Below are 60,948 nucleotides of genomic sequence, written 5' to 3'. Positions count from 1 at the left end.
AATTTGACACCATATGGGGTTGAAGTCGCAGGATGAATGGGGTATAGTGGGTGAGGTGGTGTGATAACTTCCATCTCAGCACTGGAGAGTTGAAGCAGGAGTTCAAGGTCATCCTCAACTACACAGCAAGTGTGAGGCCAGCCCAGACTACAGAGACTCTGTCAAAGAAGGAAGGAGGAACGGAGAGAGGGAAGGAGGGAGGGAGGAGAGGAGGGAGGGAGGAAAGGAAGGAGGGAGGGAGATACACACAAAGGTGACAATTTTGATTGTTTTAATCATTTTTTGTTTGTTATTTTATTTTATTTTTGAGATAGGATCTCATGTAGCCCAGGTTAGCTAACATTTCTCTATATATTGAAGACGTTGAACTCCTGTCTCCACCTCCCCAGAGCCTGATGACAGGCGCTGGGGTTGAAACCCAGGGCCTGCGCATGCCCTGCCCTCTCTGTGTCCACGGACTCATTCCTTTCCTGTTCGACAAGTCTCAGCGATCGCGGCCCTTGATCTTGCCCAGTTCAAGGTGGTGGAGAGTCAGCACCCTCAGAGACAGAAGCCTGAATAGCACCCCCAGACATGCACACCCCACTTTCTGTTCACACCTGTCATTTCACTGTCAGCCGTCTCCTCCCACACGCAGCCTGCGGACTGGCGACTGTGACTCCTGAAGGCTGGTGATGCGGCCAGCCGGGCAGACAGCCTCACCCCAGACCCTAGGGAGCGAACCCGCTGACCAGGCCCACAGTAGGAGACCCCAGTAAGGTTCCCCTCCTGCTCCCCACCCCTCCTTTGTAGATCATCCCTAGTGCCTGGAGACAGATGGATCCTGGTGTGTGGGTGTCACTCGCAGAGCCAGACAGGCTGAGGAGTGAGGGAGCTCTGAGAACCAGTGACTACACCCCAGTGTAGCATCCCAACGTGGGGGCACCTTAGGGGCAGTGCCGACCGAGTCCCTGCCTCACATGCTGTCCCAACCTCGTCCCCGCTCTGACTCATCTCTCAAGCCCAAGGAGAGGCTCAAGGAGAGGGGTCGCTGGATCGGGGTCACACAGCCAGAAGGGGTGCAAGGCGGTCTATCGGGATGCTGGGCAGCTGGTGGTGTGGAGTCTGGAGAGACTTGGCTCGCGACCCTGTCTCCCCGTGCAGGCCCCGCCCACCCTGGTGCCGGGAGCTCCGGGACGTGTGCAGAGCGCGCCTCCTGCCGGGCGGCTGGAATCTCTGCAGTCCTGACCCGGGACCAGGACCCAGGAGAGACCTCCCAAACCACAGAGATGTCCTGGCGTGCACCTCCGAGCTATGGCGGACCCCCCTTCTGAGCTAATCTTTTCATCTCTATGCTCCCCATTCCAAACTGAGCCCGGATCCCTTCTGAATTCCAAACTTTTCATCTCTGTACTCTGAAGCTCCGTCCCCATTCAACACTAATTCCATCCTCTCCTCAGTCACCTGAACCCACCACCCTATTTCCTGGCTCTGTGGCTCTGATCAAGGCAAGGAACTCCGAACTCCTAGGAGTGGGACCCTGCAGGGAGTGTTCTTCTGTTTCTGGCGCAAGTCGGTGAGTATCATCCATGGTGGAGCAGGTGCCTGAATGTCCTTTATACACGTGGAGCACAGCTCGTCTATCTCCCCACTTACAGACACTAAGGTTGCCTCCATCCTTTGGCTCCTGTGAATAATTGAATTAAAACTGCCATACACATACATCAGAATCTGTGTTTCCTACCTGGGTGTACCTAGGTGGGGAATGCCTAGGGGCCATGGAGATCTTCCATAAACTTAAGAAATTTCAAACTATTTTCTGAAGGCTGTCGCCATTTTACATCCCCCCCCACCCCAGAGGCGTCCTCATCCTCACGGACGATTTGTAAGATGATGGTGGTGGTGGTGGTGGTGGTGGTGGTGGTGGTTGCTAAACTGGATATGGACCTGGGGTTTCCTTCACACTTGGCAGACACTCCACCCCTGAGCCGCCAATACCCTCCGCCCTTCACTTGGGGATTCCAGGTTTAGGCTCCACCTCTGACCATGCCCCAGCGCCTTATTTGCTTCGCTTGAGCCACACCCCCAGCCAACACAGCCGGGTTTGAGCCCGACTTTGTCACACCCAGACTGTCTGTGGGTTTTCCAGACTAAGACTTGCTAAATCACGGCTCTCTGGCAACCAGGTGCCAAAAAAACTGCTTCAATGACCACTAGCTGCCCTGTTCCGTACTTGGAGGTCTGGGCTATGAAAATCTAGAGCAAGCTAAGCTGTAGTGGAGCATGCTTTTAATCCCAGCACCCGGAGGGCAGAGACAGGCGGATCTCTGTGAGTTCGAGGCCAGCCTGGTCTACAGAGCTAGTACCAGGACAGGCTCCAAAACGACAGAGAAACCATGGCTTGGAGAAAAAAGAAAGAAAGAAGGAAAGAAAGAAAGAGAAAGAAAGAAAGAAAGGAAATAGTAAAAAGAAAGAAAGGAAAGAAAATCTAGAGCAGTGGTTTCTACTGGGTACACTGAGCGTATTTGGGGTTGTCCATGGCTGTCACACAGCGGGAGCTCCTGATAGGGAGTGAGTGAAGGAGGTGAATGATGCTCGACATTCCTATAGAGCTCCCTGCATATCCCAGATGTCTACTGAAAAGTTTTTGGCCCCACACATCGGAGAGCACAGACAATTTGAAATCAGGGGGGCCACTTGGGTCAGTGCTGCTCCAGGCAAGTCGCTTGCCCTCTCTGGGCCTCAGTTTCTATCTCTCATAAAGACTGGATTTATTTTTGGGTCTTAAGGTCCGTGCCAGGGGAGGTCAGGATGCAGACAGCAAGCATCTACAAGGCTTCCTGGAGAGGGCGATGGCGCTGAGACCTTTCCAGTGCTGACTGGGCCATCAGGCACAGGAAGTGCAGACCGGGGATGCGGATTTGGGGGGAGGGTGGGAGGTGATGGGGGTGTGGGAGCCACTCCCTGGTTGAGTTCCCAGGATTTACAGCTGCGACCTCCAGGGAGGCTACCAAGAGCGAGACTATTGGAGTGTCCCCCTTACCCAGCGACACCCACCGAAGGGGGTCCTTCACAAGACTCGTGAACCCCAAGAATGTCCCAAGACAAATGTCGGGGTTCATTTATCACGGGGGTCCCAGATGACATCCTTACTCAGTGGGTAAACTGAGACCAGCCCGTGTCCATGTGTTTTTTGGTGCCTCGCGGGAGCGCGTCTCTTTGCTGTGTCCGGTCGGATCTCTGGCGGGGTGCACACGTACCCCATTTTTCTCTGCCTGAGTCTCCTTCCTCTCACCGCCCCCTCGCCCGGTTCCCGGCACGGAACCCCCTGCGCCGCCTTCGTCTCGGCGTCCGGGGCAGCTATTCCGGAGGAATCCCCCAGCCACAGGCCACGCCCCCGACACGCCCCCTCCCCTGCGACAGAGGCCTGCTCTGCTGCCACTGGCCCCTTCGTACACCGCCCGTGCGCTCCTATTCGCTGAGCCAGTGAGCGTCTGCAGGGGCGGGGCCTGTCCTGCTCAGGGGCGTGTCTATACCAGGGGGCGTGGCCCTGCGCAGCAGCCCGCTAGGATCCATCGGACCAGCGGCTCCCGCCCCACAGAGGCGCCTGCACACAAGTGACAGCCAGACGGACGGATCCTGAGGAGCAGGTGAGCGATCCGGGTCCCCGCACCTGTCCATCCTGGGTCCTTGCTGTCCTCTCTAATCCCCACACTGCCCTATGTGCATCCCGGCCTCAGTTTCCCTCTATACCTGTGCCTGGCTGTGTGAGTAGGCTGCTGTGGGCTACTGTAATGGTCCTAGTATCCCTTCTCAAGGGGACATGATGGACCTGGCCCTATACAGGTGTGCAGCCCGACTCCAAAACGGCCTGGATATTCCCGGCGGTGGCCGACCAGATTCCACTGTAGCTCTGTCTGGTACAGGGACCCCACCTGAGTCCCCCCATCATCCAGACTAGGAGCCTCCCATCGCCCTGAGCACTTGGACTCTGTTTTACCATCTGGGAACTGGAGCAATCCCCGTCATATAATTGGCAGGTGACTTGACCCAGGTCTGTGGCCTCCTGGCTCTTTCAGTGGTGGCCTGGAGGGTAAACTGAGGCCCAGAAAGTAGCCTGTGGTTTACCGGGGATGTGTAAACAGAGGGAACTCGAATGTGGCTTCTTACCTTTGTGAGTGGCCAGTCTGGAGCAGGACAGGGTGAGGGCCAAACTGACAGGCTCCTGAGACACTTCTCCAGCTCCAGGTTGCGGAGCCTCTGGAAGCCTGCCTTGGGGTCAGAACATGGCTCACCCAAACCTGACTTCCTTGAACAAGTAACTTAATTATAAGCCTCAGTTTCCCTGTCTGTGACTTGAGATGGTTGTTTCATGACTCCCTGGGGCTAAAGGCTTCTGGGAGGATTAAAGCAAAGACAAAACCCCTGGAGGCAGAACCAAGGTGGACTACATAGGGAGGCCACGTCTAAAACCAAGTGGAGACTGGGGTGTGGCCTGGTGGGTTCCAGCCCCACACCCACGTGAACCAGAGTTTGGGGTGTGTGGCTTTCGTACTAGCTCTTGGAATGGAGGCAGATGAATGTCTGTGAGTTTGAGGCCAGGCCTGAACAGGGAGTTTCAGGCTAGTCATGACTGTGAAGGGAGACCCCGTGATAACAACCAACAAAAAAAAAAAAACAAAAACAAAAACAGAAAAACAGGAATGTGGGCTTTGTGTGCCAAACTTCCTGTCTTCCCATCCTGGGACTTGAGAGTGGCTGCCCCTTCTCCACATGGACCATCCAGTCTCGGGACCTTTGCTCATACCTGCTACAGCCACAGCTGAGCAACACAGGCGCCAATTTTGAAACATAACAAGTTCATGATCTGGGCCGCACCTAGGCCGTGGGTGACTGGGAGAGGTGGGGCGGGGCCATGGGGACTATCACATGACAGAACAAAGAACATTGGCACTGAACACCTGTGCTGGGTCAGGGCTGGATCCTGAGGGGACAGGGACACGAGACACTTGTCCTCAGTTTACCCTCTGAGCACTGAGCAAGCGAGGACCCAGCCCATGAAATGATTACTGATTTAATGATTTAGTATACTGATTCAGTATGAGGGAACTCAGCCTACTTCAAGGCCAAATCGTCATGGCCACAGGGGTGCATGCCACCTGATGAGTCCGGTGCCACCCAGCACTCACTGGAGACTTGAGGGTGAACTTGGATCTAGGGATCTGGTGAATCCACTCTCCCCAGAAATCCTGCATTGTCCCATCATGTGGTTGCTTTGAGTTCCCAAGCCTCTGTTTACCCATCTGGGACCTTCCAGAGGGTGCTCTACAGGCTGGGGGCTTCCACAATCCTCACCAAAGGCACTATGGAAGGGTTGATGGGGCACATAGCTTCTGGAAGATTCTCAGACTGGGTCAGTAGGCCCCTCCAATCTTAGAGTGACCCTGTGTGAGATGAGCTCCTGGTTAGGGGCTGGATTCGTATCCCATTCCTGACTCGGTGTTGCTCTGAGACTATCTGTCAGCTCCCAGGCCCCTGCCTCAGTTTCTCCTTTTCTCATGACCATAAGAGGTTACTTAGTCACTTGACAAACAGTTCCTGAAGACTGAGGGGAAGTTAAGTATGGTGCCTCGTGGCCCCAGAACACAACGGTATCAAAGCTGGTTACCAAAGTATCAGAGCAGTATCCTCTGCCTCAGAGTTGGAGCTGGACCCTGTCTGGAGTTATAATTGTAACCATAAGATGAGGAACGTGGGGGGCTGGAGAGATGGCTCAGAGGTTAAGAGCAATGCCTGCTCTTCCAAAAGTCCTGAGTTCAATTTCCAGCAACCACATGGTGGCTCACAACCATCTGTAATGGGGTCTGGTGCCCTCTTCTGGTCTGAAGGCATACACACACAGACAGAATATTGTATACATAATAAATAAATAAATATTTTTTAAAAAAGATGAGGAACGTAGGGTCAGGGGAACTGGGTGCTCATGGAGAGGAGAGGAGGGAGCAGTCACATAGCAATCTTGGGGAGAAGTATTGTAAGTGGGGGCTCAGTGTGTGCAAGGCCCTGGAGCTGGACAGAATCTTGTGTGCTGTGTGCGCACGGGAGGAGCATGGAGGAGGCCTGTGGCTGGAGCAGAGGGAGAAGGGAGGCAGGACTCTCAGGACTTGGGCTCCAACAGTGAGGGAGGTGGGAGCCTCTGGCATTTCAGGAATCCTGGCGAGGGTAAGAGGAAGCTGCATGGAAGCTGGGGAGCCTTGGGAAATGGAGGGAGCTGGTACAGTCTGGGACCGAATGCACACACCTTCATATTTCCCTCGTTAAAACCCCGAGTGGATGCTGGGTGAGGTGGAAAGTGCATGCGGGCTGAGGCGTGAGGATCACGGTAAATCTGAAGCTAGCTTGGCCTACAGAGTGAGTCTTTATCTCAAACTCTGACCCTAAAGAAGCCCTGTCCCTGTGTGGTAGCTGAAGCAGGGGTCCATGCCCCTGTGGCTCTGTGACAGTCCCTTTAAAATATATTAACTTATTCTTTTTTGTGCCTGTGATGTAGACAACTGGCTCTCCTTCACTGAGTGGGTCCTGGGCTCGAACTCAGGTTGTCTGACTTGGCAGAAAGCGCCTACCTGCTGAGCCACGTTGCTGGCCCTCGACCCCCATTTCTTCAGGACATGTCTTGCCTCCAGGCCTCCCCTACCCATTCTTGGGGTGGCATCATTGTGGGGACCCTGTTTGAGAACCCCCAGTGTCTTCCCCACCAAGGAACCTTCCTCCTCCCAGTCCTGATGCTAAGGGTGCTGTTTGTAGGCAGAGTCCCCAATGGGTGACAATGCATCCAGTGCATCGGGAAAGAGACTTTTGGGGCCCTGGGTGACATGGGGCCTCGTCCCAGCCACCCTTGGACAGTCAGCGAGGGCGGAGAAAGAGAATGGCGGGCTTGGTGACATTAATTATTGATGAGCTGCGTGTGGGACATAAAGAATTCATGAGACCGGGGGCTGCCCAGGGACGGGCGGCAGAGTCAGTCTTATGAGAGCTGCTACTGGGTTTTGGGAATTCTGCCATCTGGTTGTTAAACCCAGATTAAAAGTCAAGGAGTGAGTGCTTCCAGCTAAGTAAATCGTGTTGTATTTATTATTTACTACATTTATTTACTGCATGTGTGTAAGCCAGGGCGCACGGGTTGGAGGTCAGATGATAATTCACGGGAGTCGATTCTCTTACCACCATGTAGGTCTTAGAGATCGAACTCAGGTTGTCGGATTTGGTAGCAAGCACCCTTGTCCACCGTCGTGTTGACAGAATGCAAGCTGGATCATCTGCCAGCCGAGCTAGAGAGGCAGAGGCAGGAGGGCCAAGTTCAAGGTCAGCTTTACATAGTGAGGGGACAGCCTAGGCTAAATATAAAATAAAAATATACGTGCACTTTATGGAATGCGGATGCTATTTCTGTCCTGGAGAAGCTTCACCCCAGCCCCTGGCATCCATATACCCAAAGAATCTGGAACATTCTGGTGGAAGCTCCACCCCAAGCCCCCTTCCCCCCATCTCTCTCCAAACCCTACTACATCTCAGAAAGCCTGCCAAATGATGACCCCCTCCCTCAGAGATGCTCAAGGTCACTCACACAGGGTATTTAAACTGCCTTCCCAAAAAATAGACACGTGGTTTTCCGGTCTCTCTTTTCTGTCTCCTCCCTGGGGGGCTGGAAAATCATCCGGGAGCGTTGTATCTATATTTCGGGTTAATTTGGTCTGATTGGATTGCTGCTTCGGTGGAGAGGCTCATGGGGTGCAGAAACTTTTCAGTTTCAATGAAGCTATTAAGATTCAAAGGTTATGGTGGCGACAGTTCCTACCCATGATAAGCCCCAATAAAAACACACAGAAAAAGCAAAAACAAAAACAAAACAAAACAAAAGATTCAAAGGTTAGGTTGGATGTGATGGTGCACGCTTTTGATCCCAGCACTCAAGAGATAGGCAGGGGAATCTCTGTAAGTTTGAGGTCAGCCTGCCTGGTGTACATAGAGAGACTCTGTCGAAAAACAAAACAAGGGGTGGGGAGAGAGAGAAGCAAAAGCAGAAGCATGTGCAAGGGTGGAGAGTGGCCTGGCAAGCGGCTTGCTGTCCAAGCACGAAGACCTGAGTTCGAAACTTGGAAATCCTATAGAGAAGCTAGGACTGAGGGCGAGCAAATGTAATCTCATGATAGGGGTGGAGACAGGAGTGTCCTTGGGGCTTGGTGGCCAGGCCTGGCTGCTGGGCTGGGTGCACAGTGGAGGTCGGAGGTCGTCAGTCCCCAGCACCACACACAGTGACTAGCGTAGACACCCCATGCCCTGGCTGTGGCCTGTGCCCATGTTTGTCCTGAGTCTGTTGGAAATGGCACAGGGGCTCCCCAGCTTCACCTGTCTCCTGTGGCACGTGGACCCCACAAGGCTCCTCAGACCTTTGCAGAAGCCTGAGCTTAGTTACTGTGTTGCCGGCTGTGGCCACCATGGCGTCTGGGGACTGGGGAAGGAAATGGTGTCAGCTGTGCCCAGAAACAAGGGCCCATCCACCTGCACCCACCTCTGGGTATGTGTGTTAGGTGTGACAAGAAGTCAGAGCTGTGAGCAGATGGGGGTTGGGGAGGGGCGGGGGGCACGGTGAACAAGGCAAGTCAGGAGCCACAAGCAAGTGGGGGCGTGAAAAAGGGGTGAGGCCTGAGGATGGGGAAGTCTCAGCATTTGCAGTGACCTCAGAAAGCAATGAAGACCTTTTATTTGGGGCTTGGGGATGTCACTGTGTAGCCCAGGGTGTCCTGGAACTCACTCTGTAGCCCAGCCTGGCCTCCATAGGCATCCTCCTGTTGGAGTGGGAGGGACCACGCTCACTTGCTCTCCAAATGCCTGGCCTCAGGGCTGCCATCCTGGGGGCCAGCGGGCATTCAAGGAGGTTCTGAGGTTGGGGTGTGTGTGGCACCTGCAGGCGAATGTCACAAAGGGCGGCACAGATCATGTTTGTTTGTTCATTAAAACTCGATGTGACAGGAACTATTTTGTGAGGCCTGGTGGGCTCCATGGTGCACACTCTGGTTCCAGGGGTCATCCTGGCGAGGCTGCCAGTGTGCTTCTGTGGAGAGTGGAGTTCAGGTGCCCTCAGCTGTGGCCAGCTTGTCCTCTGAGGTTCCCTGAGGGCCAGTGAACCAGGGATCCCCATTGCGGGCTGAAAGCAGGGTCATCCCACCTGGGTTTTGTTTTATTTTGTCTTGTCTTGTATTTGTTTGGTTTTTTTGAGACGGTTTCTCTGGCTGTCTTGGAACTCACTCTATAGCCCAGGCTGGCCTCAAATTCATAGAGATCTGCCTTCCTCTGCCTCCAGAGTGCCAGGATTAAAGGTGTGCGTCACCACTGCCCATCTTTCCCCACTGGTTTTTCTGTCAGGACTTGAACTCAGGTCCACATGTTTACAGCAAGACTTGACCCGCTCAGCAGTCTCTGAGGACATTTGATCGGGTGTAGCAATGTCCCAAGGCTACCAAGATACCTGGGAAGTGATGTGGGTTGGTGCTCTATGCCAACCTTGGGCTCCCCGGACTGTGCTTGTGTGGGCCAAGGGGTTAAATGAGGAGGGGGGACACATGTGGGTCACCCCAGTTTGAACATAGTCACTGGGGTCTGCCTGTCTTTCCACACCTCTCTCTCCAGAGTTCTCCACAGCCCACTTAGCATTCAGGAATAGATTAATCATTGCAAAAACATTTACTGAGCATGAGCTATATGTCCCGTGCTCCCTGCCAAGACCTGCCTCCCATCCCTCCAGCCTCTCCCCTCCCTCCTCCTGCACCCACAGATCAGAGCTGTGCCACCCCCAGCACCATGGACACCAGGCATGGCAGCACACGCCTGTCATCCCAGCGCTCAGGAGGTGGTTGGAGGCAGGATTAGGTCAGCCTGATTCAAAAAACAAAACCCAAAGACAAGCAACCAAAAAACTGGGGGAAAAGAAATAGCAGGAAGTGGGTCAAGGAAGTGCTCCTGAGTCTGGACCTTTATGCTCAGGAAGGCCCCCGGCTTCCAGAAGTCACCGCAGCCGCGCAGAGGCCCTGTGGCTTGGCCTCATTACAGGGACCAGGTTGATCTCTGAGTTCAGAGCCAGCCACTAGGCTGCATCTGTCCCCACCCAAAGGGAAGGTCTCAGCAGGGAGCCTGGCACTTGGAGGAATATTGGGAGCTGTTGTGGGGTGCCAGGAGCTGCAGGAACTGATGGGGTTCAGAGTATAAAACTCAAGTAGGTCTTGGCAGCAGATGAGAAGTCTAAGGTAGGCCAGACAGTGGTGGTGTCCAGCTCTAACCCCAGCACTCAGGAGGCAGAGGCAGGAGGACCCAGGTGAGCTCCAGGATAGCCTGGGCTATGCGTAGAGACCTTGTCTCAAACATCACAAAAACTTTAAAAACCCATCAAGTCTAATATGCGGTCCAGGGCCCAGGAGAGGACGTGGGGCTCTGATTTTGGACTTAGTCTGTTGTCCCGCAGGGCGAGGAGCTGTGGTGACCTGTGGTGACCTGTGGTGAACCGTGTGGCCCGGCCCTGGGTCCTTTGCACACACCTCCCTCTACTGTCCCCTCCCTCCAACTTGTCCCTCCTGTCCTGAGGCTCCAAAGGCTGCCAGACAACTGGTCTTTCTGTGGCCCTTGCTCCAAGCTTTTCCCATCCCCAGGCCCAATTTTTGCCTTTTTTCTCCCTGTTTATTGGTTTCTTGCATTTCTGTCCTCGCCCTGGTTCACAAGGCCTCTTCAGGATGATTTTGGGGTTCCAGCCAGTCACAGGTGAGACGCCTGTCATCTCACAGTGAGGAGGCTAAGGCAGGAGAATTATGACGGAGTCAAAGGTCAGGCTGTGTTACATGCCTGGAAAAAGGAAAAAAAAAGTGAAAATACATAAGAAATGAATTAAGGGATGGAGGAGTCATGACCTGTGCATTCAACTCCAGGCACAAGAGGGTCCCCAAGCCATGTATAACTAGAAGAGGGCACAGAACTGGGGTGCTGGGGAGGCAGAGGCAAGGTCTCTTTGCATCACTTCTGTGCCCTGGTGTTGGGTATACAACTGTTGCTCCATAAATACCCACCAGGCAGTTGAGTGACTGCATGAGTGTGGGGCTGAGTTCTGGAGGGTAGCCTGGGCTGTTTAACTCTAGACTTTTGACCGGGTTCTGTGGCACTGGGGGGGGGGGGGCAGGGACCAAGGCCACAGCACCTCATCCCTGGGAAAGTCCCTGCCATGAAGGCCTCACATGGCCACAGTCAGGCCCCTTATGCAGGAAGACAGGGACATCCTGGTCAGTCAGGACAATGGGTTTCAGAACAGGAAGTGGAGGCCAGCAGCTGGCTGCCCCAGGTGGCGGCTCAATAGGAATTGGGATGGCCAGGATAGGCCACAGCTGTGCCCCCGCCAGTCTTGCGGAAGTCTGTCCACGCTGTCAGCTTCATTCCTGAGCCAAGGAGTTCAATTTGGCTTTGTCCATGGGGAAAGCAAGGCCCAGAGAGGGTCAGCACTCCTCTGGAATCACACAGCCCCCAAATCAAACAGAGACTCCAGACTTTGTTACTGAGAGTTCCCCTTTGTCTAGTGTCAATTAGGAAACAGCCTCTGGGCCTCCACCAGACGTGGCACGGGAAAGAGTCAGTAGCTGAGGCTGACCTTGAACTTCTGATCCTCCTGCCTCCGTCTCCAAGTGCGGGGGTGGCAGGTGTGTGTGGTGCCCTCAGACCGAGAAGGAGCAATCAGGTGTGGGGCCATAGTGGGGACTGACCGTCCTCTCCTGCTGTGTGAGTGGATTTTGATGGGACAGATTCCACCATTGTGCATTCTTCTCCGCCCGGGACACTCAGGAGGGCTGTGCTCTTTGCAGAATGACGTTGGCCCAAGTGATGAAATGGGTTCACATGGCGGGCGCCCTGTGTCAACAGCCCTGTCTGGGCCCTGGCCAGTACACTGCGGGGGTATTGAACTCTGGGGGCAGGGAAGCTGCTGAGCCATTCTTGTGCCCCTGACCGCTAAGGCCAAGGAGAGGATGGTGAGAGTGGGGGGCTGCCTGGAGTCTGGGTTCACACAAAAGCCGGCTTTGTAGGGAAATCAGGGGTGAGTGGGCTGGAGGGTGGGCACTGCTGGCCTGGCCATGAAGCATGGCTCACCAGGGCCTGGGGCAAAAACCAAGGTCCAAGGGCCTGGTCTCAATACAGCCTGTGTCCCTTGGCTCTTCCGGAGGGCCAGGGGTCCCCGGGAACACAGCAGAAGAGGGGTCAGGCCCTGACTTCCCTCTGTGTTTCGGGGGTGGGGGTGGGGGGTGGTCGCAGCCATCCAGCCCCGTGTGGCTCTGAGGGAGTACCCAACAGGAGCCAGGGGCTCTGGGCTCTGGGAGGTGTGTAGGAGTTTATTAGGTAAGAGGCATGAGAAGTCTCAGTTGTGTTGAGTACTTCTGTAGGGGAAAATTCTAGAACTGCTTGCCCCTGCTTGTCCCCTTGGCCTCTTGTCGGCTCAAATGTTTTCAATGTCTGGCGAGGGAACAGTCATCTGGCGAGTGGCAAGCAGGGATGGTGCCAAGCCACAAGCATTGCCTGGACCTGAACGTTGTGTCTGTCATCCCACAGGGCCCATGGACACCTTCAGCACGAAGAGCCTGGCCCTGCAGGCCCAGAAGAAAGTGCTCAGCAAGATGGCCTCTAAGGCTATGGTGGCCGTGTTCGCGGACGACACCAGCAGCGAGATCCTGGATGAACTGTACCAAGCCACCAAGGAGTTCACCCGCAGCCGGAAGGAGGCACAGAGGGTGGTAAAGAACCTAGTGAAGGTGGCCGTGAAGCTGGCCGTACTGCTGCGGGCGGGTCAACTGGACGGCGACGAGCTGGCCCAGCTACGAAGGTTCCAGGGCCGCGTGCGCAGCCTGGCCATGACGGCCCTCAGTTTCCACCAGGTGGACTTCACCTTCGACCGGCGTGTGCTGGCCGCGGGGCTGCTGGAGTGCCGGGACCTGCTGCACCAGGCCACCGGCCCTCACCTCACAGCCAAGTCCCACGGCCGCATCAACCACGTCTTCAGCCACTTTGCCAATGGCGACTTCCTGGCCGCGCTGTACGGCCCTGCGGAGCCCTATCGGAGCCACCTGCGCCGCATCTGCGACGGCCTTGGACGGATGCTCGACGAGGGCGGTATCTGACCTGGCCTGGAGACCTTTCCAGAACATCACTGCTCATCCCAGCTTTGCTCCTTTCTACTTCTGAGAAGCTGTCTTGTAGCCCAGCCCGACCCCAGACTCTACGGAGCCAAGGCTGACCTTGAACTGATGCTGCTCCTGCTGCCTCCTGAGTGCTGGGGTCACAGGTGTGCTCCACCATCTCATTGAATGTTTATGTTAGTTTCCTCTCAGGGCCTCCCAATGTGACTCGCTTTAGGAAATGGAGTTCAAGCCCTGCCCGGCACCAGTCTAGTGTTGAAGGGATCCCAGCCTGCCATGTGGGCTGGGGATGAGCACACTTTCGTGTTGGGATCTGGAGGAGACCCCCATCTGGAGACTGCACCCAGCATCTAAGAGCAGGAAGAAACCGTCCCTGAGGTGGCTCAGCATGTGTTGTGACGGGAGCTCAATCCCCAAAACCACACCATGGAAGCAGAGAACCAGTTTTGGCAAGTTGACCTGACTTACACATGACCTGCTCATGCAGCAAGGGGTGACTGAGCTGGTGGGAAAGAAGTCCTCACTGGGAGGGAGGAGCCTGGGGACCTCAGAAGCTGTCCCCAGCTTCCGCAGGCCAGGGCTACTGGAGATATGTGTCTGTGTTAAATTATAATGCCGTATTTGGGAAACAAACCCATCCTTTCTCTTTGTATGACAGCCAGGACTTGTAATCAACACTGACCACACATGTGGAAGCATGACTAATACCTGGCTTAACCTTATGGTCACTATGAGACAGAACTTTTATCCTTGGAAAGGTGGGCAGGTTTCAGCTACATTTGTGCACTGCTGAGGTGTGGGTTAGTTCTCTAGACTCCCCCAGTAAGGGGCTGTGGGCATGGCCATGGTGGAGCCCCGCCTAGAATCCTCAGTGAGGGGCTGTGGGTGAGGTCAGGGTGGAGCCCCGCCTAGAATCCTCAGTGAGGGGCTGGGGGCGCGGTCAGGGTGGAGCCCACCATAGAATCCCCCAGTGAGGGGTGGGATGTGGCCAGGGGTAGCATGCCCAAGGTGGGAGACCCGAGACCAGTGAGGACAGTGCATCTGCACTTGCTGGCAGGCATGGAGGTTGTGCAATGCTGCAGGTGTTAAGGTGATCTGGGATACACAACATCCACAGCTGTGTGTATTTAGGACAAAGTTTACAACCTATAGCCTGTGGGGCCTGGCTGAGGGGTCACAGAGGCTTTATTAATGTTTCAAACATGGCCAACACAGAGATTCTATCAACTATAGCTTGTTAATATTTGTTGTTTTTAAAACAGTATCTTATCCTATAACCCGGACTAGCCTCAGCGCCCCTAAGGCTGGCTGGACTGGCTGGGATGCCAGCCTGAGCATCACATTCCCCTGGGGCAGCCAGCCCTCCTGCCAGCTCTGGGCAGGAAGGGGTCAGGTCCTTGAAGCCTCCCTCTCTCACCACACCAGCTCCACAGGTAACTCGTCTCCCTTTAGGCCCTGGGCCAGATGAAACCCTCATGCTGACCAGATGGACCAAGGAGGGGAACGGTCTGAGATTTGCGGGTGAGATGAAGAGGAAAGCCAGAGCGCATGAGGGACATTCCTTTATTATTGTGTGTCACTGGGCTGTGTATGCTACACGGAGCCTCGGCCATCAAGCTAACCCTATTTCCTTTTTAGATTTAGATTCTCAGGGTGACCTGAACTTCACAATCCTCCTGCCTCAACTGCTTGAATGCTTGGGATCACAGGCCTATGCAAGAAAAATATTTAAAGGTGCCGTGTGGCTGGTGACATGGGTAGAGGTGCTTGCTGCCACACCTGCCACCCAGAGAGTCTATGTCAGAGGCCCTGAGGAGGCAACTCCTCCCCTGCCAGCCCAGGGAGGACAAGATGGGGCTAGATGCCCTCCCCCACCAGGTTCCACTGTGCTCTCTTGGCTCGGCATGAGCTGGTGGCTATGGGTCTGGACGCAGCTCTGTGGCCTCACTGGCCTCCTGTGTTAGAGGCACTAGGTTCATGCCGAGCACCACAAAATTTTTCCTTAGAAATTTAAGATTAAATATTAAAGGGCCATTGTGTCCCAGCCCCCAGTTCTAACCGTTCTGTATTCTTGCTGACAGCTGGGGACCCTCAAAGGTACATGGGGTGAGCCAGGCAGTCAGTGACCTCACTTCATCCTGGGTCCTTTCATACCTAGGGGCGTGAGGCTAGGACTATGTCACCTACACCCAGGTATTGGAGCCTCAAGCCTCGGGCCCCTAAGACAATGCTGATGGCTATGTCCTTCCTGGGGCACATGCAGCATGAGAAGTCCTCAGTTTCCACTCAGTGTCTTAAAGGTCAGCTCCCCTTTATTGAGGCAGGGTTCCATTGTACAGTCTTAGCTATCCTGGAACTCGCTACATAGCCTAGGCTAGCCTCCCATTCACAGAAGGTCCACTCCATGAAGCTGAGGGCCGCAGGAGGGTGCTTAGTCCACGCTATGGGACGCCACCCCTAAAGAATGGGGGACTGCAGCACCCTACAGGCCTGTGTCAGGTACAGGCCTGCCTGGCAGCCCGTTTCTCACATGGTGTTTGGCCAGAGGTCAGACCCAAGGTCAAAGCCAGGGGCCATGGGACCCCCCTGAAAACCTTTCAGGCTTATGTAGGTTTCTTTGGCTGCAGGTTATTTTTGTTTCTAATGATTTCTTACTGTGGCTGTGAAGGTGGCTCAACAGAGCACTGGCTGCTCTTGCAGAGGACCCAGGTTCGATTCCCAGCACCCACAGGCGGCTCATAATCACCTGTGATTCCAGATCCAGGGGACCCAAATCCTTATTCTGGCTTCCATGGGCACAGAAATGACACAGACTCACAGACACAGACACAAAATCCCCCATGAAGGACTGGGGGCTGTGTGATAGTCACTCTTGGGGGAGACACGTGCCTATGCCTGCTGCTGCTACCGTGGAAGGCAGTGGGAGTCCAAGTTTGAGTCCTGAGCCCAGAGAGCCCCAGCTGGGGTGGTTGTTTATTGGTTTATTTGCTCCGTCTCTTCCCCTCCTTTTGAATGGAGGTGCCTTGGGATGGGACGCTCACCTGCAGCTCAGAGGGGAAACCATGCCTGACTTGCGCAAAGCCAGGCCTCCCCACCGGCCCCCAGCATGCCCTGCACCTGGGAGATGGGTGACAGGCTCAGAGTTCAGCAGCGCTGCAGCGTGAGCTGCAAACAGGGCAACACCAGCGTCCAGACAAGTAGTGGGCAGTGCGCCCAGACAGGCGGGGGTCACAGCTCCAAGCGTGCTGCCTTGGCTACGATCACTAGCTTGGAGAGCTCAGACTTGAAGGCCCCAGGCCTGTGAGACACTGTAAGACATAAGCACATTTGGGCCCTTACAAGATGCCACATGAAATGCTGGAACTGGGGCAGTGCCAGCAGAGGGGGCACAGCAGATGCCAGCAGAGGGGGCCGTGGCAGGGCAGGGGGTGAAATGACAGTGGAAAACTGCAGAGCCAGGCACCGTGCCAGGCTTGTCAACGTAGCTACTCTGGAAATTACAGAGGGCTAGGGGTGTGGCCAAGGAGGACCCCCCCCCAGAAGTCTGCCAGTGTCTCCCTCAGAGTGCCTCTGATCCGCTGCCGCAGAAGGCAGACCAGTGCAGGTGAGTACCTAGGATGTCACCAGCTAAACTGACTGGCACAGCTGCAGCACAGAGTCCACACTGCAAGTGGCTTCTCTTTAGCACACCTCCCATTCTTGAGAGCACTTCTGATTCTCAGCGTCGTCATGAGGCCCTCGACCACCTCTCTGCAAATGCCCCTTGCCAGGTGCTGGCATGCTTTCCACCTGCTGGGTCCCATCTTCACCTACCTGCTGTCTTGGTCACTTCAAATTCCTCATTTTTAAGGGGGACATCACTCTCTCTCTCAAACGCAGCTTTAGACTGAAAGAGAACAGGACACTTCAGTAGATACAAATAGAGAGGGAAGCCCCTCGAGTCCCCTCGGTTTGTCTCCTGAGCTCTGTGGTCTAAAGCCAGGCATTCCCAGCAGGGATCCCAGGAGGGTCAGCTCACAGGTAACAGACAGCCTCCGTGTCACCTTGGCTCCCAGTAACACTCTTGAGGAGGCTGCTACATGGCTCTGGTACTCTGGTACTCAAGTCATTGGCTGACTTGAGGGACAGGAGAAGACCGAGGCTACCCTGCCCCACCCTGGCTCCTCCCATTATTCCATAGGGTGCCTCTGATGCCAACCTCCCCATTTTTCTGGCCTCCTGGGGCAAAGCAGGTCTATGTAGAGGGATGGGCCAAAAGCCCACATTGTAGGCCTTCTGCTGAGGTTCCCAACTCATGTGGGAGCCCTGGGGGTCAGTGGGATGGCTAAGTCCCTTGCAGTGATTGGTGTCCTCAGGTCCCCGAGACTGGCACTCACGTAGGCCATGGCATACTCGATCTCAGCACCCCGGACCTCAGCCTTGAACTGTGTGAAGTAGAGGTAGGACTTCCCCTGAGGCCTGTGGGGAGACAGTCAACGCTGGTAGGACCCAGTTGAGGCCCCAGAAAGAGCCTGGTGACGTGGGACTCCATGGTAGGAATCTCCAGGAAAGTGAAGTCAGAGATGGTAAGGAGCTCTGTGTGTGCCAGGGATGAAGGGGAAGGGAACAGCTCCTGGGGATAGGGGAGACGGGGTGTCTGGTAGCCCAAGCTGGCCAAGGCTAGCCTTGAGCTCCTGATCCCCTTGCCTCTGCCTTCCCAGGGCTGGAGATCATGAGAAACAGGAGCTGACTGTACGTCACAGAAGGCAGGGCTCTATCTCAATTTTTAAAATTTGCCAAAAAGCACTGTGGTGATTTCCTGCCCTGTGACCTAACTCCCAGCTCCCCGCCCTCCTCCCCTCCCCTTCCTAGTGCTATGGTGTTAATACACAGACTGGCAGCTTCCCCAGGATCACAGGGTCACTGTCCAGTCTGTTCCCCACTTGTCCTGAATTGAATGTGGTGTGCACATGCACAGTGTCTGCAGGACACCCCCTCCCCCGCCCACAGCCCTGTGCATACGCAGTGTCTGCAGGAACCTCCCAGTCCCGTGGATATGCAGTGTCTGCAGGCCACCCCCCAGCCCCATGCATATGCAGTGTCTGCAGGAACCCCCCAGCCCCGTGGATATGCAGTGTCTGCAGGCCACCCCCAGCCCCGTGCATATGCAGTGTCTGCAGGAACCCCCCAGTCCCGTGGATATGCAGTGTCTGCAGGCCACCCCTCCAGCCCTGTGCATACGCAGTGTCTGCAGGCCACCACCACTCCCGCCCCAGCCCCGTGCATACACAGTGTCTGCAGGACACCCCCCCACCCGCACATATGCAGTGGCTGCAGCTCACCTCCAGATGGTACAAGTGAAGTGCTGACTATCTTCGCTTGTCCCCAGGCTCATCTGCCATTGCTGGGGAGAGAGGATAGGCTTGTTGAGCAAGAACAGGTAGGCCTCTCTGCAACGCCTGCCACACGCTGTCCTACAGTGGATCAAGACACTGCCTGTGTCACTTTCTCCCCATAAAGGACGACATCCTGTGAATGGCTCCCAGCTTAGCAACAGTGAAATCCTGTCTAAAAATTAGATAAGGGTTGGGGCCTGTGGGTCAGTGTCTAGCATGAGGCCCTGGCTCCATCCCCAGAAACAGGGCACAGTAGAGCATGTCTGTCACTCCAGCACTCGAGACAATCAGGAGTTAGCCTTGGCTACATAGGAAGCTAGCCTGGGCTACATGAGACACCCTGTTTCAAAAAACCAAAAGCAATACAGGCACAGTGGTGCACTCAGGAGACAGACAGATAGCTCTTTGAGTTCAAGGCCAGTCTGGGCTACACTATGAAAACCTGACTCATACAACAACCCACAGCAGCCAGGGCTGAGATGGCTCTGCACCTAAGAGCGCAGGCCACTCTTCCAGAAGACACAGGTTTTGTTCCAGGACCACACGGAGGCTCAAAGCCACCTGTAACTTGTTATAGGGGACCTGATGCCTTTTTTTGGTCTCCACACACACTAGGATATGCAGCTGGTACACAGGCATTCATGCAAACAAAACACCATACACATAAAACAACCAAAACACAACAACAAAAACCCTAACCAACTAGTTCTCACAGCAAGTATCCCCAGCCCTGGCCGCAGGTCCTCATCCAGGTGCTCCCATTACTGCTCTCCATGGCTTCAAAGAAGAGGTTTTCCAATGCTAGGGCAGGCCGTGTTTACATCAATTACAAGGGGACCCTGTGGCTGCTTGGATACATTCTGCCTGGAAGGTAAGCCGCGAGCCCCAACTGCACTCACGCCAGGGTCAAAGTGCTGGTTTTGGGTCGGTCCACAGACACGCTAATCCCGAACTGGCAGGCTACTCCAGGGCGCCTGTGCCCGGAAAGCAGCCCATCTGAGAAATGCCTTGCTTTTCCATTAGAACAGGGTCTCCTGTAGCCCAGGCTATTCTTTTTTTTTTAAATATTTATTTATTTATTATGTATACAATATTCTGTCTGTGTGTATGCCTGCAGGCCAGAAGAGGGCACCAGACCCCATTACAGATGGTTGTGAGTCACCATGTGGTTGCTGGGAATTGAACTCAGGACCTTTGGAAGAGCAGGTAATGCTCTTAACCTCTGAGTCATCTCTCCAGCCCAGCCCAAGCTATTCTTGACGGTGACCTTGAATTCCTGATGCTCCTGCCTCAGCCTGCAGAGTGCTGTCACCCACCTGCTATTGGCCCCTCTTATATTCATTTAATCTCAAGCACAGCCAACTCCTAAACCCGCTGACAAAATAAAGTGGGAATTTTCCTTTCCCGGGACCATTCATGTTAAAACGCAATCAGTGAGGCCAGGCCCACAGTGCAGCCCTCACTACCATGCATCCAGACCTTCTACTCCATCAGCGAAAAGGGAAGCCTCGTGCTCAGCTTCCCCTGAATCCCTCCCGGTCCCAGCACATTCACTTCTTCACTGAGTGCAGTGTTTCTGAGGTTTTGTCTGGCTGTGGCAGGTATCGGGCCACACTCCACTCCGTGTAATGGAAATTGTCACTGTCATTTGTCCCTTGAGCTCCCTGAGAAGCTGTCATTTGTTTCCAAGGCCTTGGGGGAGTGCTGGTCCCAGCCTGTAACCAGCAGCAATGGCTACAGCAGAACAGCCGAGCTGACTGAGGCCTGCTGAGCAGCTAGCCACACAGACGCTCTCCCGAGGACCTGCTGTCCTGGTTCGTGTCATGTCAACTTGACACAAGCTGGAGCTACCAGAGAGAAAGGAGCCTCGCCTGAGAAAATGCTTCCAGAAGGTCTTGCTGCAGCCAGCCTCTATAGGGCATCTTCTTAATCAGTGACTGATGAGGAGGGCCCAGCCCACTGTGGGTGGTGCCATCCCCAGGCTGGAGGTCCTGGGTTCTATAAGAAAGCAGGCTGAGCAAGCCATGGGGAGCAAGCCAGTAAGCAGCTCCCTCCATGGCCTCTGTGCTCGCTCTGCCTCCTGGTTCCTGCCCTGTTTGACTTGCTTTAATGATGAACAGCAGTGTGGCAGTGTAAGCCGAATAAACCCTTTTGTCCCTGACTTGCTTTGGTCATGGTGTTTTGTTAAGGCAACAGAAACCCTGACTAGGACACCCAGGTTCAGTCCCCAGCACCCAGAGCGTGCCCACAACCACTCGTAACTCCAGTTCTAGGGAATCTCAGCGGGCAACACACCCACGTGTACACATTCACACACCTTACTATACATACATGTTAAAAACTATGTGTTTTGAAATCGTGCCTACAGTGGAAAAGAGGCCGGATGCTTGTCGTGGGGCTGCTCGCAGACGCCAGCTGACGGCCATCTTGCATCTACTGCTGGTCTGTTACTGCCTGAAGGTCTGTAGAGACAGCTCTCTGCTGGGTGTGAGTGCCCTGGCTGAAGGTGTAGGCCCTCTGCAGCCTCTCCCCTTTACCTTCCCTTGCTATATCCATATTCAACTCACTCCACGCCACAGGCAGGGCTGCTATCCCTGTCCATGTGTAACGCCACTCAAGGTGCTGGGCTGTGCATGCCCATCCGTCCACGGACACTGAGCCACTTCCACTCACTGGCCGGCCCCATGGAAAGCTCTGCGCAGAACACTCGCGTGCAAGGTACCATAGCCACCACCATGTCCCCTAAGTGACCAGCTCTGGGTGTGGTGCTCAGGCACATGGCATGCATGGCAATCGGCCTTAATGCTCCCTATACTGCTGTACCATTCTGCATTCTACATAGGGGGGTGGTCTTGATGGGAGTTTGCCCCCTTGCCAGCTCACAGGCTGCCCTGAGGACTGTCCCAGGCTGACCACTCAGGCAAGCCTCCTAAGGCACAGACCATCATGAAATAACAAATATCCCACTGCCCACGGTTAGTGGCACTGTCATCTAGCACTCAGGACGCTGAGGCCAGTAGAGCAGGGATACATGATGAGATTCTGTCAAAAAGCACCAACAAATTTGACAAAAACAAATTGACAAATAAGAACCACAGTGCCTTACTGATCACACACGGATCAATAGAACCACAGTGTTCACTGATCACACACGGATCAAAAGAACCAGTGTGCTCACTGATCACACATGGATCAATAGAACCACAGTGCTCACTGATCACACACGGATCAAAAGAACCACAGTGCTCACTGATCACACACGGATCAATAGTCAGGGATTGCCACTGTAGGTCACTGGCTCCATGAGGCAAAAGCCAAGGCAGCCTGTGGTCCTTTCAGGCTCTTGTGAATGAGAACCCAGTGCTTTCGGCTACAATACTGAGCTACCTACCTACTGTCCTTGCTGCGGGGCAGAGGGAGGCAGCTCCAGTCCAGCCATGAGCACCACAGGCTTTCCTGACCCTCCTGCTGTGGTAACTGGACTCGCCCGCAGGGACCGGGGCAGCAGTGGGGACGCCCTGGCTGCCCCTTCACGTAGCACACGAGGGTCATCCGGGATTCTGAACCATGGATGATGGACTGACAAGCTACCTCATTTCTGGAGTGAGGAAAGTCTCACAGGAATGGCACCTCAAGGCTGTCAGTCAAACTCCTGAGAGATGGGAGGCAGGGGACTGCCCAAAGACTGAGATCAGCCTGGAAAACATGGAAGGCTGGCTTATTCTGGGCTGCAGTGTGACCCAGTCTATACACAACACAGGGCTGGGAGGTGGCTCTGAGGCTAAGAGGAATGGCTGATCTGCCAACAAGCCATGGCAGCACACAGCTGTTTGTACCTTCAAGTCCAGGAGCCGTGTCTCCATCTTCCGGTCTCCACAGGCACCAAGCACATATGTGGTACAAAGACACCATGCAGGCAAAATACCCATACATACTAAAAAAATAATAAATCTTTTCCAAAATTTAAAAAGAATGCTGGGCGGTGGTGGCGCATGCCTTTAATCCCAGCACTTAGGAGGCAGAGGCAGGCAGATCTCTGAGTTCAAGGCCAGCCTGGTCCTCACAGAGAGAGTTCTAAGACAGGGCCCCAAAGCTACAGAGAAACCCTGTTTTTGGGGGAAAAAAAAATCAAAAAGAAAGAAAATGCACTGAGCCTGCACCGTCTCTGTGCTGATTGCCAAGAACACGTCCACACGTGAAAGAAGCCACATCCCGACACCAGCGGCCTGAGACCCTGAGTGACTCACCTCATTGGTCCCTCCTTGAGAAGCGTATGTGAATGTGCATGTAAACTTGCCCTGGAAAAGAGAAAGAGAAGGAGGCTGAGAAGCCAGTGTCTCACTGCGCAGAATCAAGACCCCAACATGCTGCACCCATGTGCATGAGGTGGGTGCATGCCCATCACCTCAGCGACAGGTGAAACCCAACAGGAGTCACCTTGACTGCATTGGTATTAAGTCTCCATGCCTTACAGACATAAAAGTCTCGGTTTCCTAAGCCTTTATCCTAGAAAACACGCTTTTCAACCTATGCTGAACATCTGACCTCCTCTGCCTCGCTGAACTCCTGATGCCTGTGACAACTTTCTTTCCACACAGTGTGTTCTTGCATTGATCTACCTTGACTCCTGAGTGCCCCAATTATCTCAACAGCTGTTTTCTAGAAATCCTAATGCTTCTCTATAAAAGGACCTCAAAAGCCAGTGAGGGGAGACAGTTGTCTGGCCAGTCAGTCCCTTGTGCACTTTTTAAAAAAGATTTATTTATTCATTATGTATGTACACCACAGGCCAGAAGAGGGCACTAGATATCATTACAGATGGTTGTGAGCCACCATGTGGTTGCTGGGAATTGAACTCATGACCTTTGAAAGAGCAGCCAGTGTTCTTAACCTCTGAGCCATCTTTCCAGCCACCCCTTGTGCACTTTTAAATATAGCTTGCTCTAATCAGATGGCTGCCAGAATGCTCCCTCTCCGGGTTTAACAGCAACCAGGGAAGCCAAGGCCGGAGAACTGCAAGATGAAGGCCAGTCTTGGTGACTTACCAAGATGCTGTGCCAAATGTAAAACAGTAGAAAGAGGCCTTGGATGTACATCTGCAGTAGAGCTTTGGCCTAGAATCCCCCAGCGAGGGGCTGGAGATGGGGTAGAACCCTGGCCTGTGTGAGACCCTAGGTTCCATCTCAGTATCATAGAAAAGAAAAAGAAAAGCTCTACAAAGTCCTCTGACTTCTTTCCTCCCCAGAGCAGGGAACTTTGTATAATCCTTGGGGGTACCTGGGAAGGTCATGTGGCCTTTAGCAGTCACCCTTTAGAATACTGGTTTTGGATTCAGTACCTGGGAGTGCCTGACACACACGAGTCTTTGTTGCTTCCTTCCTGCAACACAGACCTGCCAGGAAGCTCTGGGCTACAAGAATGTTTTCAAGTCGGGCTGTGGTAGCCCACGCCTTTAACCCCATCACTCGGGAGGGAGGCAGAGGCAGGTGGATCTTTGTGAGAACGAGGGCACCCTGGTCTACAAAAGCTAGTTCCAGGACAGGCTTCAAAGTTACAGAGAAACCTTGTCTCGAAAAACAAAAAACAAACAAACGAAAACAAAAAATAAGAATGTTCTCAGGAAATGGTCACCAGGGACACAGCTGTCACCGGGAAATTGGGGAGGAAATGGTCACCAGGGACACAGCTGTCACCGGGAAATTGGGGAGGCCGAGATTAGGCTGGCTGCCGGCTTCACAGCCATGAGAGCGGAGTGGCCGAACCCGTGTAAAGCCTGGGGTGTTTCCTTTCTGGTCCGAGCTCATGAGCAACCCTCTCGGGACCGGCATGATGAAGTGAAGTCTCCTGAGACCCACGGCTCTCATCACCCAGAATCCCGTTTTCCAGAATGTGTTGGACGAGGGGAGGATGCCGTGTAGGTAGAAAGTGATTGACAGGCGGCGGCGGAGGCAGCCACGCCCCTTTGAGTTGCCGGTCTCCGGGTAACCCCGCCCCTTGCCATCCGACGGGCTCTGGGACAAACCGGTACTGGCTCCGCCCAATCCCGGCAGTGCCCGGTCGGCGATGTCCCCGAGGGAGGCTCGGCACTTACCCCGGGTCCGACGTCCTGGGAGAAGGAATGGACGACGCCTCCGGGTCTCACGTCAAACGGCACGGTGGTGGGCTCGGACACGGCGCCCGCCAACGCCAGTGCCACGGTCATCAGGAGCAGCGCGGTCCAGAGGGCTCCGCTGGGCGCCGCCATCTTGGTTCCGGGCCACTGCGCAGGCGCCCGCCGACGGGGCGCGGCGAGGGACACGTGGAGCTGCCTGCGCGGGACGCGTCGTCTCGTTACAGTGACGCACACGTCGCAGCTCTTGCCCCCATGTTGGGGCGGGGCACAATTCGGCACGTGATGCCAGACGGCGCCTCTGACTGGCGGCCTCGGATGAATGGAGAAAATTTGTGTCGGTGCTCAGGGGGTAACATTTGCCTTTTTCCGGCTCAAGTACTGGTTCCCCATATAAAAATATCTGACGCCATTGTAATTAGGGTGAAAAAGCTATTCCGGTATTTTTACATATATCTCATAAATGGACTCCAGGTCTCCACCTTTCAGGCAGCATGGGGGTTGACTGTGTTTTATTTTGTTAGATTATCTTTAATAGTTTCAATTTTTGATTTTTAAAATTGTTGATTATTTTTCGTTTTGTAACTTATTTTACTTCAGTTTATAGTTTAAGTTTGATTTAATTTTTTTATTTCAAGACAGGGTTTCTCTGTAGCTTTGGAGCCTGTCCTGGAACTTGCTGTATAGACCAGGGTGGTTTCGAACTCAGAGATCCGCCTGCCTCTGCCTCCCGAGTGCTGGGATTAAAGGCGTGCGCCACCGCCACCCGGCTTAAAAATATTTTATTGTGGGGTCTGGAGAGATGACTCCACAATTAAAGACACTGACTGCTCTTGCAGAGAATCCAGGTTTGAGTCCCGGAACCCACATGTCGGCTTACAATCTCTCTAACTCCATATCTAGGTGATCCGACGTCATCTTCTGGCCTCTGGAGGCACCAGGCACACATGTGGTGCACAGACCAGGCAGAACATACACACACACACACACACACACACAGTAAAATAAATGTGTTTATTCTATTTTTCTGATGGCTCATTTTATGTCAGGATGGCCTCCAACTCTGTTTGAAGGCAAGGATGGCCTTGAACTCCTGATGCTTCTGCACCTCTCCAATGCTGGGATGACAGCTGGGATGGAAACCAGGGCTTTTTGTGTGCTAGGTGATTGCCCTGACCTCTACGCCTGGCACCAGTTATGTGGTCTATGGTTGAAGAGCAGGCTCTGTGGCCTCAAGTGGCTGTTCGCTTACAGGATCCTGCAGGTGTTATCAGGACAGACTCCGCTCCGCTCCGCTCCATTCCCGCCTTCGCCAGCAGTCAGTGTCCTGTGCTGAAGGAGGCTTTCGCAATGCAGGCGACAGTGGACTCCTCCACTTTTGCAGTTTTCCTGTGTGTCACAGGTGTTTCTTAGCTGTCCTGGGGCTAGAATATGGGGCCTTAAGCAAGCCTGGCCAGCCCTGTGCTGCTGAGCAATATTCCCAGCTTTCTGATGGTTAAAAATGAGACTTAAGTCGGTCAGCGAGATGGATGAGTAACAGGGAAGGGGCTTGCTGCCAAGACTGCCAAGATTGCTGACTGGTGCTTCAGCCCCGGGGAACTAGATGGTGACAGAAGTGACTCTGCAAGTTGTCCTGACTGCATGTGAGCTGGGCAAGCAGCCATGCAGAACAGGAAATAAATACGTAGCATAAAACATTAGCCTCCAGTACTTCTGAGGATGCTGTCTGCTCCCGCCCCGCGCTCACTCACCTGCTCCCTCACTCCCCATCCCTCCCTCCTCTCACTATTGGCTGTCCCTTTACACTTATGTACTCGGTGTCTGAAGGCAGAGGGCAGCTCACAGGTCGGTTCTCTCTTCCACTCAGGTGAGCTGTTTCACTAGGTACACAGGCCACACGTGTACTTCCAGGGTGGGAACAGAACCTGGCAGAAGCCACCAGCCAAGTGAGATTTCCACCTCACCACTCCTGTCTCTGCTATAGGTCTTAGGGGGAAGCGTTTCATCTTTAATAAGTTTTTTTTTTTACTAAATTCATATTATTATTGGTTTTTAAAGATAGGGTTTCTCTGTGTAGCCCTGACTGTCCTGGAACTCGCTGTAGACCAGGCTGGCTAAGAACTCACAGAGATCCGCTTGCCTGTGCCTTCAAGCACTAGGATAGCCACCATGATCAGCCTTTAACAATTTCATTACTTTGGAGGCTGGAGAGATGACTTAGCAGTTAGGAGCAGGCATTGCTCTTCCAGACTCAGATTTAATTCCACACACCCTCATCATAGGCTCATACCCAGCTCTGGCTTCTGGAGACATCCACATTCATGTCCTTGAACTAACTCCTAATCCTATGGTCTCCACCTCCCGAGGGGTGGGATGGGGTATCCTATGCACCCCAGCGACCCCGTACCCCTTCCCAGTTCAGCACCCCCATCCCACAGAGCCCCCTACAATCCTTCAGTCCCTGAAGCCAACACAGCTTGAGAAGGAGCCTCACACGGCACAATTTCCATCTGGAATCGTTTAATGAGTCTACATACCACATAATTATAAAAGAATAAGAATTGACAAAAATATTTTCTTTCCATAATATGTAGAGGTGGTTTCTGTTTTGTTTTTGTTTTTTTTGTTTTTTGTGTTTTTTTTTTTTAACTTTTTTACTTTATGACCGAACTCTGGTGGGAGGGGACTGGGAAGGGCTACACCCCTGAGGTCAGGATGGGTCCTACTCCCGACCCTGGCACCCCTGGGTGGTGCTGGAGAAGTCGGGCGGAGACAGGCAGGGCAAAAGGTGCCCCGACAAGGGCTTGGCAGCTCCACATAGCCTGGGAATTGGGAGGGCGCGTTGGGTCCCAGCGGCCCAGTGCCGTACCTCCAATTTTATATTTCGGTACCGCTTGCTTCCTGTCTTTTAAATAATTATTTAAAATGCTCCCCAAACACACGACTCTGTGGGGGTGGGGGGTGGGGGGTATCACATGCTTCTGCTCTGGGATGGTGCTGCAGGTTGGGACCCTGGCAGCCCCTGTAGCTGTGAGCCCAGTGATGGTCTACTCCTAACCAGCCCAAGAAGGGCCGCATGGGGGCCACCACCTCTGTTCTGGCCCCCAAGCAGCAGCAAGCAAACAAATCGAAAGCTTCAAAAACTAAAAGATTAAAAAAATGCAAGAAAAGCAGCGGCGGCATCAGGGCAGAGGTCAGAGGTGCTCCTGCAGGAAGTGCAGCAATGTCACCTCGTAGTGCTCCCCAGACTCGGGGCAGCGGATGCTGTGTCTCTCGTTGGGGTAGATCTGTGGAAGAGGAAGAGGCAGGGCTGTAGACAGGCTCACTGGGGACCCTGCTCTGCACCATCCAGGCTCTGGGGGTCCCTTCCCCAGATCACAGCTGCCACCTACGCATGAAAGCCACTGGCCTCCTCTCCTCTCCCCAGTGCCTTCTATAACCCATGCCCCCCCACCGTCACAAGTCTGAGGATATACTGCCCCTCAACCTCCTTCAGAGAGTGCTGCCCTCTACTGTCCTGTGCCCCACAGTCTGACAGGATATCCTCCAGGCAGGGCCCCCACTGAGGTCCATTCTCCCCTCACTGCTGAAGCACCACCTCTGCTCTACCCCTCAGGCCAAGGCTCTGCCCAGCAGGACCCACCCATCACCCTCACTTCCCAGGCTGACTGACCCAGGGTCTAGGGCTCCATGGGCCTCAGTCCTCACCAGCTCCTGCACCTTTAAATGTCCCCTCCCTCAGGGAAGTCCTCTAGGGTTTCTAATCATTGTGAGGGCACCCCCCAAGCCTGTAGATAGATTCATCAAAGCAGGACCTGGGATGTGGCAGTTGCTGGCACAGGCTGGTCAACAAATACGTGACTGAACACACAGGACCCTTGGGAGCTCAGACTAGAGCGTTGCCCCCAGAACCACTCACCTGGAGCTGGTACGGCTTCCCTGCCCGGATCAGCTGGGACACGAGGAAGTTTGTGTGGAAAAAGTGGACATTCTCATCCAGAAAGCCATGTAGGATGAGCAGGCGGTTAGGCCTGGAGGAGAGGGACGGGAGTGAGGCCTCCAGGGGACAGAGTCTCTCCCTGGCCCCCATGCAGCAGGCAGGGCAGAAGTGGCCCCATGCCCAGGCATTCTGCTGTGGTAGAACGTTCTGGAAGCATATTACCACTACATCCCACCAGCACTGACCATCACATTGTGCTCCGGCCAGCAGTCACCTGTGCCTCCTCAGAATATCCAAGGTGGTAGGGGTGACCAAAAAGGTGAATTTTCTCTTTTACATCAGATTTATTTATTTATTTATTTTAGGTACAGGGTCTCATGTAGCCCAGGCTGGCCCTGAACTGTCCATGTAGCTAAGGATGACACTGAACTTCTGATCCTCCTGCCTCCACCTCCTGAGTGCTGGGATGACAGGCATAAGCTGCCATGTCTGGGATCTGTGCTGCTGGGCAGGGCCTGGGGCCTCCTGCATGCTGGTCACAGGCTCTACCATGGGGCCCAGGCTCAGCTATTTTCTTTTTTTTTTTAAACTACAGATGGTTGTGAGCCAGCATGTGAGTGCTGAGAACTGAACTCAGGACCTCTGGAAGAGCAGTCAGTGCTCTTAACCACTGAGCCATCTCTCCAGCCCCCATACACTGACTTTTTGGAGCACTAATGGTTCCCATGAGTGACAAAGCAACATCTGGAGTCGGTGTGGCTTTGTAAGTTATACGCCCATCGGACCTCTAGCTCTAGAACATTCCGTCCTGCCATCCCAACAGCAGTGAGGTCTCGGCCTCCACAGAGCAGTGAGCGGGCTGACTGCAGGAGCCTTGCAGTGGTGCAGACAATGGTGGGCATTCCCGAGGCGGAGATGCCAACGCCACACTGCACTGACCAGCGGCTGCCCCTCTGCTGTGACCACTGTCACCTGCAAAGTGAGTGTGTGTGAACAGTGCCCACGCCCATGCAACCTGAGGAGCTCAGGTACAGATGGGCTGTACAAGGCTGGACGTGAGCTCACAGGGCTACTAGAACTGTGTGGGCAAGCGCTTCAGGAAAGCAGGGTGCCACAGCCTGTCCCCACCATCCCGCACCTCCAGGCTAGCTGGCAGGAGGTACCAGGAGACACAGGCAGAGAGGATGAGAGTCTGGAAGCTACAGGGAATAGCACTGGGGAGTGGATGGTAGGCGCGTGGGTGACTTACTCATTGGGCAGCTTCTCCACATGCAGGGCCACCGACCCTGCCTCATAACCTTGCTGGTTGTTCTCAGGGACATCCATGTACCGTTCCGTGTACCCTGTGTCATAGGCCATCCACACAGTGACGGGAGCACCAGCAATGGCTACCTGGAAGACACAAGGGATGGATAGGGCAGGAAGAGAGAAGGAGAAAGGTGTCAAGGTGTTGGATCTGGTGCCTGGCCTTGGCTGGAACTGCAGGCCTCAGCAGAGGGCTAGGCAGCTCATGCATGAGGGTGGTGGCTTGCAGGGGGCCCTCAGATGTGTTCCCATGGGCTTGAGCTGCACTCCACGCAGGGTGTGGAGGGAGGGCCCGTCCCACCTTCCTGCCTCCTCCGCCTCCTCATGGCCGCCGCCCCGCAGTGCCCTGCCAGTCCCGGGGCCTATGCCCCCCTGCTGCTCCTCACAGCATGCCCCACCTCTGCCCCTCCGAGGCGGGGGTCCCAGGCTTGGCCTCCCACATAGAGCTGCTGGCGGATGCCATCCTGGGGTCGGTGGTGGCAGGCAATGAGGAGGGGGACTCGGCCTCGTGGGGTGGCTGCGGGGAGAGATAGCCAGGTGGCAAGGCCCCTGCCAAAGTGCTTGCTCCAGGCTGGGGCTCCTGGGTGGGGACATGGGATCAAGGGCAGATGGGCATCGGGCCACAGGGGGCTAGACAGGAGTGAGACTCACCTTGAACACGTGTGGCTTGTGGATGAGCCCCATGAGTGAGAGGAAGCCACCGTAGGACCAGCCGTGGATGGCGACACGACTGAGGTCTATGAAGCCATACTTCTCGGCCACGTACTGCAAGCCTTCCACCTGGTCCTCAATCTCCACCTGGCCCTGTGGAAACCCAGCACTCTGTGACTTCCACCAGGAAGTGACCAGGATCCCACACCTGGTCACCTTGTTGCTAGCAAGAAGCCTCTCTTCTTAGACTTAAAGCAGTACTTGAAGTACCACTGCCCAGGAAGGCACTGCTGAAGCTGCTCTCTTATGTTTGCAGGGATGGCACCATCAGCATCATCCCAATCGCAACTACCATCCCCATCACCATCATCACGACCACCATCAGCACCATCCCCATCACTGCCAACACCATCAGCACCATCCCCATCACTGCCAACGTCACTGCCCTCGACACCAGTGTCCTCACCACCCTATAAGCTTCCTTCTTCTGACACGCCCATCAGACCCACCCTTGGGTTCCCATGGACCAAAGAAGCTCCACAGCATCCTGCTGTGTCTTGGCCACTATCCTCTCCCCAGCCGTATGCTCGGGCCTGAGAGCACCCGTGTTTGTGGAACCCACCTGCTCCCAAGGGCCACACTGCAGAAGAGGACTCACCATCTGGTTTTTCAGGGCCCCCTCAAATCGCAGGCCCCGTTGACAGGAACCCCGGCCATCGATCACCACCACCGCGTAGCCCAGGGATGCCAGCGTGTTCAGTCGCAGGTACTTGATGCCCTTGAAGGAGTTGTTCACCAGCTGCACCTGCAGGGAAGGTGGGCGGTGAGAGCTGCAGGGGGGCGGGGGCGGAGGCAGGGCCAGGGTGCACCCACCTGTGGGCCCCCATAGACGAACAGCACAGTGGGGTGCTTCCTTCCCGGCTGCAGGGTGTGTGGCTTGTAGATCATGCCATATAGCTGCACATCAGCACGGGTGTGGAAGTGGAAGATCTCGGGGGGTACGTAGTCCGGGGGGCAGTCTGCGGTGACAAAGGTACTGAGAGTGGCCAGCAGGGCCATGCCCACCCCAAACCCAGGCCTGTGGACCTCATCTGCCCCCAATGCTTCTGCCTGGAAGATGATCTTGGGGGAGCTGTGGGGGGGTCTCCATGGGGGACATGCAATCCCCTTGGCATGGCCACCCCACAGGATTCCTCCACCAGCCTAGCCACTGTGGGAAGAGCGACTAAGCTGGTCTAAGTGGCACAGTCACCCCTGACCGTGGCTACCTTTGGGTTTTCCAAGGACTGGCACACAGCCACATGGGTCAGCTGCTGTGGTGGGCTAAGGCCTTGCTTTCCTGGGACCCCATCTCTTTATGTGCCCCAGGCTGGCTTGGACCCAGATACAGTGCTCTTGCCTCTGCCTCCTGAGGGCTGCGATGACAGTGTGCACTACCACACTTGGGTTCTGGGGATGGAACCATGGTTCCAGGCATGCTGGCACCCTGCAGTCGAGCCCTAGCCACTACTGGAGGTCTTTGCAAGGCACAGCTTGGGACAGTGGTTTGATAAGCACTCCAAATCTCGTGGGGTAGAGTCCTGGCGGACCTCAGGCTCTAAGGCGGTCTCTCAGAACTATCTTTTTCTGAAGCCCCTCTGCTAGCTGACCTTGAGCTCCCTGCCAAAGATCTGGTTTCTGAGGTACTGTCACAGCAGTTGCCCCAGGGTGTCAGGGTGGCTGCCAGGGAGGCCGCACTACTCACTGGCTGCCTCCATCATGCTGGCCCAGAAGCGTGGCTGCTTGTGCAGCGGGTCGTCGTCAGGGCCGCTCAGCTTGTACACGTGCACACAGGGCGGCGTGCTCACGCTGCTGTAGTGACTCACAAACATGTCGAAGTTCTGCTGGAGGCAGGGTGGCGCTCAGTGCACAGGGGCAGGCTTCCGCCTTTCCCCAGGAACCCTGCACAGCCCCCCCCTCCCCGGCAGGTCACCACCACCACCCTTTGCAGATGAGAAAAGGGATGGTCAGGGGCTGTCCCAGTTCACGGACTCAGGCCTCATCCTTGATAGACAGGGATCGACCTGGTTTCTAGAATGTTCTGAGAGACTAAGGGCTGTGGACTGGATTAGAGGGAGCAGTCTCCTCATTCTTCCCCTGGGAGGCTCGGGTGGGCAGGAGTGTGGCATGCCTACCTGACTCATGGAACAGCTGTGGGAGAAGCCAGGCGTGGTGAGCCGCACGATCTCACCAGCGGACTCGTAGCTCACCACGTAGAGGTGATGCTCCAGGGGCGTGTCCTTGGTGCCTTGGAAGTACACCAGCTTCGTCTGTTCATTGACCCAGATCTGCAGGCAATGGGGGCTTCTGTGAGCAGGCGTGTCTGACTACACTTCCTGCCCTAGACCCAGCTCCAGGGACCACCAGGGACAACCTGGTGCCCCAGCCAGCAGTAGCCAGGCACGACTGAGGGCAGAGCTTGAGGGACAGACAGGCTGCTGTGGGGGTCGAGAGCTCCCCAAGCACGCACAGGTCCTGACTCCACCTGCTGCAATGCATAAGCTGGGCGTGGTGGAACAGACCCCCCACCCAGTACTTGGGAGGATAGGAGTTCAAGGCCATTCTCAGCTATGTAGTGAGTTAAGGCCGCCTGGGCTACATGAAACCTTTTCTCAAAAAATAAAAAGATGATTGTTTGTTTGTTTGATTTTGAGGCCGAGGCATGCTGTATAGCCCAGGCCCTCCTTGGGCCCTGAGTCTCGGGATGACAGGCCCACATATAACACTCTGCTCAGACTCTGAAAATGTTTTGCTCTCATGTTTTCCTTAATTCCAGAGTCAAAGGTTCAAAGCCACATGGAGAAGTCCTGTCTGTGGCAACACAGGTAGGGACGTGCTCACACCAGGATGGGCACTCAGAGCATTTCCAGGTGTACGTGGCTGAGGTAGAGCTCAGTGGGAACTTGCCTAACACTCATGAGGACCCTGGTGCTATGCACAGCACCGCCAAGTTAAAGAATGAATAAAAATTAGAAATACATGAAGCAAATTTAAAATTTTTAAATCTGGTTCTGTGCCTGGGGGACCCTGGGTAGCTTGTCTGGACATGTGCAGCCACCATAACTAGGGAGCTCCCCGTAAGTAGTGGGAGGAGGCTGGCAAGGAGTGGGAGGAGGCTGGCTGGCCCTTAGCACCCAATCCAGAACTGCTGTCCTGGGCAGAGGAAGGGAGCTGCAGGGCTACATCGCAGCCCTGGGATAGGCCAGGTCTCCCTACACAGAACTTCCGCTGAGAATATTGGTGTCCTGGGGCCTCTGGTGGGGGCGAGGGAGGAGCAGAGCCAGCCACAGGAGGGCCAGGAGAAAGGTACCTTGGAGCCATGTCTTGACAAAACCTCCCACTCGCCACTGGTCAGCGCGATCTCCTCCTTGACGGGGCACTTGAACTCGTCTGTGGGAAGGAGAGCCGAGAGGTGAGGGGACGAGGGACGTGGATGGGACCCAGCAGCTCTGCAAGGGAAGGACAGTCACAGCCAGTGCTCCCAGAACAGCCAGGAAAGAGCCTTCCTATTCTACAGCAGGTGTGGCATGTGATCAGTGGCCATGACCTGCTAGATCATGCTGGGCCACCAGAACCAGAACCAGAACCAGAATAGAACCAGAACCAGTACCAGGCTTCCATCGGGCAACCAAGCATGGCGGCACACACCTTTAATCCCAGAGACAGACGTGGTCTGGGACAGCTGGCTTCCTGTTCTATCTTCCTAGTATAAGGCCTCCAGGAGAGCTACCATTGCCCATGAGCCCTCATCACATGCCCCGCCCATACACAGAGCCACCATCCCTGCCCCTCTGTTCCACCCCTGCCCGCGCCTCGGATTTGAGGCTATACAACTACATCTCGGCACCAGAAGGTTCATCGGTCACGTTACCTAGATGTCCCCCCCATCCTGGGGTGTCCTCCAAAGCCACCCTCTTCCCCATGCCACCCTCCTCCTCCTCAACAGCCCTTCTTCATGTTTGACTTTTGCTCCAGGTGTGCAGGTCTATTCCTGTGCACTGTGTGTGTGCACAGTGTCCACCCGTGAAGGCCGGTAGAAGGCACAGGACCCGGGCAACTGGAGAGACGGTTCTGAGCCGCGTGGGCGCTAGGAAGCAGCCGGTGCTTTAACCGCTGAGCCACTGCCCCTCCTACCCCCATTTTAGACAGGGCCTCACATAGCCCAGGCTGGCTTCAAGCTCACTAGATAGCCAAGGATAACCCTGAATGAAGTCCTGATCCTTCTGCCTCCACCTGACATTCCACCACACCCGGTTTCTGTGGTGCTGGGGATGGAACCCAAGGCTTCCTGTGTGTCAGGTGGACACTGTATCAACACTGTACCAGAAGGTTAGCCCTTCTGGATCTCTCGCCTGCTCAGACACTCAGCAGCCACCACATCATGCCAAGAGGTACACACTGGGGCCCAGCACTCTGGCACCCAGGTCTCGGGCTGGGCAACCATGAACTGGAGGGAAGTTTCTAGGCAAAGCCCCCTGAGTGCAGTGGTGGTGTCCCAGCAGGGGCAGAGCAAGTTGACGACATTCCCGTGACACCAAGGTCACTGCCAGGAGGGACACAGACTGAAGCCCCAGTCCGCACAACCTGAGCCTTGAGTCACTCAGTACCCCAGAGCTGGACATGGGGCCTGGGCTCCCTGTGGCTCCTGGCCCTCGGAGATGCCATCTCATTCGCTCTCTGTCCCTTGAGGCCATGGCTGCCATAGCCTGCTGTGAGCGCTACCTCTGAACTGTGGTGCTCCCTGAATATGACCTGTCTTCAGGGAGACGTGAGCGACGTCTGAGGACATATGTACCTGTCACGGCTGGGGGAGCTGCTGGCACGGAGCAGGGAAAAATGGGGATACTGCTCCCTGAATGCCGCCAGTGGAGGCTGGGCCATGGCCTGTGCAAAGGCCCTGAGGAGGAAGACACAGCTCCACTGCACAGACTGTGACCTGTCCTGACATCCCAAGGTACCCTCTCAAGAATGGCCCGGAAGTGCCCCCAGCCCTGGGGTTCACTGGCCATCGCCCCAGGAGCCGTGAGTTTCTTCTAGAAGCATAGTCTATTCAGACTTAGTGCCTCAAGTCACTGGCTCCAAAACACACCGTGAGCTCCTCTCTCTTGACAGATCCTGGAGTCTCTCTGGCCCTGACTGGACCCCACGTCACGCTCGACACCATGTGCCCATCCCACTGGGAGAGAGCATCCCGAAGGACCACATCTCGGTCAAGAATATGACCTTTTCCAATTTGCTCTCCTCACCCCTTGCCCTGAGCCCCACAGAAACCCAGTCACTTCACGACGATGTTAGAAAAAACTGCTTCCTGCCTTCTTCAGGTCACAGCCCTCTGTGGTGTTTCCAACACTGCGAGCTCTTCTTTCCAGCCGTGTCCCCTGCCCCTGGTCTTTGCACAGCTGCATTCCCTGCCTTAAGCCTTCCCTGCGAACTCACCACATGCATCCTAGGCCCTGTCGGATCTCTGTAGCAGCATGTCACCCAAGGCACGAGCTCACATTTACAACAGTGTTCCTTATTCTCCTCCTTACTCTGCCAAATTCACCTTTTCGACATTCTCCCGAGGCAGTGACACCATCTCTAATCATTCCAGCATGGCCCCTTAGTCTTTGGGGAGGACATGCTTTGCTTGACGGCTCAGACAGGCCTTGCCCCTCCAGCCTCAGTTGCGGAGGTCTGAGGTCACTGGTGTGCCCCACTACATACCATGTCCCTTCTCAGACAGTGGCATTCTGGGCCCCTGGAGCCACTTTGGTCCAGGCACAGAGGATCTGAGACAGAGATGAAGGCTGAGGCTGGGACACAAACAAGAGCAGCAGGCAAACTAGGAACAAGGAGGTATGACCACCCAGCAGGAGTGATGCGTTAAACAAATGCAGTCACACAGTGGTGACAGTGATACACGGGCCACACTCTAATGCCCTGGTGGCATCCAAGGCCCCACTGCACAGGTGCATAGGAAACCCCACCTAGTCAATCAATAAATACTCTGCTGTCAACTGCAGCAGGGCAGGCTAGGGCGGCGACGGGGGGGGGGGGGGTCACTCTTCTCTGTACCCCTGCCTCTGCTCACCTTCTGTGGGGCTAAGGGGTTCTGTCCAGTCATAGTCACTAGTTTTCAGGTCCACAGTGACCTTGTACAGGTGGCAGAAGCCAGTCTTACACTCGTTGGCACGGAGGAAGGAGAAATCCTGCTGGCCCTCAGCTTGCGGGAACGGGTGGAAGATATCATGGACCTGCAGGGAGACAAGTCAGGTCAGAGGATTCTGTGACCAGTTAGACCCTGAGTTCAGTCCAGTGCCCCACTAAAGACCAGAGTGTGGGAACAGTGGGTCCCCTCGCTTCTGCTTACATTAATCCAGACGTTGGTGACTTCTTCATAAATGATGAAGGGCTGCACATTCTTGGGGATGGCTCTGGCAGCTGCCTTCCGCTGAGCCTCGTTCTCCGGGGACGGGATGAAGAGGGCTGGTGGGAGGAGGACAAGCTGGAGTCGTTGCTGGGGACGGTCCAGGAACATGGCCCAGGCACTGGAAGGATGAGAGAGGAGACAGCAAGAGGGCTCAGTGGCTGGCAGGGGGCAGCAGGGGGCAGGGTCACGCAGGGCCATTCCCTGGCTAGCCTGGCATACAATCTCGGACAGATTAGGTGAGATTCCACGTGACGAAGGCTTTGAAATGGTTTAGCCTGGCATAGCCATGCACCTGCCATCCCAGCAGTGAGGAGGTAGAGGCAGAAGGATTAGGAGTTCAGGCTTATCCTGGGCTACAAGGTAAGAGGAAAGGAAGACGAAGAGGAAGGAAGTGGTGAGCAAGTCTGTACATCTGCATCCTGTCCGTTCCATGAAACCTGGAGACATTGTGTCCTATCTGGTGTTCCCTCTACTCTGGGCCACCTGGGATTGTCCCACCCTTGGGATTTTGGTCAGACTGACCTCATGCCCAGAGTGCCCTGCTAATTGAGGCTGAGAGAGACCCCAAGGAAAAGGCATGGGTGCAAGGCACCAAGTGGCAGGGCCCGCCCACCCCCAGGACACTCACTATCTGCCATCCCGTGTCCAGCCAGCCCGGGCGATGTACTCCACCTTGGGGAAGAGGGAACTGAACGGCTGCACCAGCTCCTTCTCACAGCTCGACACGATCTGGGGAGACAGGGGCACGTCATGAACAATGCCACAGCCCCCTGACCTCCAGTGTCCTCATGGCTTGACACTCAGCACCCGCATGGTGTTTGACAGGCTAACTCCAGCTTCAGGAGCTCTGATGCTCTCTCTGGCCTCCATACAGGCAAACACACACTAAAAATAAAGCCAGGCATAGTGTTTCACGCCTTTAGTCCTAGCAGTCAGGAGGCAGAGGCAGGCAGATCTCTGTGAGTTCAAGGCCAGCCTGGTCTACAGAGCAAGTTCCAGGACAGTTAGGATGACAAAGAGAGACTTTATCTCAAAAAAATAAAAATAAATCTTAAGAAAGGAAAGCAGGCAGGTAGCCAAGCAGGCAGGCACACAGCCTTCTGAGGTATGTAGGTGAGGTGGAAGTCACACTGGGTGGGACCCTATTCCAACATGTTATATCATACAAGGGAGAGAGGCAGGAACAGACCCAGTCCAGCCCTCAGAGTTCCCTCTGACCTACTAACGCCCACCCTGGGACCCTCAGCCTATAAGGCTGCTGAGAGAACACCACGGCCATCAAAACCACAGACTTAGGTCTCTCTGCAGTAGTGACATCTTCCATGGGGCGAAGCGGGGTGGGGGGTATGGGATGAGAAGGGGACGACAAGTGATTGACAGGAAGACGGAATGACAACAGCACATTGTGCTCCCTGCCATGTCCAGATGGTTCTGGACTTAGAGGGGTTTGGGGCCAGCTGAGCAAGGGGGCAAGGGGATGAGGGGAGAAACGGAGGCAGGTGGAACCCTGGTGGGGTCACCAGGACATGCCTGCTCAGGAGCTGCAGTCCTCACAGGGCTCAGGAGCCTGTCTGTGGCAGAGGCCTGTCTGTGGCCAAGGATGAGGCAGTGGCTGAGTCCTTACTGCACTTGCAGGTCCGAGTTCGGTTCCCAGGACCCAAAGGGCAGCTCATATCCACCTATAACTCCAACTCCAGAGGATCCAACACCCATTTCTGGCCTATATGGGCACTGCACTCGATGTGTTAGAAAAGGAAAACAAAACTTAAAAACAAAAACAAAAAAACAGAAGGCTGGTGGGTGTGACTGACAGCACAGGTAATGCTGGTGAAATGTTCTGAAGAGACCGCACAGGAAGGGACTTGGTGAGTGAGGGTCTAATGTGCACAAAGAAAGGACGTACAATAACAAAGACAGCAGTCTAGCTTACATTTCCCCCGGAGCTTGCTGGGGGACAGTAGGACAGCTCAGCAAAAGGACTTGGTCATTTTGTGACCAAGTCTGACGACCCGACGTACACCAGTGGAAGCCCCGTGGTGGAGGGAGAGAGCTGACCCTCAAGCTGTCCTCTCATGCTCGGTACACCATCGGCTTCCGCACGGGCCCTGCCTGCCTGCTTTCCCGACCAGCAAATGCCACACAGCCTCGGGTCAGGTGTTGTCTGAGGAATTTTCAATGTCAAACACCCTTGGTGACCTGAGGGATTTGGACTTCAGGAGAGCCAGCAGCAGCTCTCATTGGATGGAGAAGGCACGGCACAATGAACAGAGAGATGGGCCTGCCAGTGGCAGGTGGATGCACTCACTGAAGGCTGAAGGCCTCTATGCCTGTGACCATGTCACACACTCCAGGTTGCAAAGCCTTACTCAGCACCTCTAAGTGAGCAATGTAAAGGAGGAAGGGACAGAGAAGGACCCAGAACATGGCCATGCTCAGCGTGAGACCTGAGAATGGGCACCCCGGCAATCCGCCCCACAGTGTTCTGGGCTGTGGTCACCACAGCATACAGGTGAGGCCACTTGGCTGACCACACATCACAGAGAGCAGGCTGACTGTCCACATGCCCCCAGCCCCCGCTGGAGACCCCCAGAACATGCCCAGCACTCGCCTTGCCCTGCTCATCTGTCTGCAGCTCAGCCAGCTTCAGGGCGATCTTCGGGTTCTTGCTGCCTGTAGGGGGAAGGTCAGGTGTCAGGCTGCCAGTGGCCACACTGGCCAGCAACTGTGTGACCACACCTGTGTGGAGGTGGCACAGTTCTTCCCAGGCATGACACAAAGTCTCCAGGGCAGGGATAACCTGACCCAGGGCCTGGACCGCATTCCGAACAGGGGAGGCAAGCTTCCTTTGTCCCCTGGGAGCTGGAGTGGGGACACAATACAGGCTAGTCACCCACACTTCTAAGATGTGGAATGTGGCTGGGACTGTTTTCTTAAGGTGCTGGGGACAGATCTTGGGATTCTTCTGGAAGATGGTTCAGGTCCCAGTACAGAGTAACATGGAACACCTGACAAACGCCTCCATCTTGTCTGAGCCTCAGTTTCCACACCTGCCCAACAGGGATAAATGTGGATCATCACACAGATGTCCCGTGGGATGTCTAGGTCCCACCCACACAGCACCCAGGAGGGCTCACTGTGTGTCGGCAATGGTAGTCTATTTTATTTATTTGACTTTTGAGATAGGGTCTTCATGAAGTCCAGGCTAGCCCAGAATCTTCTACAAAGCTGAGGCTGGCCTTGAGCTTCTGATCCTTCTGCCTCCAATGGCAGCAACAGGTGTGCCCCCGACACACACGGTGGTGCTGGGGATTGAGCCTCAGTCCACGTGACTCCCACAGAGGCACAGGCAGCAGGCATGAGGTTAAACCAGGCTGGCCAGGGCTGCTGCTGGCTTAAGGTTTCTAACACCTTGAGATAGCAAAGAAACAGAAGCTCATCCAGGAGAGCCCGTTTCTGGCGCTCCCTCCACTTATTTTTCTTGTCAGGTGCTTACTATGTAGCCCAGGCTGGCCTGAACTTGTCTCCAGTCTCAGAGGCCACTACGCGTTATCATTGTCCAGGAGGCTCGGTCTGCTTGTCTGTGGCCGTCCTGGTGTAGAGAGGCCTGAGATGTGGCACTGGGCAGTTGGAAGATGCTGCCACACGCACTTTCTGGACCTACCTGGAGAATCTGTGACCATGAAACCCGACAAAGTCAGGCAGCAGGTACCCCAGAGGATGGAAAGCTGGCACTCACCTGTCCTGGGGTAGCGGTAGGAATCAGTCTTCCTCTCCTCCAGGGCAGGGGAGGGCACATGGATGACCTCCACCTCAGACTCGTCAACCTCTTCATACAGGATACGCAGCGTCTTGAGGCCTTCAGAGCCTGGTCAGGGCCAAGGAGCAGGGAATCAGGTCACCCACTCACCTACCCACACCACACCACACGGGGATCTGAGCCTTAGTGGAATGGCAGGGGCCAGCAGGAGGTGACACAGAGCTGCCTGCTCGGGGTGTAGCGTCAAGCAGGGCCGAGATCACGGGCTCAAGCTCTACTCTAAGGCCTCTTCTGCAAAAGGGGTGGGGACCCGGGCCAGTATGACAGGTGTGCTATAAACACCCGAGACAAGTGGGGGGGTGGGGGGGGAGGATGTCACACGGACATGAGAGGAATGCGTCAGAGCCTTAGGAAAAGCCAGACTTGTCATTTGCACCCGGAGCCACACAGCCCAATATGGGGCCACACATTTCTGTTGTCTATGCCACTCAGTCAGGGTGATTTTGTCAAGTAACCTAAACACACACTCACATGTCCTGGAAGAGCAAAATACCACAGTGAAGGACTGGGGCGTGGTCAGGGTGGAGCCCCACCTAGAATCTCCCAGTGAGGGACTGGGGGTGTGGTCAGGGTGGAGCCCCACCTAGAATCCCCAGTGAGGGGCTGGGGGCGTGGCCCTGATATCTAAGGGTCCCCCATGGTTTATAGGAATGACCCGTCCAGGTGAGGCAAGGCCTTTGTCATCCCCCTGTTCTGTGCACACTCTGGCATAAGTATTTAACAGGTCCCTATGTATAAGTCCTAGGATCACATGGGCTGATTCAGTGGAGGCATAAGGTACTGAGATGTGGGTTGCCTACCTTCCCAAGAGGCTGTGGGGCACCACCAGCATGCAGTGAAGCGGTCAAACTCCTCCTGGATGACGAAGGTGGCCACACCTGCAGACTTGGGATCGTCCAGGACATTGGCTGAGCCTGGGAGAGGGCACACTGTGAGTCAGGACCTCAGAGCCACACGCCACCCAGGCTGGACACTGTGAGGCTGGCTGAGGACCCACCGTCACCCACGCCCATGGCTCACCCTGGTGGCAGAAGGTGAGCCGCCGTTCCTCTCCAGTCTCAATGTTGGCTACCCACAGGTCATTGTTGTTGATGAAGGAGAAGAAGGCAGGGTCTGCGGGACAGATCTTGGGATCCATGCGTGGTCCGGAGCATTGGGTCTTGATCTCCAGTGGCTTCATGGGAGAAACCTGGGGACAGGGAGGTTGGGTCAGCGCACTGGCACCATGGCCCCATGCCCGGATGCAGGCTGTGCCTCACCATGAAGCCATTCTTGCCGCCGTCCCTGCAGTGGAACAGGCTATTGCTGGCCTGGAAGAGGAAGAGGCCGCTCTCGCTGTGGAAGTCGTAGGAGGTGATGCCAAAGACGCCCAGGCGCTTGCGTTCCCGCAGCAGCTCCTCCTCTCGAGAGTAGACACCATGGTGGGGCGTGGCCTGGGGGACACAGAGCATGGCATGCTGGCTGGAAACTCCCTCCTGAGTGCCCGTGGTCCCATGGTGACATCTGGTCCCAGCCCTTGCTCATGCCCTCAATTCTGGCGATCCCTGTGGGGACCTCCCCCACCTTATCACAGCCCTCCCTACCAAGAACATTCCCTATAAACCCACAGCTCTACCTACAGAACACACCCAAGGTTTCTGGACAGACACAGAGGGACACAGAGTGAGTTGGTCTGTTTGAGCCAGTGCCTCCTGTGGCCTGGCATAGCCTGGAATGGGCTACTTGGTAGAGTATAACCCCAACAGGCGTGCACCACCACATCTGGTTTATACAGTGACAGGAGAGAACCCGGGGCTTCTTGTGTGTGGGCTGAGTGCTCTATGCATCGAACTGGGTGTGGGTGCAGCTCAGAGCTGGGATATGGATGAGGCAAGTGTGGAAGCCTGGGTTCCGTTCCCAGCACTGTGCTGTGCAGAAGGCTACCTGGGAACTAAGAGGAGTGACCAAACGGGGAGTGAGTGAGCAGGACAGGAGTGGGAAGGGGGCTTGGGCATGCCACTGTGATAGTGCCACTGTTCCCTCCAAACATGCACAAACGACAGCCATGCCAGGGTGCCCCCTTCACTGAGCACCTCTGGGCAGTGATATTAATCATTAGCCAGGCCTGTGAGTCAGCCCTCATTTGAAGGTGCAGACAGGAGGGAGAAACGGTCTGCTAAGTGCTCCAGTCAGAACTCTGTTCCCGGAAACTGGGTGTGGCACGGGCAGCTCACCTGGAAGTGGTCCAGCATCTGCTTCCAGGACAGCAGCAGGAGGGCCTCCTTCCGCACCTTCTTGGGGATCTCGGAGTAGAGGAGGGAGTTCTCACGGCTGCCATATGGCATTCCTGGGGAAGGATCACAGAAACCTCAAGAGTGGGGCCCCACCTGAGAGCATATCAGCTCCCTCTGTTTGTAGAAAGAGCCCCCACGTCCATCACTATATGCCTGTGAAGGCCAGAGTGGACATCAGGTCTTCCCTCTCTCTCTGCCTTGGACGTACAGAGATCCACCTGCACATCCCAAGTGCCAGGATGAGCCCCATATCTGGCCTCTGTCTTTTTTGAGACATGGTCTCCCTCGTAACTAACTTGACTGGTCAGCGCATCCCTGACCTCCTCCCGTGTCCCACTCTGCGGCACCAGCCCTAGGGTGACAGGAGCAGTCAGCACACGTAGCTCTGACATGGGTGCTGGGGATTTGAACTCAGTTCCTCAAGATTGTGCAGCCAGCACTTTATCCGCTAGCCTGGCCCCCGCTGTTCAGTTTCTTCAGGCTTCCCCACCCTGAGATTCCGGTCCCAGTGGCTGGAGCACAGCAGAGCTCAGAGAGGGCAGTAGGAGAGCTCAGTTCTCCTATGTTCATGTGTAGCCCTAGGGCAGTGGTTCTCAACCTTTCTGATGCTGCAACCCTTTAATACAGTTCCTCATGCTGTAGTGACCCCCAACCATCAAATTATTTCATTGCTATTTCATAACTGTAATTTTGCTGTTACGAATCATAATGGGGGAGCAGATTCAAGACAGGGTTTCTCTGTGTAACAGTCCTAGCTGTCCTGGAACTCACTCTTGTAGACCAGGCTGGCCTCAAACTCACAGAGATCTGCCTGCCTCTGCCTCCCGAGTGCTGGGACTAAAGGTGTGCGCCACCATCGCCTGGCAATAACATAAATATTTGGTATACAGGATCTCTAATATGTGACTCCTGTGTGGGTAACTACCCACAAGTTAAGAACCACTGCTCTAGAAGGTTCCTCTGATGGAGAGATGCCGGCAAAGACTAAGGCCTAAACCAGGATCAGAGGAGAGTAAGGCTAAGCCTTAGGGAGAGGCGGGAGGAAGGTGCCCACCACCTGCAGCCATGGCTCCACCTACTCTAGCCATGCTCCACCCACTCCAGCCTGGATCACAGCTCCAACTGCACCCTCCTCAGGCCCTGCCCTGGCATCAGCTCCCAGGACAACTGAATGTGGGCCCTGACTGAAAGACATGACTTATCGCTGAAGGGAAACATGCAACGAAATCTCTCCATTTCCCCAGTGCACCCCAAGTATTAAAAGACTATGACAGCCAACCTAGACTAAAACACCCAGAAAAATATCTGCCTTAGTTAAAGGAGGAAAAAAAACTCCACGATTAAAGAGTCTAAAAAAATTATATTTGACAAACGAAACATAAATAAAATGAAGGAATCATTATCTCAGGCTGAAAACGGGTGAAGATCAGCAGACATAGCATGGAATGCAAAATAAGATATCACTGAGAACACAGACAAAAACCACCCCAAATTAGCAACAATGGCTACAATTAACACACTCCTTTCTGTAATAATTTCAAATACCACTGGCAAACGACACTGGGTGACAGAGCTGAGACTGGTAATTTATAGGGAATGGAGGTTTAAAGTCAGGGGCTGTAGTTAGGGTTTCTGCGGCTGTGATAACACACGATGGCTGGAGGACCATGGAGAGCAAGAGGGGTATTTTATCCTGGGCACCTGGCTGTGAGCACACGCCAGCCTCTCTTCCTCCACAGTCTGGCGGTCTCAAGAAGCAAAGACCTACCATCTCTAGTGCTGTCGGATACGACCATACTACAAGAGGAATTTAGATCCACCATCTCTGGTGCTGTCGGATACTACCACTACCGTACTACTAAGGGGAATTTGAGGAAAGGACTCGAGAGGTGTGGAGAGGTGCCATTCCACATGGGCAGGTCAGGGAAAATGTCGCTGAGGAAGACAGATTTAAGAAGAGGCAGTTGGTAATCAAAGAGAAAGCGCCAACTATCTAAAAAGTGCAAAGGCCGTGTGGTTCCGACATGTGTGGTATCTGAGGGTCAAATGGAAGAAAGAAGTGAGGAGAAAGCTACCTCTGTTGAGAATGCTAACTGGGGGCTGGATTCCCCAGCTGTGCAGCCACTGAGATTTGTGTGAAGGAGAAACTGTTGGGATCCGGTTGGAAACAGAGAAGCTCATGAGATGGCTCTATGAGCGAGGTAGGCTACGGAGAGAACTGGAGGAGAAGGGTTTGGCAGCCATCATGGCCGTCAATCCCTACCTAATTAGAGCTTCCCCCGCCTCAGCAGCTTCAGTGGCTAAAGACAGTGACAACTTCCTGCAAGCTTGGGTAAGGTCTAATGTGTGTCAGAGCTTCAAGTGGCTCTTACATACGTGCTCTGCTCACATCTACTGGCTTGAAGTGACCACAGACCCTCTGGGTGCTCTCACCAAAGGAGCTCTGGGACAGGACAGTCAGAGTCTGGGAATCCCTGAAAGCAGTTGAATGACATAGAGGGAGAACTTAGGACATGGTTCCTCTAGGAAGCTAGACATACTGGCCTCCACTGAGGTTAGCTGAGACCCCTGGCAGAATGGTCAGGAAGATGGAATGTGTGACTGTGAACCCTGGCTAGATCAACCAGAGCCCAAGTGGTGTGTGCGTATGTGTGTGTGCGTGCGTGCATGCGTGCGTATGTACTTCCACTCTGGGTGAGAGTGTTCTGCAGCCCAGCCTGGGCTTTGACTTGCTAGGCAGCCAAGGATAACTCTGAATTCTTCTTGTTCTTCCAGCCTCCACTTCCCCAGTGCTGGAATGACGAGAGACAAATATGCCCTCCACAGATGGGGAAGCTAAGGTCACAATGCAGGGCAACCCCATGGGATTGCCCCAGGGTAATACTACTGTCAGCATCAGGTACGCGGTCAGCAGAGAGTGACCAGTTCCAGCATGCTTCAACTTCCCCTCTCTGGTCAAGAAGCCTGGAGACCAGGGCTGGTGCTCCTGAGTCCCGAGCAGCCCAGCAGCATGCAGGGCACTTGATAGCCCCAGAACACAGTGCCTCTTATGGTGATTTGTGGGACACGTGACCTCTGCCTTGCTCCACTTCTGAAACTGCCAGACTATCTGATTTCCTGAGACAGGGTCACTGTGCAGTCCTGGCTGTTCTGGAACTTGCTGTGTGGCTCACACTGGCCTTGAACTCAGAGATGCATCTGCTGGGACTAAAGGCATGCACTAGTGGGAATATGACACAGGGCCAGTGAGAGGCTTGGTGAGTACTGGGACTTGCCACTAAGACTAGTGACATAAGTTTGAGCCCTGGAACTCACATGACATAAGCAGAGTAACAACTCCCACACGGTGTCTCTGACCTCCACACATGCACACACATGGACCTCTCACACACCAACAATGAAGAAATGCAGGGAGGGAGACATCTGAGGTGTGAGTTGTCCCTCAGTCCTGCTGAAAAACCCACGCTGGGCCTGGGGGGCAGCTGCTCCCCAGAAGTAGTCTACTGTGCTCGAGGCTTCCCAACAGGAAGTCCAAGGCGAGTCTGTGCCAAGGACATAAAGCCGCCACCTTCCACAGCTGATTAACAAGCAATTACACCGACACCTCGAGCCAGTACATTCCTGGACAGGCCTCTGGTGCTGGCACCACAGTCCACGACGCCTAGCGTTGACAGCGAGGGTGGGGCTGACTGGGTACACCCTGGCTTTGCCACGGCTGCCTCACCTATTGGCTCTGCCTTTACACACACACACCCTGTCCAGCCCCAGGCATGGCAGGTACCCCGGGCACACACCCACATGGACTCTAGTCACTAAGGAGTGTGGCCTTGGCCAGCCTGGCAGGGACCAAGCTGAACTAGAGTGCTCAGTGCATCTTGAACCCAAGACAGAAGCCGAGAGTCCAGGTCTCTCTAGGCCCTGAGGCCTCACTGCCACACAGAGGAGCTGTTAGCAACGGAATGGGCTGATAGCCAGGGCCAGTGCATCCCCTCAGGGCTCAGCCCATCCCTCACAGGTGATGTCCCACATAGTAAACCTGGGCCTATGAGGACACAGAGGTGCTTGGGAATGGCTCGGTCAGGCCACACACTTAGGGCAACAGGGGAACATCAACTCCGCCATGCACCTCCCTAATCCTGGCTGACACCTGGCAGAAAGACATGGTATAAAGGACTCAGAGGAACTAGGACTCAGAGGTGATCCGAGGCCAGCGCTGCCAGGTAGCAGCTGATGAGACAGGGCTGGCTAGAGAGAAGCCGCTATGCCCACAGAGTTCTGGGCTCCTCTGCATGTGTCCGGGTTCTGCCTTCACTGCTCACTCATCTATGGCCCTCCAGCCTCATGAAGATCCCCGGCACCCTGAGCTGAACCCTGAGGACACCGCCCCCAAGTCCAGACACACATAAAGAGGCCACATGTGAACAACCACCACCTGGGCCAATCCCATTCCTTTCCCCAGAAACCCAGAGCCCCCCCCCCCACCAGACAGACAAGATGACTGAGCAGGCTAGCTAAGCAAATCAGATTCCTTCTCCAGACACCCTATAAGCTCTAGGCCCTGCCCACCCGGCCAAGCCAACAAGGCACAAACTCCTCCTGGAGAGGCCACAAGAGTCAGAGTGAAGGGTTCATGGAACCCAGGCTAAGCCAATCAGATTCCTTCTCCCAGGACCCTGGAGCCAGAGGGGCAATTTCTGCTGCTGGTAGCAAGACAGGAGACCTGAAGTGCCAGCATGGGCCCTGTCACAGGTGGACTGGAGCCAAAGTCATGGGCTCCTGAGGCTCTGAGGTACAAGCACCTCATCCTGGGGCTGGTGGCTCTGTATCCTGGCTTTCTGGGCCATCCCCAGGCTCCTGGTACCAGGTGCACTTTGTGGCTGAGACCTCAGAGGGTTCTGTCCTTTCTCATGGTCCTGGGAAGCCGAGGGGTCCCCAGAGAGCGAGCTGTGCTCTGGGCCTGAACCCCAGTCACTGCCTTTACTGAGTCAGGGCTCTGCGGCTGTGGCTGCAGTAACACTCTCCAGCTACTGCATCCTCAGAAGACCGAGGTAAGGGAAACCACAGACAGAGAAGTCAGTCACGTGATCACGGAGGCAGAGGTGGGAGCGGTGTGGCCACAAGCTGATGGATGCTATACATTTCACAAGCCGGAAGAGACGGAAGATCCTGCCCGGAGCTTCAGTAGGAAAACAGCCTGGCTGCCATCTTCCCATCAGGAAGTACAGGCTGGGGCTAACTCATCAAAGGCAGACGACACACTGAAGCGGGCGGGACATCAGGGGAGGAAGCCCTGCCTGCACGGGAAGGTGCTGTGTGCCACGGCTGCTATGGGTCACTTGGCAGTCTGGCAACCTCAGCCGGCTTGTTTCCCATCCCTGTACTGATAGTGGTGATTTGCGAGAGTCCGTGGGACTCCCTCCTGGGACAGCTCTGAAGGGGAAGGATGGAGACAGTGGGAGGAGCACGGCCACCCCGGGTCCACCTTGGCTCCTGTCATTCATGTACAGTCAGCAGTGGGAAGCTGACAATGTCCAGTCATTCATGCATTCAAATGCTGAGACTCAGACATATACAGGCACAGTCTCGGGGACCAAGGCAACCATGACCAGCAGCAACGGGACTGGCTTGGAGGATGACCAGAGTCACCTATCCTAAAAAGTGTTTCTCAACTAGAGGTGACACCAACCCCCAGGAATCCTGGGCAATGTCTGAGGCTGTGACACCGGGGAGGCCACCACAGAATGGGCATGCGCGAAGCCTAGGACGCCCACTAGTGGCCCAGCTGGCCACTAGTCAACAGCCAGGAGGCGCTGTTTTCAAGCAACGAGTCCAGCTGATTTCCAGAGGGTTCTCTCTTCTAGCTCTATAGGCCCTTTAGGCCTACCTAGTAGGGCAGTGTCTGTGTCTCATGGACACTTCCTGTCTGTGAGCTGGGACTGGGTGCAGGCCTGTCTACAGAAGCTATGGAAAGCCTGAGGGGTCAAACCCAAGGTGCTGCTGGCCCAGTGGGAACACAGTTGCCAACAGCTGGGCCGGGAGTAGGTGCCTCTGGGTCCTGTGGCAGGACGGTGAGCCAAGCTCCACAGCTGGCCCATGGCATACTACACAGAGATGGTGCCAATCTCTGAGCCTCAGAATCTGTCCTAACAGCACCACACGGTGAGCTCCTACTGGACAGAACAGCATGTGACCTTCCCACGGGGATCTGAGTTCCATCCTGTTTACCCAGAAAGCCCTGCCCAGCCAGCACCTGGGAAGTGGCCTAGCTAGGAGCAGTTTCTAGACTCAGGGCCACCTGGCAAGCCCTGAACTGTCACCTGCATGGCTGACCCTGGAAGTGGACTAGCATTGCCTGAGTCAGGCTGGTCGCTTCTGAAACCTTTTAACACCCTAGGCCTAACGGCAAAGGGCCGAGCGGACAGTCAGCTTACCCAGGTAGTAGAGGCGGTGGGAGTGGGGGCCAGACTCATCAGGCTTCTGCACGAACTGGAAGTCATGGGGGGCCTTGCTGATAATGAGGCCCGATGACTTGCGGCTGCCGTGGATGATGCTGCGCAGCCCGTCCCAGGAGTGCTTCTGCACACAGAAGCGCGCCGCCGCGTCGTCCATGTCGCCTGCCGCCACCTGCTCGGCTGGGGAGACCCCGCTGGACATCCTCGGGGACTCCTGTGACGGCAGCGAGAAGCTGTGGAGAGACACGTCTGTGAGATTGGGTGTCTTCCTGACAAGCTGCCCTCACCATGGATGTTTCCAGATTAAGTTATCGCAACTTTTTCAAGCAATTCTCAGGAAAACCAAGGTTCTGCTGAGATAAGCGGGACTCCACCTGAATCCACACCACTCATTCAACTGAAACTCTTCCTGGTTTTCCATGCCTTAATTGGGCGTGGCTCAGGGTGGAGCCCCGGCTAGAATCCCCAGTGGGGGCGTGGCTCAGGGTGGAGCTCCCCGCTAGGACCGCCCCCCAGTGAGAGATAAGGCGTGGCTCAGGGTGGAGCTGAGCCTAGAATCCCCCCCCCTCCAGGGCTGGGAGCGTGGTCAGCGGTAGATGCCTGACTAACAGGAACTCAGGACTCTAAGCACACAACAAAAATCCAGCATTTTCTGGGGTTCAAGAGCCCATATCTTCCAGGTTCTTGAACACCCCCTCTTCATAACCTGCCTGGAGAAACCATTCCTTACTCAGACTGGTCGACTCTTTCACATCTGTCCCAGGGTACATGTCATCCTTTCTGGTATGCACTTCTTTTTCTTTTTTAGGTTAACTATGCTCTTATTTTGTTTTGTTTTTTGAGACAGGGTTTCTCTGCATCACAGTCACAGCTGTCCTGGAACATGCTCAGTAGCCCAGGCTGACAGCTAACTCCCAGAGATCCGCCCGCCTCTGCCCAAGTGCTGGGATTAAAGGTGTGCCCACTACTGCCCAGAAGGTCCTTAGGAAGCTTCTCATGCTGCCATCCTGAGATGGTCGCAACAGTTTTCCCTTTCCACAGGGCTGTGCCTCTCCCTCAGGCATTTTTCGCGATGGTTACTTGGTGAGTGTCTGTCCCACTTGTACCTCTCCTTGGCTGTGGGACTCAGCACCCTATGGACATCAGTGACAATAACAAAGACTTGAGGCTTCCAGATGTCACTGTGCACAGGGGACACCTGCAGGGGCCTTCACACTGACATCATCCTGCTGAGCATCCTCCAGGCCACCCTGCTGTCCCTCCTGTCCATGCTGGGACTGGCCACCTCCTAGCAGCTCCCTCCTCCTCACGGCCACTGGGCTCAGCTCTGTCTGAGCAAACCTGGACCAACCAGGCAAATATTTGCTTTAAAGAAATCTAAACACCCAGCCGGCCATAGTGACCCAGTTCTGGGCATGCCACAGTGGCTGGGGGAGCTCCAGGGGCTGAGATCCCTCTGTGGGCTCCAGAAGTTCCTGGGATGGAGCCTCCCAACAGCAGCAGGAAGTGAGAATTGAAGGTGCCAGCACACAAGGGTCAGGACTATGGGGTGGGAGGGTGGAGGGGCCCATGCACAAATGGGGTGGACCTTCACAGCTATCTCCTAATTCTTCATCAACAGACCACAGTGGCTGGCTGGGCCTAAGAAGGCAGACCTCTGAGTTGCAGGCCAGCCTAGGCTGCACAGGGAGATCCTGTCTCCAACAAAGACACCCACAGAGCCTGGTGCGGAGGCACACATCTGTGACCCCAGTGCCCAGGACGCCAAGGCAGGAAGATGGCAAGTTCATCCAGGTCACAGGGTGACAATATCTCAAAACCAAAACCAGAAGAAAGCATGCAAGATGGCTCAGAGAGGATTTGCGACCTGACTTCTACCCCAGAACCACTTAAAAGTGGAGACAGAGAAATGACTTCACAAAGCCAACCCCAGAGCTTCCTCAGGACATGCAAACCCACATATCCATTCACAGACAATAATAAATGACAGGAGAAAACTTGAAACACCAAACCAGCGAAAAGGCTCCCACGAGACAGGAGTGAGGCCCCAGGATGCTTGAAAAGCACAGGAAGAAAGCAAAGACATGACTGTGAGAGTCAAGCCTGTCAACATCATTTCACTCTTATGGGAACCCATTGTACAGGTAGGGAAACTGAGAACAGAGGGTAGAGTTAGGAGAAACAGGGGCTCCCTAGCCCAGGCTCCTCTGCCACACTGTGGGAAGTCTTGGGGTGGAGCAGATCCTCCCAAGCAGAACCTGGCTCAGTGTTCTTGGCAGGCAGACACAAGGAACCATGTGCTCTCCCTCTCCCGAAGGCACTGCCATGGCAGCTGTTCATGAGATGCTCTTACAGTGCAGACCAGTGACCACAGATGTCCTCAAGGCCCTAGGTCAAGCATCCCAGAAAAAAACAGGGATTCCCAGAGTTCATCCCCAGGGTAGTGGGAGCCAAGGGCAGCGACAAGCGAGAGGCTGCCGGCAGCAAGCCAGAAACCTGAGCCAGGGGAATGCCACTGTTTCAAGTACCTCTAGACTTGGCCAGCCCAGTTCAAGCCTTGTTCATGCAGGAAACACAAATCTGTGGATTCCCAGAAGGGGACCCTTCAGGCCCTTAGGGACCAGTCACACCCAAACAGAAGAGGACCTAGGAGGGCCTCTTGCCTTGAGTCACCGCAGAGGGCCCAGGCTGCAAAGATCTGCCTGCGGAGAGGTGACATGAAATGAGACATCAGGAGCTTTGGATGCAGACTCCAGCTGGGCTGAGGCCTGGGGCTGACAGTGCCGCTTGCCTTCTCTGCTGTCCAGATGCAAAATGGGGACCAAGAGAGGGGCAGGGGAGTAAACACCGATGGCAAGGCCTCCACCCGCATCAGCCTGCCCACAGTTCCTGCTCAACAGTTTACACAGCTGGGGGTGAAATCGATGCCAAGCCTCTTAGCCCAGACACCCACGCTTTCTTCCTGCCCATCGGCATGTCGCCTTCACAGCCTGTAGAGCCACCAGAGAATAAGGTCTAAAACTTGGGCCATGGTAAAGGCTGAGGTTCTCATGGCTTACTTCCCAGGGGTAGGAAGCAGCAGCTCTTATGTGCCTGACTTTCTGCCTTAGACCTCAGAGAGAGCCTGTGGGAGGGAAGAAGGCACAAAAGAAACCAAAGCTGGCGGTACTGGGGAGTTAGGTGGGGAGACAGTAACACAGAAGGGGGTGACTCGCAGATGCTCCACCGTGGAAGATGAGAGGAGGAAGTCCAAAGATACAGGACCTGTGTCCCACCCAAGCTGTCCCAACTGACTCTCAGCGCTTTGGCATCTAAGGCCTCACAGGATCAATCTCGAGCCTGGGCTTATAATCAGTAACCAGCCACGGGGACCATAGGTGCAGGAACCACAGATGTAAGGATCACCATGCCCAGACCTTGTACCTTGGGAGGCCCCACTCCAGACACTCCCTCCTTGCTTCCTCCTGCCACCTAGGTCCCTGCTGCACACATTTGATGTGTCCTGTGACTTGGAGCCACCTCTGAGGTCACATTCATGATGGGGATGAGAAAACTAAGGCAGTGAGCTAGATGGCTCGTGCCATATCACCCAGAAAGGAAGGCACGTTTTGGGGACTCCACAGTTAAGCACTCCAGGAGCCAGGGCTCTCACACGTGATGGATCTGTCCCAGCAGACTTGTGTTCAGGTCTGGGGACACCTGTGACTGGCATGAATTAGGGTGGGAGATACTGTTAGCAAGAGAGGAGAAGAAGGAGAAAATGAAGGAAGAGCTGGAGGAGATGGAGATGGAGGGAGAGGTCGGAGAGGATGGAGGAGCTGGAGGAGGAGACGGGGGGAGAGGATGGGGGGAAAGGATGGACAGGATGGAGGAGCTGGAGGAATGAAGGAAGCAGAGGAAGAATGAGTTCCCAGTCACTGTGCAACACCTTAGAGTATGAGGATGTACAATCTAGAATGACCCAGTCTAGGGTCAATCCCTACTGACACCTTGGGCACCAGCAGAGGGGGAGCAGGTATGGGGAGTTGCTGAACTGTCAGGGCCCCACCTCTACCCGACCCTGGCCTCCCTCACCTTCTCCTCCTTCCTCCTGATCCTGATTCAACTTGACCTTTGACACTGACCCACTGACAGGCAGTGGGGACTACGGTGGGAGACTGCAAGGTCAGGAGTTCACCTCTGCCTTCAGAAGAGCACTGGGTATCGGGGACACCCCATGCCAAGTGTCTCACTGGGTCCCAGCAACAGCAACCTATTTCTTTTGTGGGCTGGGTCTCTGCGGTTCAGAAGTCCGAGAACCCTCCCGCCTCTGGGGTACTTCAGCACCCAAGGTCACCATCACCTGCACTTCGTACCTTCACCCCAAACTAAGCCCAAATACACCTTTTTCTGTTTGTCTCCACATCTTCTGTGGGGGAAGAGTGGCTGAGCTCACAAACAGGTGAGTTCTGTTATACCCACTCCCCTAAGACAGGAACCCCCAGCTTCCAATCCAGGGAACTGTGGGTACGGTCTCTCCTATCAGCTGTTTGTTCCTCATGACAGCTGCCTAGGAGAACTTTCTTGGAGGGACATCATGGTCTGAAGGTGGGTGACTACCAACTGAGGACCCCAGATGTCTGGGGATACATGTGACTGCCCAGGAGTGGATGGAGGGCTGAATGACGTTCAGCCCCTTGCAGGGCACAGAGAGCAACCCATGCTAGTGTTCCCAGGGGACAGACAGTTTCCCTCTGGAACACTGTCCCAGTCACCACCCAGCTGCCACCACTCCTCTCAGAAGAGTCAGACAGCCTTCCTGATACAGAATGAAGGTTTGGCCAATATTCCCTGTCCAGTACTGAAATGCAGGGGCCCTATGTCAGAGGAAGAAGGGTTCAAACCCCAGACTACCCACATCTGTGCTGTGTGACCCTAGAGAAGCCACAAACCTCCCTGGGTCTCAGTCTCTTAAAGTTATAAACTGGAACTATAATATCTATGCCTGGGGCTACAGTGAAGATTAATGGGAATGCACACACAAGACATTTTCATAATGACAGCCGTCAGACGAATGAGCCACTTAGGAAAAGAAAAACAGAAAAAAACTCCACCAGAGTGACTGAAGCCCAAGTGCTGGGTACTGTGTCAGATGAGCTGGGGAGGGGTGGCCACCCCTCTAAAACCTAGCCTACTCACTACCCTCCCTTTGTCCCCCTGGAGCCCTTGGAGGGCAACCGGAGAGAGGAATGCAGAGAAGAGTCAGATGTGTGGACCATTGCAGCGGCAGCCATGGCCTCAGGTCACTGACCCCAGAGCCAGACACAAAGCCACATCCCTTCAATCCTTGCATTCCAGAGCAAGCAGACCTGAATGCCCCAGCTCACCCCAGAGCCTGCCTCACTGCCCAATCGCAACATAACTGACCTTCTAAAGGGTCCCAGTAGCTTCCATGGCAGCTGCAGGCGCGGGGCACGAACCTTGACAGAACAAATGTGGTGTTAAGGTGGGCAGATGGGAAAGGCTGGCAAGGATGGAGGGATTGGTGACGATGGGGGTTGGTGAGGATGAGGGGCTGGCAAGGATGGAGCAGTTGGTGAGGATGGAGGGGCCAGTGAGGATGGAGGGGCCAGTGAAGTGCTTGGCTTCTCACTCACTTTCCATGCGGGAGGGAGTCTCCGCCTGTGCGGTCTAACCCTATCTACCTGGTTAGACTCTAACTGAGCCTCCCAGCCCCTCGGGGCTGCCAGCATGCCCTGGATTGCACTTGGAAGAGACGTGTCTCTCAGTGCCTGGTCTCCCCAGGACCCAGCAGGGAACTGGCGACTGTGGTCTACACCTCCTGGGCACCAGTCCCAGCTCCTCGAAAGCAGGTTGGTGACTGCCCAGTGGGTTCCCAAGGGAGCCTGGGTGGGAGGCAGCAAAAGGGCCACTGGGATAGAAGGCTGGACTATAGCGTGGATGGGGAGGGGATGGGGCGGACCTAAAGCCTGGACCCTGAGGGTGGAGCTGAAGATGCAGGGATTGAAACCCGAAGCTGAGGACTGGGGGGTTCAAGCTAATCGGGGGGAGGAAGGGGTGAGACAGGAGTCTGGGAGAGTATCAAGCTCGGCATGGACAATGTGAAAACTGAGGCAGAAGATAAGGGCTGAGTAAAGAATCAGGCTTGGGGAGAATCAAGCTAGGGGCGGGGGTTATCAGGCTTGGAGGAGTCAGGCTGGTAGGCTCATTTGAAGAGGTTCATGCTGGGGATATCAAGCTTTGGGGTATCAGGCTTGAAAAGAGAGTCAACCTGGAGTATCAGGCCTTCAGGGAACAAGTTACGGGGATCAAGTTTTGGGGATCAGGCTGGAGGGATCAAGCTGAGAGGGGAATCAGGTTTGAAAGGGATCAGGCTTGCGGGGATCCGGCTGGGGGAGATCAAGATGCGAGAGGATGAGGCTTGAGGGGATCAGGCTGGGGGAAAGGGGAAGAGGCCGAGAGGGGGGTTGGCGAGACGAGGCTGGCGGAGGCTGCGCGGACGCCGGGCTGAGCCGCGCGCTGCGATGAAGCTGACGGCGGCGTCTCAGCAGCGGTGCGGCAGCAGCTCCTGGGCGCGGCCCGGAACGGGCGAAGCGCGGCGATCGGGGCGGCGGGGACGACGAGGACAGGGCGCGCGGCGCCGAGGCTGGCGGACAGCGCCGGCCGGGGCGGGAGGCGGCGAGTCGGAGCCAGGCGCTGCTCACCGGGGCGCGGCGCGGAAGATGAGTTGGGCAGGGGGTCCCCGGGGCCGGCGGCGCCTCACGCGCGACGCTCCATGCCCCGGACGAGGGCCCGGAAGTGGAGGGCGCGGGGGGACAGCGAAGGCGGCGGACACCGGGGACCCGCCGGCTGTGCCTCCTTTGACCCGGAAGTTGAGCTGTAGGAGCGGCGGCTTCTGATTGGAAGACGTCAGGGCGAAACCAACATCCGCGAGGCTGGGGGTGGAAGCGTCCCAGGGCGGAACCCGGAGAGGTGTGGGCCGGACACCCCTGCACCGGTTCCCGTCGGCCAACCGGACCCTGCTGTGACCCCGAGGGAGAAAGGGAAACTGAGGCGTCGGCGGCAGTGGCTCTGCCTTCCAAGCACTTGGGCCTCTTGCGGTACCCGGCTAACACGTCTGTTAAGACGTTTCTTTTTAACTTTACCGTTTTTGTTTCCTTGAACGTCAACTTTCAGAATTTCATTAAAAAAAAAAAAAAAACAAAAAAACCTTACGCAAAGCTAGCGGCGGTTGCTCACGCCAGCCCTCAGGAAGCTGAGGCAGGAGGACTGCCAGGAGTTCCAGGCCAGACTGAGCTGCAGAGTGAGAGCGTGTCTCAAAAAACAAGACCCTTAAAATAAAAATTCCTAAAATACAGAAACAAGAAGGAAGAGAAAAATATGGAGCCAGAATTGCAGAATTGTGACTGTGGGAAACTGGGTTAATTTTGCTTGGACAGGCAAGGTGGTTCAGGTGATGAAAGCGACTGCCCCCAAGCCTTACTACCTTTGTTCGGCTCCTGGTTCCCATGATGGGAAGAGAGAACAGACTCCTACCTCTACACCGGTGCTACTATGACACAAATACAAAATAATTAAAAATTCACACACACAAAAGGTAGTCAAAATGAGCCCTATTTAAAAGTAGTATTCTAAAATTAATCGACTTGGCTCCAAAATAACTCCAAAAAAGGCTTTTGTAGTTTGGAGCAACGGGTAGCTTATCCCCAAACTATGGAATGTGAAACCCAGGGCCTCTCACTGGAGGCAAGCACTCCGCCCGAGCTACATCCCCAGCTTTGAGCTTTACGCTTTTATTTCTGTCTTATTTCTCTTCATTTTTGAGACAGGAGCTCACTTCCCAGCCCCGGCCGAACCGAACCTCTTCACATATATCACATATATCAGGCTGACTGTGAAGTCTCAGAGATCTTCCTGCCTCTACCTAGATTCCCCCCCACACCCCGTTTCACTTTTTATCTGAGTCTGCACCACCTGTGGCAGAAGAGGGTGAAGGAGCCCCTGGAGTTACAGCCTGTGGGTGCTGGGAACTGAACTCCCCTCCTTGCCAATTCATCTCCCTCTAGTCCCTAAAGAGCTTTTGTATAAAGTCACATTGCCCAGAAGCTGTTGTAACTGGGTTCCTTGGGAAAGGCAGACATTGTTTGGTGAGTGGGCATCCCCCATTGTTGCTGTGTCCCTTGTAGTTCCTGAGGGTTACATTTTGAACAAGATGTTGCAACCCACTTCCCTTTCCAGGAACCCTCCCTGGAGACACCATTTGTTACACAATTGCAGGACATGGCCGAGGTCTAGCAGCTCTCCCTCCTCTTCCCCAGCCGGAGCCGTCTGCTCCTCTCTGCTTCTGTCCCAGGACTCAGTAGTCCCCTCCCCACTCACACACACCCTCGGAGTCTCGTCTTCATTTTGGAGCAGGGTCTCCTGTAGTACAGGTTAGCCCAGAGTTCATCTTGAACGTCTGCCTCCACCTCCCCAGTGCTGGGGTGACAGGTGTGTACCACTATGCGTCCTTTATGTGGATCTGGGAACAGAGGCCAGGGCCTGGTGCATGCTGGGTCAGCACTGACAGCAAGCCCCAGCCTCAGTCTGAACTTCAAATGAAATATGAAGAGGAATGGGGGGAGGAGGGAGGGGTTCTCCTCGGTCAGGGGTCAGCTCTGGCACTCAGAGGTGGAGGCAGAAGGATCAGAAGTTGGACCTTGGCACAACCATGCACTGCTGGAGACAGAAGGGGCAGTCTGAGCCTCCATCTCTGGGACTTGCAAAGGGTAAAATGTTGACACGGGTCATTCCCCAGCTAGCAGCACTGGGGCCTGGAAATTCTTCAGGCCCCAGTAGGGAGCTGGGAGGCTGCCTTACATGGGGCTCCCAGGGGGCCAGGCTCAGAGCTGGCTGCACTCCCAACTTGCAGTAAGAATCCCCTAAATTCAACGCAGTGTCAGGGAGGCGGGGCGGGGGGGATGCTTGGAGACAGAAATAGGGAAGAGGTGGGAAGGGACACCGGTGGAGATGGAGGGAACAGGCAATAGTAGGACGCCAGCTGGGCCTCCGGGTCTTGGATCCACTCTGGGGAGCCTCCAATTCAGAAAGTGAAAAGATTACGAAGGCACCCCCTCGAACCCAGAAAAGCACGTGGGTCCTGTGGGCAAGGGCACAGTGGGATGCCCGGGAAAGTCTCAATGGCCTTCACTGTCTGGTCAGCTTGTCCCTGGCTCTGGTCCAGGTGGGTGGGGTGAGGGGTGGGCCCGGTGTAAGGGGAGCCCCGCCCCGTCGCTGTTATCCCTCCCATCCGCCTCCCTCCTCCCTTCCCGAGCCCCGCCCCTGGGCCTGTATTCCGCGGGGCGCAGGGCTGGAACCCAGAGCAAATCAAACCTTCCCACGCCCCAACGGCCAGCCCAGCCCGGAACTAAGGGAGGAAGATTCCAGAGCTCAGCCTCCTACTTCGAAGACTCACTGCTGACACAGCCAAGGGACTCTGCAGAAATGTTCGAGAGTCAAACCCACGGCCCTGCGCACCCTGAGCCCGTGGGCCTCTCAGTGGTCGGGGAGGCGGGGGTGTATCAGGTTCAAGGGTCCAGCCGTGCGGGCCCCTGAGTCTGCGAGTGGAGGAAGGAAAGGAGGGGTCTTTTTGTTGATGTTAAATTTTATTTATTTATCATGGAGGGGGGCACGTGTATCACAGTGTACGTGTGGAGGTCAGAGACAACCTGAAGGAGTCTGTTCAACCTACCTTCAGGTGAGTCAGGAATCGAACTCAGGTAGTCAGATTTGCCTGTAGATGCCTCTAACCCTCTGCTGAATTTTCTTTTCTCTTTACTTTCTCTCTCTCTCTCTCTCTCTCTCTCTCTCTCTCTCTCTTTCCTTTCCTCCCTTCCTTCCTTCCCTTTTTTTTTTTTTAGACAGGTTCTTGATTAGTGGGAAGCTGGGCGGTGGTGGCGTACACCTTTAATCTCAGCACTCAGGAGGCAGAGGCAGGCAGATCTCTGTGAGTTCGAGGCCAGCCTGGTCTACAAGAGCTAGTTCCAGGACAGGCTCCAAAGCTACAGTGAAACCTGTCTGGAAAAAAACCTAAGTAAATAAATAAATAAATAGCCTAAGTGGGGTTCAAACTCATGATCCTCCTGCCTCAGTTTCCTGAGTGTCGGCATGATATGTGCAAGCTACCACACATGACTAACTTTCTAAGTTTTAAGCCCCTAGTTATGTCATACCACCAGAATTCCCCCCACAAAAACCTAAAATTTAGGCCCTAAACCCTCTATTATTTTATCCCCAAAGTCCCTGACATATGTGTAAAATCTTGAGGAAACAGATTCATTATAGGACTTTTACCCTTTCACATCTGAGTTCAAAGCCTGACTGTGTCTCTCAGCAACCAGGTGCTTCTGGGTGGGGGCAGCACCTCTCTCAACCTGTTTCCTTACTTACAAAACAAGACCACCAAGGGCCATGGAAAGTACGTGGACCTCAGACACAGTAAACTCACATAACAGTAATAATTCAAAGTTCACAAGCAATGGGCACAAGCATAGGTCTCTTGTTTTCCATCTTTAAAAAATGAACTGATGCTGAGCAGTGGTGGCGCACTCCTTTAACCCGAGCATTCAGAAGGCAGAGGCAGGTGGATCTCTGAGTTCCAAGCCAGCCTGGTCTACAGAATGAGCTCCAGGACAGCCAGGGCTGCACAGAGAAACCCTGTCTCGAAAGCAAACAAACAAATAAAAAAAAACAAAACAGAAAACTATGAGGGTGCCAAAAAGGCTCCACGGGCAGAGAACTTGCTCCCAAGCATGAGAAGGACCTAAGGTTGGAACTTCAGCACCCACCAAAACCCAGGCACCCTGGTGCCTGTCTGTCATCCCATTGCTGGGCAGGACACAGCTCAGGTTTGCTGCAGCCAGTCTAGCTAAATCAGTGAGTTCCAGGTTTGTGAGAGATCCTGTCTCAAAAAATAAGATGGAGAGAGCCCGTCACTGCATGGTGGCGCACACCTTAAATCCCAGCACTTGGTACACAGAGGCAGGCAGATCTCTCTGAGTTTGAGGCTGGCCTAGTCTACATAGGACAGCCACTAGTGAGAACTTATCTGGAAAAAAATAAACAAACAGAATTCCCAGAAAAAGCTATAAGGAGCCAGGGTAGGGGACACCCTAGGATAGCCCTGTGTGACCAGAGGGGGTGGTGCCTCAAATCTCTGCTGTATGGAGCACCTGATGGTCATCTTGGCTGTCAGCTTGATGCATCTGGAATCAATGAAAACCCCAGCCAGCATGCGCGACTTTGAGGGATTTTCTTTTTTCATTTTCTTGTTTTGTTTTTCAAGATGGGTTTCTCTGTGTAGCAGCTCTGGCTGTCCTTGAACTCACTCTGTAGACCTGG

The 60,948-nt window shown here is 54.9% G+C and overlaps 3 protein-coding genes and 1 long non-coding RNA gene across 8 annotated transcripts; 1 reads left to right on the top strand and 3 right to left on the bottom strand.

The window, feature by feature from the left end:
• Positions 1–3,497: 3,497 nt before the first annotated feature.
• On the top strand, positions 3,498–14,426 carry Tipe1 (TNF alpha induced protein 8 like 1). Of its 3 annotated transcripts, none has more exons than XM_048427528.3 (2): positions 3,498–3,629; positions 12,613–14,426. In XM_048427528.3, exon 2 carries the CDS (start codon positions 12,618–12,620, stop codon positions 13,176–13,178), a length of 561 nt encoding a protein of 186 aa, XP_048283485.1. In that variant the 5' UTR covers positions 3,498–3,629; positions 12,613–12,617; the 3' UTR covers positions 13,179–14,426. The 3 variants fall into 3 exon arrangements, with proteins under 3 accessions (XP_048283485.1, XP_085548508.1, XP_085548509.1); XM_085692382.2 differs by lacking the exon at positions 3,498–3,629 and adding an exon at positions 11,903–12,038; XM_085692383.2 differs by lacking the exon at positions 3,498–3,629 and adding an exon at positions 11,973–12,103.
• LOC148121236 (uncharacterized) lies at positions 10,686–11,894 on the bottom strand. The gene is made up of 2 exons (XR_015738623.1): positions 11,663–11,894; positions 10,686–10,869 (listed from the first exon to the last, which is right to left on the bottom strand). It is a non-coding gene; the product is annotated as an uncharacterized LOC148121236 (long non-coding RNA).
• A 1,702-nt stretch (positions 14,427–16,128) lies between the features above and the next one.
• Mydgf (myeloid derived growth factor) lies at positions 16,129–24,847 on the bottom strand. Its single transcript, XM_048427529.3, has 6 exons — positions 24,663–24,847; positions 22,819–22,869; positions 18,518–18,579; positions 17,573–17,654; positions 17,010–17,082; positions 16,129–16,504 (listed from the first exon to the last, which is right to left on the bottom strand). Exons 1-6 carry the CDS (start codon positions 24,813–24,815, stop codon positions 16,425–16,427), a joined length of 501 nt encoding a protein of 166 aa, XP_048283486.1. The 5' UTR covers positions 24,816–24,847; the 3' UTR covers positions 16,129–16,424.
• Positions 24,848–27,183: 2,336 nt separating this feature from the next.
• Dpp9 (dipeptidyl peptidase 9) lies at positions 27,184–56,424 on the bottom strand. Of its 3 annotated transcripts, none has more exons than XM_085692366.2 (21): positions 56,274–56,424; positions 54,976–55,028; positions 49,549–49,802; positions 43,058–43,170; positions 42,104–42,277; positions 41,865–42,033; positions 41,645–41,758; positions 40,764–40,892; positions 39,636–39,697; positions 37,656–37,756; positions 36,968–37,145; positions 36,689–36,851; positions 33,926–34,005; positions 32,751–32,903; positions 32,321–32,456; positions 31,450–31,595; positions 31,235–31,381; positions 30,577–30,729; positions 29,870–30,012; positions 28,600–28,711; positions 27,184–27,967 (listed from the first exon to the last, which is right to left on the bottom strand). In XM_085692366.2, the coding sequence occupies exons 3-21, from the start codon at positions 49,769–49,771 to the stop codon at positions 27,875–27,877; spliced, it is 2,589 nt and encodes an 862-aa protein (XP_085548492.2). In that variant the 5' UTR covers positions 49,772–49,802; positions 54,976–55,028; positions 56,274–56,424; the 3' UTR covers positions 27,184–27,874. The 3 variants fall into 3 exon arrangements, with proteins under 3 accessions (XP_085548492.2, XP_048283477.3, XP_048283478.3); XM_048427520.3 differs by lacking the exon at positions 56,274–56,424 and adding an exon at positions 55,206–56,111; XM_048427521.3 differs by lacking the exons at positions 27,184–27,967; positions 28,600–28,711; positions 56,274–56,424 and adding exons at positions 30,324–30,442; positions 55,206–56,117 and having other exon boundaries at positions 29,875–30,012.
• Positions 56,425–60,948: the final 4,524 nt, after the last annotated feature.

This window comes from Myodes glareolus, chromosome 8 (assembly GCF_982192425.1).
Source record: "Myodes glareolus chromosome 8, mMyoGla1.1, whole genome shotgun sequence".
Lineage (NCBI taxonomy): Eukaryota > Metazoa > Chordata > Mammalia > Rodentia > Cricetidae > Myodes > Myodes glareolus.
Note: the sequence above shows the minus strand (reverse complement) of the source record. Positions and strands in the feature narration are given on the sequence as shown.

Excerpts from the sequence above, each read along its gene's own strand:
- Tipe1 (XM_048427528.3), top strand. The coding sequence starts at position 12,618 with ATGGACACCTTCAGCACGAAGAGCCTGGCCCTGCAGGCCCAGAAGAAA.
- Mydgf (XM_048427529.3), bottom strand. The coding sequence starts at position 24,815 with ATGGCGGCGCCCAGCGGAGCCCTCTGGACCGCGCTGCTCCTGATGACC. Across the intron at positions 18,580-22,818 it reads CTCAAGGAGGGACCAATGAG|CAATGGCAGATGAGCCTGGG; the intron begins GTGAGTCACTCA and ends CTCTCTCCCCAG. Across the intron at positions 16,505-17,009 it reads TGAAGTGACCAAGACAGCAG|TGTCTCACAGGCCTGGGGCC; the intron begins GTAGGTGAAGAT and ends TATGTCTTACAG.
- Dpp9 (XM_048427520.3), bottom strand. The coding sequence starts at position 55,301 with ATGCTGGCAGCCCCGAGGGGCTGGGAGGCTCAGTTAGAGTCTAACCAG. Across the intron at positions 34,006-36,688 it reads ACCCCTTAGCCCCACAGAAG|ACGAGTTCAAGTGCCCCGTC; the intron begins GTGAGCAGAGGC and ends TCCTTCCCACAG. Across the intron at positions 27,968-28,599 it reads GGAAGCCGTACCAGCTCCAG|ATCTACCCCAACGAGAGACA; the intron begins GTGAGTGGTTCT and ends CCTCTTCCACAG.